Source organism: Ascaphus truei, chromosome 4, assembly GCF_040206685.1.
Source record: "Ascaphus truei isolate aAscTru1 chromosome 4, aAscTru1.hap1, whole genome shotgun sequence".
NCBI lineage: Eukaryota > Metazoa > Chordata > Amphibia > Anura > Ascaphidae > Ascaphus > Ascaphus truei.
In genome coordinates this window covers 309,944,550-310,016,638 of record NC_134486.1, presented here as the reverse complement: position 1 = coordinate 310,016,638, position 72,089 = coordinate 309,944,550, and the positions used below count along the sequence as shown (strand labels likewise).

The 72,089-nt window shown below is 42.0% G+C and overlaps 1 protein-coding gene across 2 annotated transcripts; it reads right to left on the bottom strand.

The window, feature by feature from the left end:
• Positions 1–17,889: 17,889 nt before the first annotated feature.
• Positions 17,890–66,029, bottom strand: LOC142493587 (interleukin-20 receptor subunit alpha-like). Of its 2 annotated transcripts, XM_075597833.1 has the most exons (10): positions 65,734–66,029; positions 57,487–57,607; positions 49,334–49,509; positions 46,616–46,742; positions 36,892–37,067; positions 33,935–34,104; positions 33,254–33,386; positions 30,152–30,291; positions 25,011–28,590; positions 17,890–18,559 (listed from the first exon to the last, which is right to left on the bottom strand). In XM_075597833.1, exons 1-9 carry the CDS (start codon positions 65,873–65,875, stop codon positions 27,760–27,762), a joined length of 2,016 nt encoding a protein of 671 aa, XP_075453948.1. In that variant the 5' UTR covers positions 65,876–66,029; the 3' UTR covers positions 17,890–18,559; positions 25,011–27,759. The 2 variants fall into 2 exon arrangements, with proteins under 2 accessions (XP_075453948.1, XP_075453949.1); XM_075597834.1 differs by lacking the exon at positions 57,487–57,607 and having other exon boundaries at positions 65,734–65,875.
• Between the last annotated feature and the right edge of the window lie 6,060 nt (positions 66,030–72,089).

Sequence of the window (72,089 nt, the reverse complement as noted above, 5' to 3'; positions counted from 1 at the left end):
ACTATCTGAAATCCATTCTGCCCTGTGTTCCTTCTACCTTACTTCCTAGTAAAACATTTAATTAATTAATTAATTAATTAATTATGAGACATCATTGCATGATATTTTACTGGGGGAGAGGGGTGGGGTTTGTTTGCCTTCCTCTGGATTAAAATACTGTAAATACAAAAATACTGTCAATACAAATATAGGATAAGTATCTGTCATCTACATTTAGCATAGGTTGATCTTGATGGGCACATTGTTTTTGTCAACCTCATATAATATGTAACTATGTAACATCATACAAAATACTGAATACAGAAAATATACAGTATAGCAAATATATACAGTATATTTCACATTGTACAGATAATGCACAAAAACGTTTGCTTGTACTGTACCTGATTAACTCATTCCTGTAGTATTGCTGTAGTTGTACTGTAGCTAATAGAAGATATGTAAACAAATAATCTATAGGCCTAAAGGTTATACTGGGACAGACTACTCATGTTAATGTAAAGATAAACTTTCTATAGCGTTCAGATTATTCATCTCTTCTCCATCTATATGGTCTAACCAGGTACTTTCTCAGGGGGATTTTTTCAATTCACTCTCTACGGGGTTCCAATGATGCATGTGACATCTTTCTCAAAAGAACAGTCATTTGTCTAGTTGCAAAACAGTCATTTATCACAACATGGTGAAAAAAAAGCCAAAACTGCATGTCAGATTGAGTGATGTGTTTGATTATACAAAAAATTGATTTACCTATTTCTCAAATTAAAAAACAAAATTATGCACTGAAAGATTGAAATGTATGCTGCTTGAAATGTCTGTAGAAAGCATGTAAAAGGCATTTCATGTAAGTTGCAAATTGTGCAACTGTGCTTCTAATGTGCTGTACTTTTATGAACTCATTCACTCTGTTCATAGCTTAAAGAAGCAATCCACCCTAACCTACCTCCATTTCAGGATTGGAACGGGGGCACCTCCACACCTGAGCCACGCTATTTGCAGCTCTGAGATTCCCTGGTTCTCAATATATTTACTGGTATTACTTCCTGTATTTTAAAGATTATTTAAATGGCCATCAATAGGAAGTCACAACTGATGATGTTGCAGCTTCCTATTGGCCTGAGATTGGGAATCCATTTTGTTTCCCCTGTTGGGGATTTAAACCCATGTAAATTCACTGGTAAGAGAAAAATAGAAAAAAACAGTGCACAACTCTCATAGTGAAGTAAAGTTTGTAATAAGCACAATTGTGATTAAAGGATAAGATTGTGCATACATCAGAACAGTTCTTTAACGCATTTAATGTTACATAGATATGGGTTACCACAATTGGGATCGATGTCCGTAGACACTGTGTCCTTTACAGGATGAGGTAAGTATAGCTGATCTCTGGTGGGTAGTTGGCACTATCCGGGGGACAGGGTACTCGTATGGCAGAAAGCACCAGAACGTCTCCTCTCTTCGATGTTAACAGCGGCACACAGACCACGTTGATGGCGAATTGCTGTTCAGGGTCGGAGTCCTGTTCCCATCAGTGTTGGCAGCAGCCGCTAATGACATCACCAAGCAGCATCACAAATAGTAACCGTATCGTGTGTATCAGGGAGCCACAATTATAGCTGCAAGCACCAGTAGTCCGGTGAAGAGAATACAGTCATAAGAATGAACATCCAGCCAAGTCTGTCTCAGCGTTTGGAGTGGCGGCTAATGACCTCACCAAACAGCATCACAGAAGCTGACCATAAGGTGCATGTCAGGGAGCCCGAGATAGCCGCATGCCGGTGACAGTGGCAATAGGAGTAATGTCCAATATGGAATACAGTAGAAACATCCAACGCGTTTCGTAGCTTAAAAACGACTTTATCATTTGCTTTTTTCTCCATTTTCCTAGTACCCTTGAGATGATGAGCCATCTCTTTTGAACAGCGGCAGACTCTCTACATACATATTTACACAAGGTTCTGTTATATGTTCAGCCTTTTTCTCACTAGTGTTCTGCTAACACTGATTATATATTCCTGGTGTATAGAATTTCATGTAATTCCTTTTCAACACAGATGTGATTCACTTTTCTTTATTCACTGATGGTACACTTGGTGCACATTTTTTCTTTTTCATTTATGTTCACCGGTGTGTGTCTCAGGAACCAGGGGATTCCCGGAGTTAAAAATAGTGGGGTCTGGCTCAGGAGGACCTATTGTCCCCTTCCTATAAAAATGGGGGCTTATAAAAAAAGATAGCATCAATGGATAGAAGATGGATCTGCTCCTTTAATGAGTATTCTTTAAAGTATAATTTCCCAGTTGTATATCAATATTGGATACTTTGAAGTTTCTACTGGTAGTATACCTGTACTTGCATGATCACAGAATATCCTAGCAATCTCTCTCACCCCAATTCATAGGTCTTGGGAACAGGTTTAGAACATGTGAGAAAGAATAAAGTGCGCAACTAATGTTATAAAGTGACGTGATGAATATTAATATAATTTACGTGACCTTGAACAGAGCGTCTGCAGCTGCGATTGAGGGGGGGCTCAGGGACCCCCTAAAGCTAGCAGATAAAAACAGAAAAGACACAGCGCACAACGCTCATAGTGTATTAAAAATTATATTGACATAAATTATAATAAGGTGAGTATTGTGTGTACATCAATATGGTATATAACAAGCAGTTTCGGGATATTGTTACCCAAGCGCCACAGCAAACCGGAACAGATGTCCTCACATGGATCTGGACGCTGGTGCCTCTGGTGCAGGGTAGGTAAGAAGCCTTTGACAGTTCTACTCAAAAAACGAGTCGAGTGGGACGTGTGTTAATGTCCCATACAGTGCTGTAACACAGCGGAGTTCCAAGCCAGCTGGAGTTTCTCTCTCCTCTCCAGACAAGCACTTCCGGGTTGGTGACGTCACCGCGGGGAAAATCGCCAGTTTTGGCGCAGTTCTCGCTGGGTCAGATCGCGTGATGGGGTGATGGTTGAAAGATAAGACTCATCCCTGATGAAGAAACCCACGGGTGGTCCCCGCTGGCCTGCGGTACCAATCATGTGGCCAAATGTTTCCCCACAATACATTGAAATAAATACAACCCCCCCAACACATACAGTACAGTAGTGGGCAAATAAATATTATCCAGATATGGATAATAGCGCATTTGCCCAAAACATTAGCCAGCCAGCATAAATAAAGTAAATAAACATTTCTACTTACCCCTGCCATAATGAAGGGCATCCTCGCCAGCATACTCCAGGTCCATGTCCTCCAATCTTCAAAGGTAGGTTTTGGGGAGTGCAGATACCACCGTATATGAAAAAAATATAAACAATATATAGTGTAATATTTTCTTAAATAGGAGACATCTTTGGTAAAAATAGAAATGGAACCCCCCCCATACACCCATTGATTGGCATAGTAGTACATCATACCCATATAATATGGGCATGATAAGCTACTATAGCAGCCAATGGTCAACCTAATCAAAAAGCATGAAGGCCAAAAATACACAATAATAAAATATATACACAAGCACCTAAACACCCCAACAATAAAATAACTAAAAAGCCTAATAGTAAGCCATATCAATAAAATTTATCATCTCCAAAAAACACAATAATAAAAAATCTGTTATCCCAAAACATAAGAATACAATTCAATAAACACCTAGCCAAGCAAACTATTCAAGAAATAAAACCACATCCAAACAAGCAATTCAATACATAAAAGCACTAGCCAACAAATCAATTAATTAATTTAAACCTCTAGCTGACAAATCAATTAATTAATAAAACCACAAGAAACACATCAATTAAAACCATTAACATATAGCATGTAGGCTTACAAATGCTTTGGCCAAAGGGTTTAACAAAATACCTTTTTTCATGAGATTATTATTTTATTTTAGCCTAATTGGTAGGAGCGCAGGAATCGTTCTTTTTGTTTTTCTATACTGTATGTAAGGCCTATCTTTTTACCTGCAGCAAACTTCTATAGGGAGGAGCGCGGTATTATGTACAGTTTTCACAAATATTTGGCAATCCTTTTCCTTGCTGCATACTCCCATGGGGAATTTTAAATATAGTATCTCTGAAACGTCATAGGGGTAGGTTTATTGGCTCATCTGCTTTACATAGCAGTTACCGAGCCCCTACCAATTTCCAATTAGTGCTGGTATAATACACCCCAGTGTCAGTCTGGACATCACCCTCCATTGAATGGTAGGTGAATGTGTAAGGCTGACAGAGAGATACATATGTGTAAGTTTTATTATATTCACACCTGGGAATTTGTGCACCCAGTTTACCTCCATAGTAAATGTAAATATTATACTGGCTTTAGCCAGATATTAATTGCACTACCCACATACGCAAAAGGAATGGGGGCGCAAAAAAAGAGGAGATGATCACTAAAAAATGCAAAAAATATCAATTTATAAAGACATATATTAAAAAGTACAAAACTTACAATAAAATACGATCACGTAGATCCTAACACACCAAGTCTGTAAACAGCACAAACGGGACGTCCGCAATCTGGGCAGAAACCCCTCTCCGAATAGCAGATGGTAAGTGCTGAAGGGAATCTCTAGACCGGCATCTCTGTGTGAAAGTTCCTGCGATGGTGTGAACGCTGTTGGGAGTATCGCGTCGTCACGCCACTACCCAGCATGCACTGGCACTCCTACGCGTTTCGTGTCACGTGGGACACTTCATCAGGGGGTAGCCACACTAATCATTGGTGCTCACTAAGTACTGCTAGTTAACCAATGAGATTGATACACACGTGTCTAGCGAGGTGGTACACTCAGCCTTCCAATTAGTTTACAAAATAGCAAACATAATTAACAATAAACATTAATAACAAAACACAAAGTAGAAAACAGTAAATCATATTATATTAAAATATGAATACCATAACCCATAATAGTTAAAAAAAATCATCATAATGTAGTATATAAGAACCATTAGTATTAATCAATCAGAACATCATTAAGATATGACAGACAATAACAGACAAACAGTATTTGTCATATTTAAACCATATGGATAATGATAGTAATGTTGAACAACAACTAAAATAAAATAAAAATAATAATAATAAATAGATTAAGCCGTAATGTATAAGGCAAATCTACATGAAACAATAACCATAATGGATAAAACAGAATTGTTTAAGTTAATTTAAAATCTCCTCATAAAGATTGCTGTACAGTCATAAAGTCTTAAACTTACAGTAATACCAGAAGTATCTAAGGACTCAGAATATACTGTAATTACCATAGTTATAACTATATAAACGATGCTGGCAATATACACCAGCAGAGATGATGATGGACCTTAAATGTAAAGCGAATCTACATAATCATAATTCGCCAACTAGATAGAATTACAGTATTAAGGTAAGTGCAAAATCTCCTCATCAGGATTGCTGTGCTGTTATATTATACGAAATGACCATACTAAATCTCATTAAAGAATACAGTTGTCATAGTCATGTACAATTAACAATTATTAGTGTATGTATACGTGTTGATTGAAAATATTGCTAAAAATACAATAAATGCATAAAATTACAAAAATTGCACACAATACAAGAAATACCCCTTATACATAGATATCAGCTCAAACTACACAAATATAATCACAAGAAATAATAAGCATGATCACAAAAAATAAGAGATAAAGAATAAAAGATCAAGAATGATCTATAGAGTAAGTGAACAAAAAACTCATATTACTAATCTAGGTGCTTGACGTTCTAATACTTAATGCATATGCAAATGTCATAATCTTATTCCAAAAATCATAGTGAAACAATGAACTCAGAATGAACTATATTTTTTGCACTTTTTAGTGATCATCTCCTCTTCTTTTGCGCCCCCATTCCTTTTTTTTAACCCCTTTAGGGCTTTTACACTTTTTTCACCAGTCCATGGGACAACTATATATATATATATATATATATATATATATATATATATATATATATATATATATATATTTATTTATATATATATATATATATATATATATATATATATATATATATATATATATATAGTGTAGGTACCTGCATTAAACGGTATGCCTTGACGTGGCATGCAGGCTTACAAATGCTTTGGCCAAAGGGTTTAACAAAATACTCTTTTTCATGAGAATATTATTTTATTTTAGCCTAATTGGTAGGAGCGCAGGAATCGTTCTTTTTATCAATTAAAACCAGTAGCCAACAAAAAAATAATTAATAATTAATAATTAACAATTAATAAAAAATGCTATCCTGCAATATCCTGTCCCATAATGTTAAGGGGTTTAATAGCCCAAACAAATGAAAAGTAGCAGTCACAGACTATAAAAGGAAACACGTGGATATTATCATGATTCAAGAGACCCATTTCAGAATGAATAGTGCCCCAAATTCCTAGATAAGCAGTTCTCGCAGTTCTATCTGGCGTCAGCCTCGGGGAAAAAAAAGGGGCGTAGCCATACTCGTACACAATAGAGTTCCCTTCGTAACTAAGACAGTCAAAAGAGACAGGGAAGGTAGATTTATAATAGTCGTGGGTACCATACAAGAAACAAATCATTACAATTGCATCAATTTATGCCCACTGTGAACAAGACCCAGGGTTTTTTGCGGCCTTCTTTCAAACATTAAGTAGAATAGCCAGAGGGCAAATTATAATTGCAGGAGACTTCAATTTAGGAATCGTTCTTTTTATCAATTAAAACCAGTAGCCAACAAAAAAATTAATTAATAAAAAACGCTAAACAATTGGAAAATTAAATTTAAAAAGTCATTCAAATTACAAACAATAAACAGAAAAAGAAAAAACAACAATCAATAGAAAAAAAGCATTTACCAAAAAATGCATTGGCTGTCACTGATTTTATCTGTACCCTAAACGGGCACAGATTAATACATTATCAGTCAATCGCCAATGAAAAAAAGAAAAAGAAAAATAATACAATAAAAAAAAAACGTAAAAAGAAAATTACATACATTCAATATTTTTCTTACCTTTAGAAGCGTTGACCCTCCGAATCCCAGTGTTTCAGCCAGCTCTGGTACCACAACGTCATCAAAGTCAATCCAATGCCATCCACCTTGAAGATCCAGAACAGGTAACAAAATTCTTCTTTCCTTTATCTTCTATCACCTTCTTCTACATTCTTCTGTCATTATTACTTTATTTTCTTTAATGTTCTATCTTTTTTCTTCATCTGTCAAGCCCATGGTAAGTCTCAACGGACGTTGTCTCGTCATCTTCTTCCTGTTAAACTAGGCTTCCAGGCCTTATATAGGGCCTGTGATGTCACATTTTCAGGTCAGATGGTACAGCTCCAATCTGATTTGATGCTGTATCATGTGCCCGCCTCTTTTTGTGTGTGTGTTGATTAGTGAAGAAAAAGTAGGTTTGTTTAGCCTGAGAGAGGGCAGAGTTGAAACAGAATAGCATAAATTTGTAGTGAAGGAAGTCTGCAAGAGTGTGAGATTTCCTCAAGAGGCGTTCAGACGAACGAGTGCAGGAACGCAGCATGCACGTGTGTCAATTTATCCAGGGTCTGGGGTTAGAAGGGTGAGAATGGCAGAGAGAAAGCGGGCATGTAGATCAAGAGAGCAGACTAGAGCAAAGTTGTAGTTCCTGACCAGGTTGTAAGGGTCTAGAGCAGGGCTGACAGAGAGTAGAAGGAGGAGCGTAAAGTGGAATCAAAAGCTGGTAGGTTAATAGAGCGCAGGTCTCTGCAGAGGAGTAGATGGAGGTGGAGAAGGGGAGAAGCGAGAGAGAGAAAATGAGATGAGATGATGATCAAAGAGAGGAAGGGGGGGGGGGAAATGGTGAAATCAGAGAGAGAAAAGTTTTTAGTGAAAACCAGGTCTAGGTAGTGGCCATCCTTGTGGGGGCTGGCTGCAGTCCACTGTTGATGGCCAAAAGAAGAGGTTAGATAGAGAAAGCGGGAGGCCCAAGGGAGAGAGGGGTCATCAATATGGCAGTTGAAGTCCCCAAGGAGAAGAACAGGGGAGTCAGAGGAAAGAAAGGAAGAGAGCCAGGATTCGAAATGAGAAAGAAAGACAGAAGGGGGATGAGTAGAGTTAGGTGGGCGATAGATGACTGTCATGTGGACAGGGAGAGGAGAGAAAATCTGGACAGTGTGAGACTCAAAGGAGGGAAAAGCAAGAGAGGGAGGAATAGGAAGGGTTCGGTAACGACAAAGAAAGGAAAGGAGGAGTCCTAAGTCTCCACCCCTGCCATCACGGCGCGGAGTGTGGAAGAAAGAAAGGCCACCATAAGAGGTAGAGGTAAGAGGGTGAGGAGCAATGTGAGTAAGGTATTTAAGGTAGGGGGGACTCACCAAACAACAGGTGAACATGGAGAGTTTCACTTCCACCCTAATTGGATTTTTTTTCATCACAGCTAGAGGCAGATTTCTTGCAAGCTGTTTAGGCTATAGCCGAGAGCAGCAATCTTTTGTGGTGGGGCTTCAATTTTTTTGTTTGGCAATTTTTAAGTGTGTGTTGAGAGGGGGTCTTATCTTCTCCGGAGCGTCACCCCTTCGGCAGTTGTCATGGCGAGCCAACGTCAAATGACGTTGGAAGATCACATAACAATGCGTTGCCATGACAAAGCGGCATCAAATACCACCGTGACGTTGTGACGCTGCAACACTGCAGAGGAGGCCCCCGAGCCTATGGGTGGCAAAAAGGTAAGTCCGCCACTGGTTACAGCAGGGGAAGTAAGGAGGAAACTTGCCAGGATAAAGAAAGCTCCAGGTTTTAACAAGTTTGTTATGGTGACAGTAGTATGCTCGGAGAGGGCAACGTGCATAGTTATTAGTAGTTGGGAAACCTGGCTTGTGACTTAGGTGAGCAAGCCAGGGCTGTGGCTCCTGGCTCATTGTTGTCTGGAGCTACTGGTACGACGTTATGCGTTATGTGATATAATGAATAAAGCTGAGGTGTAATTAAATTCCAAATCATGTCGTAGTGTATGATTGGTGAATAATGGGTGAGGGAAGGGGACGTAACTGAGGCTTCATCAGTCTTGCAAATTAACCTTCCACTGCCATTAGTTTACTTTGGTACTTGGAGGGACTGCTTCTTTAAGATTCTTTAACAACCAGGCAATGAGTATATATTTGTGCATAATAATGCATTGGCCATTAATAAAATCTGATCTGGCTGGGCTTGCTGAGGAGTAGGTTGAAAATCCCTGTCTTAATTAATATTTAATGGGTAAGCGCCTATAGGTAGATTATGCATTTGTCATTCAGGAGGAGTAGAAGCCATTTTATTTCAAAGTAAGAACCAAAAACCCACAATTAGTGTGTGTCCATCTGCCTAAACACTTTTCCTTTGATTTTGATAAAATATTTTTCTTTCCATTTTAATTCTACAGTTTCAACGATTATTAGTTATTATCTTTGTTATTTTTCTGACCCTCCAAGCAAAAGAATCAAAGGCACCACATAGATCTCCCTGAAGAAAGAAAAAACAATCTCACACAATCTCTTATTGCAGAATCCATGTTAAAATGGATAAGAAGCAAAAAGGGATAAACTGTGAAACTGCATGTGTACCCCCCCCCCCCACCCCCGGGACTACTATTAAGTTAAGGGGTCAATGGCCCTAGTGGTTTAACTGTGTGGGCTCATGCAGAGAAATGCCCATCGCCCCATACATGGTATAGCGTGACTTGGCAGAAAAGCCATGCCCACTTTGTCTGGTGACCCGTGATGTCACCATAAGGGTATATATAGCCCAATGGAGGTACTAAAACTTAGGTTCCTCTGGAGTGACAGATAGGGCCTCAACGTGAGTCATGTACATAGGTTTAAGTGTAGTAGAATGTCCTGTCACCTTTATTGCTTTCAGTTAGGGAATGTGCCCTATATAACTAGCGCCTATATGAATGGCTTAAGATTGTTCTCATTCAACAAGAGGAATAAGCATGTGCTCAGCAGGGAGTTCTCAGAGTAGAAATTTCAGAGCATATTTGGATCTAGTTCCTAAAAACCTTGATAAAAAGCCGTTATGGGCTTGAAACATGTTGGTTTAGGCTTAAAGCCTTTATTCCATGATCCAATAAACTTGCTATTTTTTTTATCACTATTGGGATACACATCTCTCGGTCCTCTTGCATTGGGTAGTGCTCCATTTTTTCTGCTTGTTATTTTCAGTTCTACCTTTAGTGGATTGCACACCAGGTACCTCAGGACACCAGGATTTCTATTTTGGACTCCAAAAGGTCACATAATTGGATCTGGCCCACTGAAATTTACTTAGCAAAGTCCCGGTCCAGAACACAGAGTGACAGTATATTGATCCCCGATGGATAGAGTGTATTCCCACTGTAAACTTTGATAAGTGACATGACATGGCTAAAGGCTTATAACACTTTGGCCAAAGGAGTTAACTAAATAACCTTTACTCATGAGAATACTAATATTGAAATATTTAGCTATGTATTTTGTCACATTGGATGTAGCATTGGGTATTTTTTGTCTTTTGTTGCATACATTTGGCCACGCTCAGTAGCACTCCTTCTGACACACACATACAGAGCCGCCGACAGAGGGGGACAGAAGGTACAGGTGTCCCGGGCCCGCTGGATGGGTGGCCCGGCGACGCAAGTTGGGCCTGACCTCTAATCAGGCCCGGCTGCCAGTCCTCTCACTACCGGGCCCAGCTCTCTCTCAGATTCCTGCAGGCCTCTATCACTGACCCACACCGACGGGCCTCTGTGACATCAGCGTGCCGGAAGTAGGCTTAGCCCAGCTTCTGGATCGCGATGACATGGAGGGAGGCCCTGCGCGCGCCAGTTCGGTGTGGGACAGAGGGATAGAAGCCTGCAGGCAGCTGGGGAAAGCCAGGGCCCGGCCACGAGAGGACCATCAGTCGGGGGGCCTAACCAGAGGTTGGGCCCAACTTGTAGTGCCAGACAGACGTGCCCCCTGCAGACCATCCACAAGGTAAGTCTGTTTTTTTTAAACATGTATTGGGGGTTTTGTTTATATGTATTGGGGATGGAGGGCTTTTTAAAATGTATTGGGGGAGTTTGGGGCTTTTTAATATGCATTTGGGAGTGGGGGGCTTTTTTTAATATGTATTGGGGAGAGGGGGGCGTTTTAAAATGTAATGGGGAGTGGGGGAGTTTATAAAATATATTCTCCAGAGAGTTCTTTGTAACCTAATAGGTATCTCCAGTTGTATATATGTCCCACTGGTTAGTTCAATGCTATAGCTGCTGTCCTGAATAGCAGAAGTGCTGCGTTCTAATTCTGTTGGGTCCACTGGTACCTCCCTTCCTCACAAGGGTACAATATATAAACTAATTGGCCTTAAGGATATATTTTAGGATGTGTGACACATTCAAATATACTTTGTATGGACATTAGCATATCTCCCACGGTACCTCAGGCATGTTCATTTTTTGAGCACACGCATCTCTCCCTAATTTATTTGAAGGTAGGTTTGAGGGGTGATACCTATTCGGTTAGGTAGTCCCCTCTTCCCGTCGTTCAGGTCATTTATTCATTTGAACTACAAACTCATTCGGTATGTCATTTTTATGCCTGTAGTGCTGCTTCCCCCCCCCCCACCCCCTCTGGGAGATCTTGCCTAAGCTACAGGTGTTGTGATGCTTGTTACCTGTGAGGGTCCAGGAGAGACGAGCTTCCGGGATAGTAAGGGGAAACAGGACAGGCTTTTGGTGATCCTTCAGGTTCTTCTCATCTTGGTGTCAGCGCCTCCAGTCACAGCGAGCTCCAGCATAGCTGGAGACAGCCCTCACTATGACAGTCTTCTCTCATACTTCTACCCAATAGACAGTTACTTAGGCAGAAGTATATAAAAAAGGATTCTTTATTGGAGCAGCCACTGCAGTTGGTATCACAGCGTATTCATCTTATTTTATGATGGGTCCCAGACCTCTGGGTGGTGCTGGCCTTCCTGCAATACTGAGGCCTTGTGCTCTGCACAGATGTTGGGCTGCACTCAGCTCCGGGAGGAACTGAAGGCATGTTTCTACCCCAGGAGGGGGAGAGCTGGAACTCAATACAATTTGGAACACTTCCTCCCTAAGGCACAGAGGAGGAGGGTGCAGAGTTTGCACCATAATTGGCTGTACACAGACTCAGTTCACCTGCACCCCTGTCACGCAGAGAGGCAGCATGAGGAGGGGTAAACCCACAGGATAGCCTGACACTGCCTGTAGTTATCAGGACTTAAGTGACAGGAGGCAGAAAGATAGCCAGGACCAGCCATGGCTATATACCAAACGGTATCTACTAAGCAAAATATTTTACTGAATACCGTTTTTACACAAATATCATACCGAACAGTAGGAACATGCCAACCCAATCGATGTGGCAGCGATCATATCAAAGCTACCTAAATAGGCCCCAATGTCTGAAATTAAGTATGTTTGTATGTGGATCATTATCAAAGGCTGTGAATAAAGTTCTTGTTTGTACTATAAAAGTTCATGGTGCCCTTCATTATTCTAACTACATATTCACACCCAGCCTGCACGGATCCAGCACCCTGAAAAAGTATGAGAGACTGAGAAATTCATGTATATTCAGTATATCCAACTCAATGTAAACTCCTTTAGAGCCGGGCTAGGAGGGTTACACATGTAATTACCCAGAATCCACGTCTGCAGAGCATGAATACTGTATGCTGATAAATAAGTGGTATTTTTATTTAGTTTCAAACTAGTGACATCATTTTTGGATTGTGTTCCCAAAGGAAGCCACAAGGTGGCAGCAATGGTATCATGTATTTCTTTGCCATGTAGAGCCACAAGATGGTAGCAAATGTTATGCATAGTAATTTTATATAAGCTGCAGAAAAATATTTTGTCAAACTTTGACATTATGGTATTTGTAATAACTGCCTCACCAGGTAAGTGAAAAAAAAACAATAAGAGTAGTGGTATTTTACCAGCTCTTATCATTTTTTCACTTACCCAGTGAGTCGCAGGGGGGCAAAGGGGGGGGGGGGGGTGGTGGGATTGAGCACCGAGGGGCTCTCGCTTCTGGCTCCAAGCGCCTGGCATGTTTATTAGTTTGCTTTGTCTGTTTCGTGTTGTCATCTTCAAACAATATTTTAAATTAATTACTATTAAAAGTTATTTTTAAGTAAAGTGTAGGGTGTTTTCTAGTGCCACACAGGATGCTGAGCTTTCCGCCGGTGGTATGGGGAAGACAGGACAGGCTTTTGAGGTGATGTTTAGTTCTTCTCTTGGTGTTTCAGCGCCTCCATCTCTTGCAGGCTTCAGGAGTGCCGGAGACAGTCCCTGCAGTATTACCCTCTGATACTCCCCCTGAGAGATTGCAGTCTCAGGCAGGAGTATATAAAAGAACTTCAACTTCAGAATACAGCCTTCAACTGATTAAATTATCTTCCAAGCCTCAGGATGGTCCCTAGGCACAGGCCCCTGATGGAGAAGGACTAGTACTCACTCCCAATCCCCTAAGGGAGTGGATGGAAGGTGATCAGAGCCCTGCACACATGCTTCCTGGGACAGTCTCTCTCAGGGGAGAGAACACTCACTAAATTTGCATGTGCAGCCCCTTAAATACCCTAGGGGAGGGGCTTAGGTTTGAGACCCTGATAGGGCAGAACACAGGCCTAGTCCCGCTCCCTGTCACTCAAGGGAGCTGCTTACTGCAGGGGAAAACCCGGATTGGGCCTAACACTGCCTGCACTGTACCAGGGCTTACGTGCCAGGCAGGGCAGATTAGTAGCCAAAACAGACATGGCTGCACATATATAAAAAAAAACAGATACATATTAAAAAAACACATACTTATATAATACAGACTTATCTTGGGGATGGTCCCAGGTGTTCGGTGGCTGTGAGGGGCCCGGATGTTGCCGCCAGCCTCTAGTTGCCGCCAGGCCCGGCTCTCCCCAGCAGAGGGCCTCCCTCCTCACTGACTGTCCCACACCAAGCTTCTGGCACGTGCCGGACATCTCTGTCAATATATGCCAAAAGTAAGCTGTGCAGAGCTACCGGCACGCACCGGCATGAGAGGGAGGCCCGGTGACGTGCTGACGTCAGAAGCGTGGGACAGTCAGTGTGGAGGGAGGCCTGCAGCTGGGGGAGATCTGGGGCCCGGCAGCAATGCTCTCACTGCTTTGTCCAGACGCCGGGCCCTCCCATAGCCACCGGGCCCGGCACCCTCGTCCCGCGCCCCCCCCCCTGTCGGCGCCCCTGAGCACACTTATCAAAGACAAGCACAAGCAAGGAGGACCCAATCAACTGTTGATGATCTATTACCTGAACCCACCACAAACTTGTTACAGGTAACTATCACATATAATAATGAAGGCTCAAATCTCAGATATATCTCCTAATTGTGAAAATTCATTGTTAAAGTTACAACCCCCTCCAAGACCTGAGCTTTAATTGTAATGCTTTTAATTTTTTTTTGCATGAGGAACATGGAAATCTCTCTTGGAAATAGAGAGCTGGGAATAAAATTACATTTCAATTAGCAACGTGCCTATTATTTCCTACACTGGTGTCCTTTATTGTTAATTCAAAAATATTAGGTACAAACCCAAGATGAAAGTGATTATGTAGTTTGATCATGAAAAAGCCCCATCCTAATTCTTGTATATTCTGGAGTCGAGGAGAGAGAGCAGAGAGAGAGAGAAGAGAGAGGAGAGAGAGATCCAACTATAAGCATAAACTCAACTCAAACTAAACTCAAGCTTATAAACTCAACCCGCATGTGCATTTTACCTCATGAAAAAAGTGCCCTCCTCTATCAAGACTATTAGGGGCGAGTCAGGTTCACGCCTCATGACTCATAGAACAGTCCAGAACAGGCGTGGCCATATGTTCACGCCACTGGGGTTGGCGAGTTCTCCATAGTAGTTGCATCTTTGCATCCTTTTTGCAACGGACCCTTTTGTTGGCAAAAAATAACCCCGCCTACTTTTGCAGAAACCCTTTCTTTGCGGGAAACATTTACGCAGTTGTCCCTATCACTTCTGAAAACTATTTTTAGCGGGAAAATTGGACCCTCTTTCTTCTTTCTTATGCAAAACGCTCTTTGCAGGACACTTATGCAATGCAATGCTCAATCCTTGAACATTGTCAACTTTGTGCACCAAGAGTTAAAGTTTGCAAACAGTCCTCCATACAGTACTTGTATTTCGCAACCTAATTTCACTGGTGGGAAATAGCAATCCCATTTACTTTAGCATGATTTTCTTTAGTGGGAATTTTGGGCCCACTATAATTCAGAAAAACTTTTTTAGCACTATATGTTAGCAATACAGTCCTTAGTGCACATAACATTCCACTTGCGAGGGGCATCAATTTCCTGCTCTTTTGCAGAACTTGTAGTTAGCTTTCAGGGATCAACATTTTGTATTGCATTCTCTATTTTGGAACTCTGGCAGCTAGAACTTAACACTGTTATTTTGCACAAATCAGCTTCTAATGCATAGAGGCTACCGAAATAGTTCATTTGATAAAACTTGCACAATCCTTGCTTATTCTGAATAAACTTTTGCAAAAATGAGTTCTCTTTAATGAGAGACCGGGGGAATCACAGTATTTGGCAACTATCATTTTCTAAAATAATCTTCACAGTATAGTAGTTGCAAAACACGTTCCACTTCCGAAAACCCACAAAAACTTTGGTAAAGAAACCTCAAACACCTTTTCTTCACATTGACAGTTCAAAAGTATAAAAAGATTACAGTAACATTTTCTTCGCTCCAAAAGTTCCCAAACGAACAAAAACGTTTCTTTTGCATGCCCAACGCCACGGTCACCAAATGTAATCCTCCTTGCCCGGCTCTAGAGGAGTTCACATAGAGTTGGATATACAGTATACAGTATATACACAAGGAATTTCTCAGTCTCTCATACCGTACCTTTTCAGGGTGCCTGGTCTGTGCAGGCTGGGCGTGGATATGCAGATAGAATAATGATGGGAACTTTTATAATACAAACAAGAGCTTTATTCACAGCTGATCATAATGTTCACCATATATCAGACAAGCTTCACTTCAGACATTAACTGGTGGCAAATAATATGATTGCTCTGTGCTTCTTACTCTGGTAGGTTTCACTCTTACTCTATGGAGGTACTTATGCTTGTTTCCCGTAGTAATAGTTAGATTGGCAAGCTCTTGCATAGTGTCAAGTAGGCCTGTGGTGGGAATGCACTGTGCCTTCAATGATCAATATCCCATCACTCTGTGTGTTGCCTACCTCGTCCATGTATATTGGATCAGGAGTTTATTTAAGACCTTCTGGTGGGGCTGTTCCAATTATGCTCCGGAGCTACTACTCTGAGAACTCCTATTAAGCGATGCCCGTGACTGCACTGCCACCAACAGCTGTTGCATGCCGGATGTAGGGCCCAATTTCCGCATTCGTGAGTGGGACTGGCTCAGCACTGGAAGCCTCCCCCAATGTAAGTGTATTGTGCGTGTGTGCGTGCGTATTGGTTGGTGACCACCACCCTATCCTGAACGCTCAAGTATGCACTTGGGCACAAAAAAGGTTGGAGACCATTGCTAAAGGCACTCACTATATAGAGCATGATTCTTAACTGAAAACAATAAATGGTGACAGCACATCCTTAATACAAATGTAGCAAGACTTACTGTTCTCTGTGCCATATTCATGCCCGGCCACTGGACCACACTGCAGATGTGCATGATCATGCCCCTGAAAACAGAAGCGGCTCGGGAGGATTAACTGTGCTGGGGTTCATGCTTCTGAATTGGACCCCACCAGCATTAACCCTGCCGGGCCAGCCACCAGTCTGAAAGAGCTGCACAGAAGAATCCCAGAGAGAAGCAGTCTCTCTCCGTGTCTCCACGAGCAGCTCAGAAGCAGTCTCCGTATCTGTTCTACCCCTTGATCACGTTGATGACCGAATATGGAAATGTACAGTACGTCATGAGGGGAGATACTATAGGACAATATACGTCATCAAGGGGCTTGGACCGGGCATTTAAATAATTTAAATGTCCTTTCCAAGCCCCTTGATGTCGTAAATGACTGAATGTGGTCCTATAGTATCCCCTCTCATAACGTTCACACCGATACTTATTGGACTTTTCACACTAAGTACAGTAGTGGGCAACTTGCCTGAACTGCGGGTGTTCAAGGCCATATTCAATTTATGAATTTTCCCAAGCAAAGCAAATCATCTTCTTCAGCGTATGAACTTTTCTAACTGACCTGCAAAGATTGGAAAGCAAAAGATTTACAGCAACATATATCATTTTAGTTATCTTGAAAATGTGTGTAAAGGTTAAGTGAGACCAGGTTATTTCCCATACCTTCTGCCTTTTGTTTGTCTTACTGCATTTTGAGTAGCTTCCTCATTCCACAGCCCAGATCCACAAAATAGTACTCAGCTTTAGCACGCCCTCACTCCCATTCAAGTCAAAGGGAATAAGACGTGCTGACGTTTAGCACCCTCTTGTGGATCTGGTTCTAAGTTGGAAGTCTGACATGCTTTGCCATGCATGCAATTATAAAACATATTATTTATGTGTGCTTTAATCCAGCGGTGCGCAAAATTTGTAGGGGGTGGGGGGGGGGGGGGTCAGGCGGTTACGCTCTTCCCCATGGCGTTTAAATTAAATGCCGGGGGAGGAGTGAGGCCTCTGTAACTCACCTGCTCTCTGCTGGGTCTTTGGCGACGCATCGCCATGGCAACACAGTGTCAAATTACGAGCCAGGGTCACGTGACATCACATGACCTGCGCTGTCATTTGATGCCGAGTCATTGGAGAGGGGGGGCGCGAACGCTGTGGCTCCCGGGCAGGGGAGTGAAGCTCAAGAAGTGTGCGCACCCCTGTTTTAATGTGTGCACACATGAACAGCCTCGAATTCCAATCTGACAAAGAATACAGATGTAGCAGACTTTATTGCATCCATTATGGTGCGGCAAGGCATTAAATAGCATGTAAAGGAAGGAACAATAAAAACAGAAATAACATTAACAATGATTAAAATTGTGGCTCACAGTTAAATAAATGAGTTATCTTTCCATCATATGAGAATTTAATTAAAAGTCACAAAGAAAGAGATGTATTAAGATGAACAGAGATGAATGATACCAATGAAAGTAACAATATACACAAACAATATTTGCAAAGTTAAAAATTGTGACTCATAGTTAAAAAATAAAATAAAGTGACAGATATAGTATTATTTGAGTATCTGAGTTGCCTTTCCCTCATATAATGATTTAATGAACAGGTCAACAAAGATCTGAGGTCAAAACCCACTGAATTTTGTGGTATATTCAATTTCCTTCTCAACGTAGCCTGTAGATACTGTATGACTTTAATAAAAAAATGCAACAGTTTAAAGCATTTTGCATCTATCACTTCTCTATATCTTGCAAATCATGACAGTCATTAAATACTGTATGAGGCTAAACAGTATCCTCTTGCAACGCCTATGTATCAAGGCAAAAATAGAGCAACTGTGGGGTAAAAACAAGATTAATCATTAATAAATTACACATACTGTATAGTCAAGGTATTTCCCCCCAGAATTTCTCCTCTTTTGCCTCTGTAGCCATGTGTAAGATTGGTGTACATATCTCTTTCTCATGCTGGCAGTAAACCTGGTAAGTATGCAGGAATGCCAGTAGTTATCATGGAGGTTTGCCCTCACACCCTGGTGAGGTGTCATATGTCCCCAAAGGAAGTGACAACATGCATTGTACCACACTTAGTGGTACAGAGCAGGTTTGTTCTCCGGGGGGTGATATAAGATACAGCACTGCCTAAAGTTAGAAGTCAGTTTCCTGTTGTTGTGCTGCTCTGTTCACTGAGAGGCACGTGAAGGTTTGCAACATTGTTGCAGTGTCTCCTGCTAGCTGTGAGTCAGTGAGCAGACGCAGCAGTATTAGAGGAGCTGGCAGAGTTAGAGGAGCTGACAGACAGAGCAGCTCAAGAGAGAGACAAAGCAGCTCAGGAGAGGAGATTACAGCAGCCAGAGAAGCTGGGCAATCTCTCTCTGAGAGTAAAGGTGGAAAGCAGCTCTATTAGGGACAAGGGACCTTCCTAAGAGAGTGCTGCAAAGAGATGAGTGGCTGAGCTGTTATCTGTGAGGGGCAGCTTGCCCATACCACCACACACGCCTTGTAATGGGAGACTGGTTAGACTACACGGGCCAATATGAGATTGGGTGGGTCAGGCCAGAGGGAATACCCGTTACAATTGGAGGCGCTGCTGAGATACCTGTTAACAGGACAGGCTTTTGCTAGGCACACATAAGGAAAGAGAGAAGTGTCTGCTGCCACTTTGTGCTGCGTGGGACGGAGCCAGGGGTAGTCAGGGAGATGCTGGAGATGCATGCCGCAAAGACGCCTTGGGATCCGTAAGGGGTTAGTGAGTCTGGAGCCGGGGGCTATTGCTGTTCTAGTCGCCTTGAGGTAGCGCTAGCGGGGGACGCCTAAAGGGTAAACTGGTAACTGAGAGCAGGAATTCTGGACGGGTCCGCACTAGGCTAGCCAAAAGTAGGTCGACGCCCAAAGTACTGCATGGAAGAGCCAGAGTACTCTAGTCTCCATTCCAGACCACTTACCAAGGAGCACAGACTGGAGGAACGTGTTACAGTAGACACAGAAAGAGTGAGCCTAGCCTGAGGTAGTGCAAACACGAGTCAGATCTACATTAGGTACACAAGGTGGTGCACAAGGCATTTTATTGCATCGGTGTGGCAGCTGCCCCGCAGAGAGGAGCTCCATGTGTGATAACAGAGAAAAGAATGGCGACCGCAAGAATGGAGGCTCTCTCAAGCAGTGAGTCACACCTAAGATGGCGGCTCCCGCCAAGTCGGGGGAGCACCAGGACTGTGCAAGAAATTGTTGCAGAGTATTGTCCGGGTTGGGTGTGGGTGCCAAAACCTGAAACCCGCCCCTGCACTGTGAGTAGTTCAGCACAGAGTCAGAACCACTCCTTGGTAGAAAGTGTCCCTTCTCGAGAGAGCCCCGCCAGAATGGAGGATCTGCACAGAGTAGAAGGTCCAGGATGGCAGGGGGCAGAGAGAACCGTCAGAATGGAGGATCTGCACAGAGTAGAAGGTCCAGGATGGCAGGGGGCAGAGAGAACCGTCAGAATGGAGAATCTGCAGAGCGCAGAAGGTCCAGGAAGGCGGGCAAACGAGGAACACGCATATGACCTGTGCGTGGAAGAAGAACAAGCTACAGAAGAGACTTTTGTGAGCCTGTTGGAGACTCGCGTGACAGCCGTGGCTGCGCCGGGTTTGTCCTGTCTATGCTCTGGGGAAAGTAACCTTGAGGCTAGGGAGGACGACAGTGTTGCTAGTTGGGAGGAACGAAATGGACTTTGTTATCATTCAATATACAAACAGCCAAACGCTACCTCAAATGTGATGCAGAAAGATAATACAAACCAAAATGGCGGTTCCCGCGTTCCCGGGACACCGCGTGGGCCAGCTGCAGAAAGTCTTGCAACTTTGCAGCTTGCTAATCGTTGGCCAGGATTGGTGCCAACGAGAAAACTCCACCCCGTTGGGGAGTTTGGCGCGAAAGCTGGAGCCGCGCCCTCATGGACTATGACTGACTCCGCCCCTGTGCTGGGTCAGCCTACAAGTCTACGAGACCCTCCTCTAGAGTCCACCAGGGGGAGTGAGCACAGTGAACTGCCAGTAGCAACTTCTGTTTCCCCTAAGAAAGAAACAGAATGCAGCGAACCACATCCGCAGTTGTATGGTGTTTGGCCAGCAGAGGGACTGTATGTAACATTTCTTTTGTGCCCGTGCTTACAGAAAGACCTTAAACTCTCTGGTGGTATGAACTTTGATCCTTATCAGCGACCACGAGGGGTTCAGGTAGTGAAAGTCGAAGGAAAAAGGTACGTCCGGTGCCTATGCCCCAAGTGTGCTTTTCCTGATGGCGAATTGAGCTGGGGACCCAAGTGTGCCTGCTGCGAGGCACAGTTCCTAAAACCAGTGCTGCTGTGTGCTACGGAACCCGTAGCGGAAGATGCGGCTAACCAGCCTACCTCAACTACAGAGGGCCCGTGCGCCCTAACCGCGGCTCCAGATCCGGTTCCAATACCGGAACCCCAGATGATGGAACCATTCCTGACGGAATCAACGAAGGGTAAGGTGACTGCCCAGGGAGAAGGGGGATCGCTACCATTGGTACCGCTGGAGCAGGACCGCTTCAGGCCGATGGCCATCAGCGAATGCGAAGCACCCCGACGCTGTTCCCCTGCGGAGATGTCTCTATCCCCATCCTGTACTACTGAAGACAGTAGTCAACCAGCTGTGGTGATGCGCCAGCCGGCGGACCACACAAGTGAAGCTGAAGATAAAGAGACATTTATCCCATCGGCTGCGGACCATGATGTAGGCCCGTGTGCTCTACAACAGCCAGTCCGGCCTACCACAGAGGAACACATCGCAAGCCAGCGGAGTGGTGAGGAACCTCCTAACCCCCCACAGGCGCCGGTGGTGGCAATGGCGGATGTCGTTCTGGAGGAAGAGGTTCCGGTTGGGAACCCAACGCAAGATGGCGGCGAGTCCAGCGAGATGGCCGTGTCCTCTCGGCCAAGCAGCTGTACCCGGTTGCCTGGGTCCGAGAAGAGCCAGCAGGCCCTGCGGAAGCCTGGGAGTAAGGAAGCGAGTGAACCGGAGTGCCAGTCCGATGGTACTGGGCAAGGTAGCGAGAAGTTGCGGGTCGTAGTCCCGCGTATGCCGGCAGTGTTTCCCGATGCCCAACCCCAGGCCATAGTTAAAACCCCTGCACCTGTCACTTTTTCCTATGGGTCCCAGTCTAGCCAAGGGTTGTCTGGGGAGTCCCGAGCCACTTTTGAAGAATGGACTGGGGAAAATCTGGACTGGGGTGACTGTTTTGTCTCCGATGAGGGGTCGGGGAGGGAAATGTTTATGCAACGAATGTTATACTGCACTAATGATGACAATCGTACTGTTATGGTGGGATGTGATCCTAAGAGCCTTGGGTCAAATTTTGGGTCTCCAGGAACATTGGGAGTTTCATCTGGGGATTTGGGTAATGTTGCTCATATGGTGCCTATTGCCCGGGAAACCCCCTATGTGCCCTCACTTTCAGGAAGAGTTATTAGGGATCGCCAAAATTTGGTACGTAATTTTCATCGTCCCTGGGAGAACGAACTTATGTTTGAAATGGGTTCCCTTGATTCAGAAAATTGGGATTCTGGCGGGTTAGATGAGACGTGGTGTAGTCAAGAGGGGGTAGTCTACATCTCCCAGAGAGGCCTTAGGGAGGTGTATGGGCATGATCCTCTCAGTCCACTAGCATCCAAGCCAGAGTTATGGGCTGATGGTGGGTGTACAGTATGTCCCCTAGAGTGTTACAGCATTGATGCTCTAAGCCCAGTGGACCATGCTCTGCGCAAGCCACCTTAAGAGGGTAGAGTAGTCCCAGTAATGGATACTCCAGCATGGGGTAATCCTAGTTGTTATACATCTAAAGTTAGGATGTATCTGTTATTGTATGATGAAAAGATATGTACTGTAATGTGTTGTTATGTTTTGCAGTGCTACCTGAAGGAAGGTTCCGCAAATTTAGATCCCAGCCGGGACGTTGGGGTTCCACCAGGGGGAGAATGTAGCCATGTGTAAGATTGGTGTACATATCTCTTTCTCATGCTGGCAGTAAACCTGGTAAGTATGCAGGAATGCCAGTAGTTATCATGGAGGTTTGCCCTCACACCCTGGTGAGGTGTCATATGTCCCCAAAGGAAGTGACAACATGCATTGTACCACACTTAGTGGTACAGAGCAGGTTTGTTCTCCGGGGGGTGATATAAGATACAGCACTGCCTAAAGTTAGAAGTCAGTTTCCTGTTGTTGTGCTGCTCTGTTCACTGAGAGGCACGTGAAGGTTTGCAACATTGTTGCAGTGTCTCCTGCTAGCTGTGAGTCAGTGAGCAGACGCAGCAGTATTAGAGGAGCTGGCAGAGTTAGAGGGGCACCCCACAAATGGTCTCAGCTAGTCTCGGGTATAGTTTGGTGTGAAGTGCAATGTAACCTGAAGGGTAAATTCGACACGTGTTGTATGTTCTGTGCCATGCATTTTAATTGTATAAACCTTATGTCAGGGTATGGCGTTCTCCAAGCGAGGACGTTGGATTTTCCACCAGGGGGAGAGTGTAGCCTGGAGCTCCCGCAGCTCCTTGAGACCCCCCTCCCCTTGGGCAGCTCGATCGCGGGTGCCGAAAGACCCGACGGCTGCTTCAAAGGGTGGGGGCTGGAGCAGGGAGCAGCGCGGCTTCCCCTGCCTGCGGCCGGTTGCCGGGGACGCGATCGGGCCGTTGCTAAGGCCGCGATCGCGTCTCTAAAGTCCTGGCGGCCGCAGGGCAGGGCGCCACCATTGAGGACCGTCTCGCACATGCGCAGTGGACGCGTAGGCGCAGGGAAAGCCCCAGAGCTAGGGATAGCTCGCGCGAGCATAGGGACAGCTCAGGGAGAAGAGAGAAAGCCCGGGAAAGATTGCACACGCGCAGTGGAGGGTAACAAAAGCCCGCGAACCCCTAGCCTACCAGGGAAGACTCTGAGCAGGGGCTACGAGTCCCATGAGCCTCTGTATGCCCCATGTGACACCAGGGAGCCAATAGGGCTTAGGAAGGCCAGGCAAGGAAAGTGGATACATTGTTTGGACTGCAGCACGTTTGTCAGTTGGAGCTGGGGAGCTGTGAAGGAAGGAAGGGTGCAGAGAGCATATGCAGCTCCTGCATCGAGTAAGGTCCCCACATCCCAAGTAAGGCCCCAACTCCCCACCAGGTTAGTGGGTAAGTGCTGAGGGACGGCCCAGATAGGGACGCTGCCCTTAGTGCGTGTCTGTGTGCTGTCTTGTCAGGATCACGGCTGGCAGTGCTGTGAGGCCTGACAAGAAGGCATAGTGCTAGTGTGCAGCAAGTTGCTGTACGCGTTCCAGAAGTTTGCAGTGCGTAGCTGTTAGTGTTAGTGTTAGGGTTCCAGGTTGCTGTGTGGAGTGTTGCATGTGACGCTGCCTGTACTGAGTGCAGTGTGTGTGCAGCGTGTGTTACTGTCTGCCGGCTGACTGAGAGCTGTGTGTCGGCTGCAGGCGCGTTAGGATAAGTGAGTTAGGAGCTAGTTGTTCAGTGTGTGAATATCACCAGTGCCAGTTGCACGTGGTGAGCTGCCAGAGTCTGGGATCCGACAGAAGTTACAGGGAGAGTTATTCTGCATGCAGGGACTAGGGTAGAGGTATACCCCAGGGCCCAGTTAGTCCCCTATGACACCAGAGGAAGCTGTATGATATAGGGTTGGCCTTAGGACAGGGACTCCTTCACCATATTTAGAGCAGCAAGAGGGATGCTGTCTGACGGCCTCTGACTGTCTGACAGCGTGTTCAGAGACTGTGTTAAAGGAGCATTCCGGCTGGAGATTCCTTTCCTGTGGATGCAGCGTGTGCATCCATTCCTGCAGAGAGCAGCGCAGCACGCCGTGGGATCACTGTGCGGTGCTGCTGAGTTCCAAGGATTTTCCTGACCAGGACTGGTCAGGGAGGTAGTATATATTAAGTGCACCACCGGGCCCCAACACAGGGAAGCGCTATCCCTCACACTCACACTGGTCTTTATTGTTGGGGACACTCAAGAGACTGCGGGGAATGTGATGATGGACATGTGGGTGGGGGGGATGGTATGCATTCAGAGTGATGCACTGTTATTGATATATTGTTTTGATGTTATGCAAAGAGGTGTTATTGGAGTTACAGTTTCTGCTCAGTAAATACTGTTTATTCACACGGTGTGTATTTACTGTATGGTTGTTCTGGTGAGGGCACACTCCCACCCCGTTGGGATCCCTCATCAGTGGAGGCGCTGCACCGAGTGTAAGTACATACCCCAGGTTCCCCGTGGCGGAAGCTCAGTTCTCCTTGTTGCCAAATAGGTACCGCACCACACTGATAAGTAGTCAGACACACCTACCCACCTCAATCTCACTTAGGGTGGGGGGGGGAAAGAGGGCTACACCTCCATACTTTATGCCCCTACAGTATGTATAATGCAAACACCATAATGGATAAGGGTGTGAGTTGGGACTTTGGTAAGCCACTGGGCAGGTAAGGGCTGGTTTTACATGCAGCCAAATCTGTAATCAGGAACAGGTAAAGCACTTCAGAGCATAGCTGATTTCCAAGGTCTTCACCAAAGATATAACTGGAGAAAATGTACAGTCATATATCCCCACAATAGCAAATAAATGCAGAATTGAATCATCTTCCCATTTTCACACGTTTCTTGTTTTGTAGTTTTTATAGTTGGCCATAGGACCAGCCAAGAGTAGACTTAATAAAAAACAAGTTTGTATTCGTGTACCTAAAGGCTGGAGACGTACCTAAAGGCTGGAGACGTACCTAAAGGCTGGAGACGTACCTAAAGGCTGGAGACGTACCTAAAGGCTGGAGACGTACCTAAAGGCTGGAGACTTACCTAAAGGCGGGAGACGTACCTAAAGGCTGGAGACGTACCTAAAGGCTGGAGACGTACCTAAAGGCTGGAGACATACCATAAAGGCTGGAGACGTACCTAAAGGCTGGAGACGTACCATAAATGCTGGAGATGTACCTAAAGGCTGGAGACGTACCTAAAGGCTGGAGACGTACCTAAAGGCTGGAGATGGGCAAAACATTTGTCAAGTTTGCTCATTGAGTGAAATTTGCACATTTGCTGTTGTTTACAAATTAGACAGAAATCAACATCACATTCATACCAATTTTCGCTAAAATGGCTGGCAAATGTAGAAAAAAAAGCTGTCGAACTTTGGAAAATTTTGCAAATGTTTGTGTAAATTTTGTACTCATTTATAAATCTGTGAATCAACCAACATTTTATGAATTTGCTCATTTATTAAAAAAAAAAAACATTTGCAACATTTTTTCCAAAGCAAACTGTGAAGTTTGCACATTTTGATTAAAGATAGCAGCAGTGATTAGTGAATAACTAACTGTGGTGCTAAATAACTACAGTACATTGTAACATGAGGTCAGACATGATACCAGCATCCTGCGCACTAAATATATTGATGAGAACAATGCACTAAATGTACTTGTAGTATCCATTCAGTTTTAGATTACACATTATAATATGTTCAGTGCTTTAATGAATAGGGCCTTAAGAGGAGTCATTGTTGACTAAATAAATTGGATATCATACTGTAGAGATGAATATATGCATTCTGTTGTATTGTACAAATTAATAACAACAAATTATACAGGTAAGATTTACAATCTAGTCTTTAATATCAAGTAGAAATGATGAAGAGGCAAGTATTATAATAATTATAATAATAATAAGCCTATTTCCATTAAAATAATAAATTGATAGAACAACAGAGCTAGAAGCCAAGCTGGACGAGGCCCTGCAATTACAGATGGCGGCTGATGAGGAAATCATCCGCCTCGGTGAGGAGATCAACTACCTCAAGGATGGGCTGGAGGATCAGGAGAACAGGGACAGAAGACAAAATCTAAGAATCCGCAATGTCCCAGAGTCGGTTCTTTCTGATCTCCTCCGGTCGTACCTACTAAAGTTCTTCAAAACCATTTGTGAAGACATTGAAGAAAGGGTTCTAGAAATAGATCAAGCAATCGTGCTTTAGGCCCCAAGTCAGATGACCCTACGCGCAGGAGGGACGTGATTATACGGCTCCACAGCTACACGACTAAGGAGAAAATAATTGGAGCATGCAGGGAGGAGTTTGTTCACTTCCAAAATGAACCTCTGCACGTTTTTAACGACCCTTCCAGAGTGACTATAGGTCGATGTCGGGAGCTTAGGCTGCTGACCCTGCTCTTACAGGAAAATCGGGTGAGGTACAGGTGGGGTTCCCGTTCAAATTGATAGTTTTCAAAAACGGGAAACATCTTTCTATCAGGACCCATGGTTGGGACGGTGAACGGGCCTAAACTAAATTGACTAATCTACATAGGTGGGGATTGTGATCTCAATCCACAGAAGATAAAATAGGCAGCAAAAATTAAGCTTTACCCTCCCATAAAGTGAATTGAGAGAGTAATAGAGCAGTAGTTTCAGAAATAATAGACCTTCCCACAATTGGAGAATTGGGAGAATTAGGTCGGAAGTTAGGAGATGTTGACCCTGGCGGTCGCGGAAGAAAGAGGTTTCTCACACACCTATCCACTACCTCTCCCACCCCCTCCCCTTCTTTTCCTTCCCCCCCTTTCTTTTCCCCTTCTCGCTCAATCTTTCCTTTTTCTTTCTCCTTTTCCTCTTTTCGACTAATAGATGCGACACCCACTGGTTGGGATTAGTCAGATTCGGATATTAGCTGGGAAGGAATCATTCTCTCAAGTGAAGTTTATAGATTGAATGAGAGGTTATTAAGTAATAGTCAATGCTTTTCTTTGTTTTCCTTAACTCACTGAAAGCGCAATTGTATTTTGTACCAAATAAAAAATATTTGAAAAAAAATAAAATAATATTAAATTGTTTATATTTATTAAGTAAGTAAATCATAAAGATTTAACAGTGTATAATGTATTTAATATAAAGTACTAAAATCAGTGCTGCCGATACATATTTTTATACAGTCTTATATAGTCAACTTTATGCAGTACATAGGGGGTTATTAATTTACTTAAATAGGTGTTTCTGTTTAATAGTGCCCCAATCAATGCAATCACAGTGTAATAACTGACCCCCAGAGTATCAGTAAATATTACAAAATGGAGAGTGCTTCCATCATAAAATAGTGATTTGCCTATTCTTGCGTTTGTACACAAAGTTCCCAACGTTCCTTGAACTGCAAGAGTTCATCTTCTTCAGAGGAGTCCTGTAAGTTGAAAGGTAAGTATAATTTTGATAGAAGTCCCACCTCAACATTCTGACAATCCTCCGAACAATCGTCTTCAACTGCTTCATTACATAAGTTGGATATATTCAGCTGACCACAGTAAGGCCTATTCTGCACATACAGATTATTACATTTATAAAGTGTTGTGTCAGTTGGTTCTCGGGGTACACAATTCAAAACTTTGTCCTTACACGTTTCTTCCAATCCCCAAAGGCTTTGCTTTTCTGTCCCCAATTTGGGAAAATGTAAAACATCAATAGATTTTGGAATATACTTCACCACGGTCCTCTGTGATTGAATGGCATTTTCAGCAACTTCCGCTGTATTCCCTTCTGGCACAGGGCGAATGGCAGTAATGTTGTTAACACGTCTATATTCAATGCTCTCTTCATTTATCAAACCTGATGGAGTTGTAGATACAAGTTGGATTGGTGGTTGCTGATCAGTAACACGATGTGGCATGTCATATGGTGTAAAATGTGTAATATTAGCGGCTTGTGTTTGCTGAAGAGTTACATAACCAAGATGTTCTTCTTCCATCATTTCTGGGTCATTATTCATTTGAGCTTCATCATTAATCATTTGTACTGTACTCTTAGTTGGCATTTTATGTTCGCTAGGCATAAAAGTATCTTGCATTTTGAACTTGCTGGGATCTTGTTCAATGTTGATGACGTTAATGGTAACCTCACGGGCCTCCACAAAAACTGCATTATGGTTATTGCTGGTAAGTAGATTCTGAAATGACATAATACATTGGGATGAAAGATTCCAGCATTTGTTGTGATTATAATAAAGGAAGGCCATATCGAGGTCGTAAAAAAGTCCATATCAAGTTTAGCAACTGAAGAAGAGACTTTAAGGTCTCAAAAGCTTTTCTATTACATCATATATGAACATAAATCATGTCACTCCTATAAAAACATAGAATAACATAGAACAAATAGAACAAATCTAATAAGAAACAATTATGTAAAATGTTCTTTATTAGCTGGATTATTCTTCTACAATACAGTTAAATATTTTTAAAAAAACACCCAGAGGATCTCTGAACATCTCACTCAGACTTCTCAAGTCTTCTTCCATTCTTATCATACAATGTGGAAACTGACATTGAGAAATATAATGATGCTTATTGAATAATAATAAAGGAAAATCCTTGCTGGTAAAATAAATGTCTTCATGTTATATCTGTCAACAAACATCTATTCAGCAGGACTGGTTTAAGACGGAATAATGTAGACAAACAAGTATTATCACTCCGTGGTTGACAACTGAAAATGTATTCTGCCGAAGAGAAAAGTAGACGTAGAGAGTAAATATAAAAGGGATAGCTCTATTCATATGGCATGATGCAGACAAAATGTGTAGTGTTATGGTTAAGTCACAGCATTTCAAGTGGGTAAACCACTTTGAATTCCAGTGTCATCTCCTGACCTTGGGCAAGAAATTTTATTTCTCTGTGCTTCAGGCACCAAAATCAGATACGAAGTTTTACATAACAAAATATTAGGTCTGAAAAAATGATGCACAGTGCTTTATACACTATTGATAACATATAGGAAAATAGATTATTAAAAATATATCTTACAATATGTGTGCAGATTATTGCTAATGTACCAGCATTTTGAAGTTCAATGAAAACATCTGTAACAAAGCTACATAAGAATGAAGCTGGCATGGTCACTGTGGAAAACTAGAGCACAAATGAGCAGGAGTGAATTTATTGTTCTAACCCCGTCTAGTGTAATAAATTTACTGTGCCATGATTTTTTCGCTTTTGTTGATATCAAGTCAATATCCTGAATAAGCTGAGATCTAACCTCACCTATCTGATTAACCTCTGCAACTCCAAGTGGGAATGAATTTATAGATCATAAACTACACTAATCTGTAAGTGTAAAAGTCTAACTTAAAATGTCTAAATAGTAAATGTAAACAACTTTTACTTATACATTGTTGTCCCCTTCTGTATTTATCCAATTTATAATTAACAACTGTTCCTGGGTCATCACGCCGGAGGACATCTTTCTTTCTTGCTCACGGTTTGGAGGGACGTGGAACTCTCTCCTGGACTCTGGCAGCTGGCCTTAAGTATACCATTTGGACTCTATACCTTCTTCAATTTACACTGATTTTGTATGAACACTATATTGTATTTATTGATTTATGAGTTTAATATTATTAGGTTAGTGGTTAATGCTATGTCTTCTTTTCCTTTTCATGTAGATTTCTAACTTTACGTACAGTAATAAGCATTTCCATATAGTTACCTAGGCACAGCGTGTATTATACGTACCAGAATTTGGGGTTGCCTCAGCTTGCTGACATGGATATATTTATGCACAGAGTATCCCGAAGCAAGGAGTGTGAAGATCACCAGAACAACAGGCAAAACATAGAAACATATAATTTGAATTGCCATTTCTGAAGTGCCATCTGAAAACAGACAACTGCATATTAAGACAAATATTTCTAGTGTAAATATCGAGATAAACCCCCATAGTAGCACAAAGCCCCATTTAAATCCTCTCCTTGGGAAGAATGGTGTATATTCAGTTAAGTTTAGTGAAGTTACTAAAGAACAGACCCAGCACAAAAAACTGTGAAACAAGACAACAACAATAAAAAAATAAGCATAATAAAATAATAACCAAAAGAATAAATAAACAAAGGAGCAGATAGACTAGCATCATAATAAGTAAACATTAATAGATTCTGAATTGAGAAAGACATGAATTAAAAAAAACAAAATACCAAGTTAATAACTGTAATATAGTTGCATATACTAATCGCACTAGGCAGCAAACAAGGCAGTCATAAAGTCAATTAAATGTTAACATCAAAATGATACCTACAGAATACATCAGAAATAGTTCATGCAAACACAGGAAATGATAGACATCTAGATCTGCAATGAACTACCTTCACATATCAGCCTTCCACATATAGTTACAGTATGAGGTAACCAACTTGGAATGCAATAGAAACTGAAATGGTTAACAAACAAAGGTCCAGATCTATTGTACAAAGGTCTGTTAACTCAGGGCTCATAACATATTGTTATCAGAATCAGTAACGAATGTTATGTTTCCCTGAGTTTAATGTGAAGCCACAAATTAAATGCAAACAAATTCGCTGTCATTGATCAAATTATCATAGGATTAACAGTATTTTAAGTTAGCACATCTTGCGATAGCAACAAATAACATGGCTTGGAGAGAGAGATAGATCTTTTGTGCCATACTTATACTGTAAATATATACAGTATAACATCATTGTTTCTTGTACTAAATTTCTCCTTCACAAATGACATACATATATCATGCACAGTGGCTGAGACTATAGCATGTCATCTCCAGAAATCCAGAAGTTTTTTTGTCCACCTCGACTCTATTTGTGAGAATCTCTTGATACTGAGAAGCTAATCGATCTCTTGTCCACTCTTTTTCCAGACACCTGTTTTGCACCCTCCTGTCAATTAAATATAACTTTGATTTACTGGTTTACTGATTTCTGATAGTATGCCATTTAAGCACAGTGTGATGTGCTTTGTATAATTGCTCTGATATTTAGGCTTTGCTCCTCTGGCCCCGATTCACTATGCTCCGTTAAATCAGGGCACATAATGGTGGCATTACCAAAAACAGGAACGGCTATTATTTTCCTGAGTCAATGCCTTATTTACTAAGGGAAGTCTCAGAATAGATAATGGCTGTACTTGAGCCCAAGGGCGTTGGGTTAACGCCCTGTTATTATTTCAGGATAATACTGAGGGGCAGATCCACAAAGCTCCGTTAGTGACTTAACAAGACGTTACCTTCAGATCACAAATGGGCCATCGGGCCTGGATTCATTTGGCATTTTATTTATTTATTTTTGCCATCAAACTTTTTTGATTTATATTTTTTTGATGGTTTTTGGTAATTGAAATGTTTTCTTTTTTTATGGTTGGGTGTCGGCCCTTTTGGTTGGATTGATAGCGGGGGGTTCATTGCCCTGGAGGCCGTCAAGTAGGATAGGGTAATATTTATTTCACCTTCCCATTGAGTGCCACTGTATTGTGGCTACCCAGGCTCTCCTTCAGAGATCCAAGGTAGCCCCAATGACATTCAATTGTTCAATTTTAACAATTTTAATGTTATTTTATTTGTATGTATAATGTGTATATATACATCTACCTACCTATCGATATATATATGCAACCGTGCACACACACACACATATATATATATATATATATATATATATATATATATATATATATACATGTAGAGGTATCAGTACCGTGTTAGCCGAGCTTCAATAATCAAAAAATAAATAGATGATACCGTTCTGTGGCTAACGAAATGCTTTTATTTGTGCGAGCTTTCGAGATACACTGATCTCTTCAGACATTGCGTCCCCAGAAATGAGTGGCCCCTTTTTACTTAGCAGTGCTACCAAGCTGCTTACTGAGCATGCTCAGAGATTCCTGAGCTGGCTGTAGGATTGGCCCATGTGACCTGGCAGGTTCTGATAGGAGGAAGATAATTCCTTGCCAATGGGATGAGGCTAATGTATCCCTTCACAGGCCCTTGTCCTTAAAAAGGCCTGTACCCCTCATTCCGTGGTGATTCCTGTGTTATTGCTGTTGCTGTTACCTGATTTCTTCAAGCGGATAAGACCTAAGTACAGCGGCTACGATTCCAGAACGCAAGGGGTTAAAAACATCGCAACAAGGATACTTGCCCTGCTTCAGGATTTCGTTAGCCCTGGGGATTCCAGCAAATCCCAAAGAACCAGAAAAGACTTTGCACATTCACAGAAGGATTGGACTGGCTATTTATTTGGCAATTTGCAAAAGGACTAAATTTTAAAGGACAATCTTCTGGTGCTTGGGCACCTTTCTGGACATTATCCTCTATTTCTCTACCCGTGAGTGTAATTATTAAGTTATTCTGCAGTTGTCGTGTGTTTGCCTATCAAGGGAATAAATCTCAGTTTATTTTGCTCAACCTGTTCTGCTCAATCAGGACCCACGAAATATAAATGTGTTATTAAGCGCGTCTCCCGTGACAAGCGTTTAAAACTCCTTGCTTCATTCATTGTAACATCGCCGGAAGAAGAGATCAGTGTATCTCGAAAGCTCGCACAAATAAAAGCATTTCGTTAGCCACAGAACGGTATCGTCTATTTATTTTTTGATTATATATATATATATATATATATATATATATATATATATATATATATATATATATATATATATTTATACAGTATATGTGCATGGTTGCATACTTGAAAACGAGCGATAACTCTCAATGTATTATTTCCTGGTAAAACATTTTATTAATAAATAAAAAAAATAAGAATAAATGAAAACACTGTAATATTTCTATTTCATTTTGAGACCCCTTACCTTTTATAGTGGTGACACATACTACTTCTGAATGATCCGAATGTTTAGTCGGTACAGGAACATACAGTTGTGCAGTAACACAATAGGTTGTGTCCGGATCTAAATTGTGTGCACTCAGGTTCTGAGTCTTCCTCTAGAAGAAGAAAAAATATCTCAGGCTAAATACACTCATTATTATTTTATGTTATCTACTGGGCTGGTAGACATGGTGGTCAAATTCTCCCTCTTTTTTTTTTTTTGTGGACATAAAGAAATTATTACATTAATTAAATTTAAATTAAATGAAAATTAATTCCAGACATAATTATGCATATCATATTAAAAAGAACAGTCAATATATTTATAATGACATGTTTAACATAAAATAATCATGCGGCCAAAACAGGAATGGAGAAAGCCTTTCCAAGATCAATCGCTATTCCTTTAATAGAGGTGAATTGCACATTGTTAGTATATATAGTGGTAGATAACATAAAATAAATCTCTGTCAATATATTTGGAATAACATACAAAAGATGTTGACATTTTAGTTCATTTATTGGAAGTACTATGGTTTTTCATTATGGAATGGGTGCATAAGGATGATAGAGAACTGCACCAAATCACATATAAACGATTTATAATATCCTTGTGTGGGAAACAACATACACTCTTCCACTCCCCCAACCCCCCCCAATTTACCACTTCCTGAGTTTTTGTGTTTCGTATGGAAACTTGAATCTCAATGTCCTTGAAGATATGATCCAGATATGCGTCTGTTGGATTTCTCTTCCAGTTTTCAGGAAATGACACATTTATTGAAATTGATCTATCTCCAGTTTGTACTCTGACTGTAGGTGGTCCAATTTTGGCTAAAAAAATAGATATATCTTGTATGATTTGAAGTGTATACTGTTCGTACCTAATCATATTTAGATGCATCAATCATGTTTACTATAAGAACTATTTATTTAATCAATTCCCAATAATTTACATGATGTAAACTACTGAATCATGTACATCCCTGGTAATTAATGGGACATTATACTAAGAAAATGTAATAAGAGGATTATGTAGTACAGCTCCTAGATTAATTGCTCCGTTGTTGAACATGTGCTAATCCTATTTACCTCACAAATGAAGGAGATTATTATGCCAAGAAACTACAAGTACTGGAGCTCATAAATCTGAATCAAGAGGAAAATTGCACTGTACAATTCATGAGTTTTTTTGTGCTCAAGAACTGTGATGCATGCAGTAAATATCTGGCACTGGTACCATAAACAACGGCGTATTAATGCTATTTATCAAAGTAATCACGTTTGGATATTTATAGATGCATTCCAGTGTAGAACCAAACAGAACTAATGATAGTGATAGGTTTAATAGATTAGAGCCCATATTAACTAAACCCATTCAACAGAATCAGCCGCAAGGTGTCGTGGAGCCTTAGAAGATAGCTTACAGTATGTCATAGCACGGCTTAGTAAATGTGGCCCTAAATCTTGCCGATGCATACTCTTTTGTTGACAAAAATGACAAGTATTTTATGAATAATGTTGTAAAGTCTGAAAATTGTTGTTTGGATCTATTTACACAATGGAATCTGTAATGGCTGGAGGAGAGTGTCAGGCGTATTTTAAAGTTATTTTTTTAAGACGTTGATCATCACCTAGTTTTAAACCATTAAACATATTGTGCCATATAGTTAATTGTGCCCATGTACACTACATGACTACATCTTTGAATTAAGCCTCTGCGGCACTTGGCAACCATGGGAAGCTACTGTATGTGGTAGAGGGTGTTCCAATGCATTCAACATGGGTGACATATTCAATTAGACGTTTTTAACTAAATAATTTTTTATTTTGCAGATAAGAACATGCACAATGTTCGGGTATACCTGCCTTCGTCAGGTTAAATTATGTGCAAAATAAAAATTATATAGTTAAAAATGTCTAGTTTGCTCCGTGATTCGTATTGAGAGCATCTCCCTCTACCACGTTACTGCACGTTATTGTACATGAGTGTTTGGATTGCCTTAGGCTTCTGAACAGCACCGGACCAGTAAGAAACCAACCGTGAGGGATGTTTTTGTTCATTTTCAAGTCATGCAAATATATGCAACATTTGCGAGGTTCACAAAAAATTGCAAAGCCCTATCGAAGACATTCACACATTTCTACAGATAATGAGATAACGTGATGTTAACCAGGTTTTACTCCTGTATTTAGCATTAAGGGCAGAAATAACATCACGTCACGGGAGTAATGTTAGGGTGTCAGGTATTTGAAGATAACGCAGAATTACCCTGAAATAACATATTGGTTACCCTATTTTAATTAGCTCTTTAATGGCTGTCGTTTTTGCAACTAATTACATTAGTGAATAAGCCGATAAGTCAGGCAAAATAATGTCTGTTCCAGTTTTAGGTACTGTACATCATGTTACCTGCTTTGAAGGAGCTTACAGAAATACTGTATCTTACTCAAAGATCAACTTATTTACTAGACCTTTAGACCAATTAGGCAATTTTTTATGAAACCTGGTAAAATGTTGTGAAAAATTGGTTCTCATACAAAACTTTCTCAGCCTTACAAGAGATGAGTGAACCTTTTTCCCAAACTTGCTATATAAGTACATGGGTAATCCACTAAATAGGACTTTCTCGCTTGGATATTTTCCAAGCAAAACACAAGCAAACTGAATTTGGGAAAGTTTTGTACAACACTCTCGCCATTAGAAAAAACAAATAGCATTTGAGTGCACTTTTTACAATTGTGTGAATTTCCATTCAAAGGTCAATTTTTGAAGCAAACTGAGATATGGTCCTAAAACTCTAGAGAGGGTCCCATGTATTAATAATGAAAATAAAAAAAAAAGCTCTGTGACAACAGTTTGCAATGTTTTATGATAATCAATTTTAGAGTGTTAATATAGCACCTTTGTCAGGATAAGGGTGTTATGTTTGCACCAAAGCGCTGATCACCCATAAACCTTGCAAATTAGAGCCTCATAGTATTTTTGTCATGTCATGTTCAACATTCATGGCAGTGTTTGTAGAATACTAGAGATGTGAGCACCTAGCGATATAATATTTCATATTGCTTTTCTGGTTGCACATTCCACAATTAACAACAGCCCTTGCATTTTTAATACATTCCCATCATCACCACTTAAATTCTAGAATGGCAGGTATATTTATTACATAATGAAAGAAAGTGTTCTTCTTTCAATAAACAAAGTTGCAGTATAAGGAATTTGATGATGCTTTTTGCATCGGTTTTTCACAGTTGGGCTGTCAGGTTACGTCAGTAAATAAATCCCTTTGTGTGTTTTTTGCATGTCCACATAAGTGTCATATTTAAATGAACAGCGGCAACTTCCTTGGACTTAGAAAATCGCAATAAATGAAAACAGAAGCGACACCTCATCCATTAGTTCTTGATCACAACTTAGCAAGGAAAATAATACAGAATACTGTACGGGGTTTTGGCTTTGTCATTATCATATACTCTTAGCAATAAATATATATACAGTATATATATGCATTACTTTCAGTATAAATGTACATTGGGCAGCTGTACATTTATCCTGAACTAAAAGGTACTAGTTATACTTTTTTACAGAAATGTTAAGTTTTACATTGTTATACTTACTATCTATGAATGGGTTGAATCTGGGCGTGTCCACCCAGCATTTTTGGTATTTGTGGATTGCAATAACCTTGGCATAATATTGATGCTTATAATCATATGTTTCGTTTGATAAGTCACACGAGGTCTCATTGATTTGCACGCAATCTAATTTCTTATGCCATTTTTCTTCACCATATCTATATATGTAGAAAAGACAATTAAAATGTCAAGATGTGGAAACATTATTTATTTTGCATGCAATTAAACGGTAACTCTGGGCAGTGCACTGTACTTGTGTCACGTTGCAAAGTGTATAAGGGTGAAGTAACAAATACAACTAGAGTGCAATAAAAGGTTGTATACAAAAGATAACATGAATAAAAATGAGCAGTTATATACTTCCGGTTTTCTAGTATATCAGTATCTGTGAATATAAACAATGAACTGCTGTAATTCATTTCTAGATATGAAGCAATAAACTCAATATGATAACTAATTTTAACAGATTATTTTTGTTACTACGTATACAGTACATTTACCTTAATTTGTCATTATATTTAAACTAGTGATAACAGTGTCATTCGTTGATATTTTTTTGTATATTTAGCCAATAAGCCCAAACAGTAGACCAACATCCTCATTAAAATACTCAATAAACCAAAACATAAGTACATTTATATTACAAGATATTTTGCTATTTTTTTTGTATTGTTAATAGGTTTAGTTTTATAGTGAGATGTACAATGATCACACATTGCATTCTGGGATGGCAACAGACAGAAGTGCTACTAACCACTTGTGACGTGATTTAGAACTTGCTTCAATGTGGTCGAAAGCCGCTAATCGCACTGCAATTGGCCAAAAGCTGCCGTTGACGTTAATATTGGTGCTATCAGCTGCTTTGTACCGTATTGAATCAGACCCTTAAATCAAATGATAATTATGGTGTACGATTATTCGCTACCTCGTGCCCTGTTATGGTGATGCTCCACATAGCTGTTCAAAGACAACAATATTTTGAATGAATGATCTTTTTTTCATCTTGCCCACTCACGGTGGAAAACACCAGGAATTTCAGAAGGCCCTGGACCGGGGTGCTCAAAGTATGATAATATACTGTAAGAGCTTAGTAAGCACCAATACTTCTGTATGTACAGACCCAAGTAACAAACTCTTTTCTGTTTACACCATTAGAGTGATACTATGAAAGAAGCCTCGCTCTAACCTGCCAGTATGGTAATCCTATGTGCTGCCTGGGAAGTGTACAATGCAAACGGTAAGTACAACTGGGTACCTGAGAAAAAGTTTCCCTCTGCGGCGCACCAAAGTATATGTTGGTAAGTATTAGTTAGTTAAAATAAAACTTTACTTTAATTTGACTTTAATCTAAAATAAATGGCATCCTAATACTGTACAAATAAAATATAAATAGTACCAATGGTGCATAAAATAATATAATAAAAGTCCAGAACAAGGTATATGAACTTATCAACCTGTATGGACTCGAGTTCACAACTTTAGTGTTAATATGATCAACGATGATTGACCTGTGTATGGAGCATGCAAACCCTCTTGGGCTGCGTATCGTAGTTATCTATTGATCCCTACATAAATACTCAAAATAGCGGCGTATAGATAGCTAATGCTCCAGTAATATGACCTAAACAGTAGTATTTCAATCTATAGTGCTGTTTTCATTTAAAGTGGTACAGAGCTAATGACTGCCCATGGTAACCATTTTCTCATGAAACAAGTAAAGTACAATGCCTGGTCAGAATACCACATTCAGAAAACATCTACTGTTAAAGTTGTCTTTGTGTGGTAATTACCTTCTAGTATATGAGGCACACGGTTCAGAATATAAAAAGCTGTGAAATCCCCACGATTAGGGGTAATAACCATCTACTGTCAATGGGTATCACTCTGAGAAAATAACTGCAAACCTCTTAGGTAGCCACAATGAACCAATTCAATTATGAATGCACTGGTGTAAAATTAAAAACTCCGATTGTAACTTTTTTTTTTTTCCCCCTCGGTGTGATTTCTCACTCTGAGCTGTTTAGTGAAAGTGACATTTGGAGCAAAATCACTCCCGTGAGTGCAATCAAGCTGAAAGAAGCAAGGCAAAGTCTACCTGTCTCAGTGATAATGCTATCATGTTATCTTGTTCTTATAATAGTACCACGTTTAAGGCGCATCACATTCACTACAGTTATTAATATGTAGTGAAAGTCTGTTACTGTAGCATGTAGGGTAGAATACCGAGAAATGTTAAGTCACAAGTGTATAATGATAATGCTGATGTGTTACCTAGTTCTTATGTTCCGCGTTTATGTCCTTGTACATCTGGAGGACATCATGGTAGAACCACATACGTTACTAGTGAGTTTTGATGTAGAATCATTGTATACAAGCATAAGGCATGATGTTGGCCTAGGGGCAATTAAACACCATCTTTCCTCTAGGAGTCTACACTACAATAACCACAACACTTTTATTTGTGAACTGATGGAATTTATTTTATGCCACAACTATTTCCTTTTTCATAGGAAATTTTACTTACAAAAACAAGGGACCGCCATGGGCACAACATGTGCCCCGACCTATGCTAAACTTTATCTGGGATGCTGGGAGGAGGTGAGTGTTTTTTCTGAAGCCATGCATCGATATACCAGAGATATCGATGTATGGCTTCGCTATATAGATGGTATCATCCTCATCTGGAACGAAAATTGGACTTTACTCAATTAATTTATGACATTGTTAAATTCTAATGACCAGAATCTAAAGTTAACATCTGATGTTAGTGAGACACAGATTGATTTTCTGGATCTCACGATCAGTAAGACGGCGGATGGTCATTTAACAACTACAAGCTATACCAAACCCACGGCCACCAATAGCTATTTACAATTTAGCAGCCACCCTCCAGCATCCCTAAAGTGGGGGATCCCAACCGGCCAGTTTCTGAGAAAGACGAAATTGCTCTTACATTAATCAATTTAAAAAGCAGTCAGAAACAATGAAAAGGAACCTCAGTGAATGGGGATACAGTAAGAACAGTATCAAGACAGACTATCACTGGGCCCTTACAATATACAGGGCCACACTACTGACCAATTGCCTGAAAGAAAACTTTAATAAAGAGATAAGGTGTATAACATCTTATAATGGCTATTGGAGGGAGATTAACTCCCACTATTAACAGGCATGGGCATGTGCTACTTAATTACAGTGACTTAAAACGTTCTTTAAGGACACCTCCGAACATCACATGGAGGAGATTAAGAAATCTTAAAGACATTTTGGTCAGTGTTCATTTCTCTAGAAAAAACACTACAACATCCTGGCTGGGCAAAAAAACTATTGGTTGTTACAAACGCCACAAATGCAGAGCCTGTGATTCAGTCATTAACAGCAAAACATTCAGAAATTTTGATGGGACCAAAATATTCCATCTTAAACAGTTAATTAACTGTAAATCGGTCGGCATTATTTACCTTGCCACTTGTGTTTGTGGTTTAAAGTATGTAGGCAAAACTAGGAGGGAGTTTAGAAAAAGAACACTAGAACATCTGGGTTCAATTATAAACTTGTAGACACCCCATTATCAAGCTCGTTGGATCTATACATTATACACACTCTCCCCCTCTGGACTTAATGAAGGTTTTGTTTATACCCCTTTCTTGTAAACTATACCTTCTGTCTCATATTCCTTATCTTTAGGGTGATCAGATTTACAAAAGTAAAAACTGGGACACATTAAAAAATATATTTATAAAACAAATGACATCACCAACTGCGCTTTGTCTCCTTTATGTCTCTCCACCCCTCTCTGTCCCCCATCCTCACACACGCACACCCCATTCTCTCTCCCCATCTCTCCATTCTCTTTCATCCCCATCCATGTTCCACCCTTCCCATTCTCTGTGTCTCTCTCTCATCCCCATTTTCTGTCTCTCTCCCATTCTCTGTTTTTCTCTCTCTCTCTCTCTCTCTCTCTCTCTCTCTCTCTCTCTCTCTCTCTCTCCCATTCTCTGTGTCTTTCTCTCTCCAATTCTCTGTCTCTCTCCCCCATTCTCTGTCTCCTGTCTCTCTCTCCCCATTCTGTGTCTCTCTCCCCATGCTGTCTCACTCCACCCATGTTGTCTCACTCTCTCCCCATGCTGCGTGTCTCTGTCTGTCTCTCCCCATGCTGTGTGTGTGTCTCTCTCTCTCCCCATGCTGTGTCACTCTATCCCCCCCATGCTGTCACTCCCCATGCTGTCTCTGTCTTCCTCTCTCCCCATGCGTTGTGTCTCTCTCTTTCCCCATGCTGTCTCTCTCTCTCTCCCCACGCTACGTGTCTCTCTCTCCCTCCCCATGCTGTGTCACTCTCTCTCCCCTTGCTGTCTCTCCCCATGCTGTGTGTCTCTCTCTCCCCCCATGCTATCGCTCTCCCCATGCTGTGTCACTCTCTCTCCCCAAGCAGTGTCTCTCTCTCCGCATGGTGTCTCTCTCTTGCTCCCTCTCCATATTGTCTCTCTTTGTCTCTCTCCATGGTGTCTCTCTCTGTCTCTCCCCATGCAGTGTGTGTCTCTATCTCCCCATGCTGTCTGTCTCCTCATGCCGTGTCTCTCTCTCCCCATGCTGTATCGCTCTCTCTCCCTATGCCGTGTCGCTCTCTCTCCCCAAGCCGTGTCGCTCTCTCTCCCCAAGCCGTGTCTCACTCTCCCCATGCCTTGTATCTCTACCCATGCCATGTTTCTCACTCCAATGCCGTCTCTCTCTCTCTCCCCATGCTGTGTATCTCTCTCCCCATGTGGTGTCTCTCTTTCCCCATGCTGTGTCTCTCTTTCCCCGTGCTGTGTCTCTCTCTCCCCATGCTGTGTCTCTCTCTCCCCATGCTGTGTCTCTCTCTCCCCATGCTGTGTCTCTCTCTCCCCATGCTGTCTCTCTCTCCCCATGCCGTCTCTCTCTCCCCATGCTGTCTCTCTCTCCCCATGCTTTCTCTCCCTCCCCATGCCGTGTCTCTCTCTCCCCATTTCGTGTCTCTCTCCCCATGCCGTGTCTCTCTCTCCCTCCCCATGATGTCTCTCCCGATGCTCTCTATCTCTGTCTCTCCCCATGCTGTGAGTGTGTCTCTATCTCCCCATGCTGTCTCTCTCCCCATGCCGTGTCTCTCTCTCCCCATGCCGTGTCTCTCTCCCCCATGCCGTGTCTCTCTCCCCCTATGCCGTGTCTCTCTCCATGCTGTGTGTCTCGATCCCCATGCTGTGTCTCTCTCTCCCCATGCCTTGTCTCTCTCTCTCCCCATGCCTTGTCTCTCTCTCTCCCCATGCCATGTCTCTCTCTCTCACCTTGCTGTGTCTTTCTCCCCATGCTGTGTCTCTCTCTCTCTCCATGCTGTGTCTCTCTCTCTCCCCATGCTGTGTGTCTCTCTCTCCCCATGCTGTGTGTCTCTCTCTCCCCATGCTGTGTCTCTCTCTCTCCCCATGCTGTGTCTCTCTCTCTCTCCCCATGCTGCCTCATGCTGTCTCTCTCCCCATGCTCTCTCTCTCACCATGCTGTCTCTCTCTCCCCATGCAGTCTCTCTCCCCCCATGCTGTCTCTCTCTCTCCATGCTGTCTCTCTCTCCCCATGCTGTCTCTCCCTTCCCATGCCGTCTCGCTCCCCCCCATGCCATGTCTCTCTCTCCCCATGCCGTGTCTCTCTCCCCATGCCTTGTCTGTCTCTCTCCCCATGCCTTGTCTGTCTCTCTCCCCATGCCTTGTCTCTCTCTCTCCCCATGCCGTGTCACTCTCTCTCCCCATGCCATGTCACTCTCTCTCCCCATGCCGTGTCACTCTCTCTCCCCATGCCATGTCACTCTCTCTCCCCATGCCGTGTCACTCTCTCTCCCCATGCCGTGTCACTCTCTCTCCCCATGCCGTGTCACTCTCTCTTCCCATGCTGTCTCTCTCTCACCCCATGCTGTCTCTCTCTCTCCCCATGCCGTGTCACTCTCTCTCCCCATGCCGTGTCACTCTCTCTCCCCATGCCGTGTCACTCTCTCTTCCCATGCTGTCTCACTCTCTCCCCACGCTGTGTCACTCTCTCCCCACGCTGTGTCACTCTCCCCACGCTGTCTCACTCTCTCCCCACGCTGTGTTACTCTCCCCACGCTGTGTTACTCTCTCTCCCCATGCTGTGTTGCTGTCTCTCTCTCTCTCCCCATGCTGTCTCTCTCTCTCTCCCCATGCTGTGTGTGTCTCTTTCCCTCTCTCCCCGTGCTGTGTCTCTCTCTCCCCGTATGTGTGTGTGTGTCTCCATTCTGGACCATACCTTCCACTGTGGAACATGAGTGGGGGGAAGCCCTCTTGAGACCTGGCAGCAGACACTGACGGACTCACTTCCGGGTCTCACTGCTGGGGCTCCGCTGACACTAACCCTGCCCAAACCTTCTGCAGCTCAGACCACGCCCCCACACTCTGCAGCTCAGACACGCCCCCACCCTCTACAGCTCTGACCCGGCCTCTGCTCTCCTCTCCACCTGCATTCTTGCTCTCTGCTACCCCCGCCCTCCCCCCCCCGCTCTAATGGTCAAAACCGGGACAGCCAGAAAAAAACAGAACATTTTAAAGAATGTCGGGCAGCCGGAACAGGCATTAAAAACCAAGACTGTCCCGGCTAAAACGGAATATCTTGTCACCCTACTTATCTTGAGTGCAGGTTCCATAGTATTCATACAAAGGTCATTTTATATTACCTTCAGTTACTGTGTTGCTTTGTCACTTGGTCACTTAGTGACCCTGTTGCTTTGTTACTATGTTACATGCCTACAGTGTCGGAATGGCATCCGCAGTACAGATTCTATTGCAGCCATTCTATTGAGCGTCACACGGGTTATGACAATTAATTTGTATAAAGGGGCGGTCTGTGACACTATCAATGCCCACCCCAGAAGAAGGCGTGTCTTGTAATGCCAAAATGTACATCGGGTTATCCGGCGGAACCTGATATAGTTACCTTACACTCTTGCTAGTAACTTGATCCAATAGGACTTTAAAACAGCACAGCTCGTACAGTTAGGCGCTCTTTTGTTGCTCCACGACTACAACTGGAGCATTAAGCTCCACTTTCGCAGGTTCACAACACTAAAGGGTTAATGCAGGAGTCTATAGGGTCAGCAGATACCCTTCACCATGCATAATAAGGACGGAAAGTAGGTGTCTATTTCCCCATATACATGTGACTTAACATCTCTCGGTATTCTACCCTACATGCTAACAGAATCTAACTACATATTAATAACTGTAGTGAATGTAATGTGCCTTAAACATGGTACTATTATAAGAACAAGGTACTGTAACACATCAGCATTATCACCGAGGCAGGTAGACTGTGCAGTGCTTCTTTCAGCTTGATTGCACTCACGGGAGCAATTTTGCTCCAAATGTCACTTTCACTTAACAGCTCAGAGTGAGATATCACACCGAGGGGGAAAAAAAAAGTTACAATCGGAGTTCTTAATTTCACACCAGTGCATTCATAATTGAATCGGTTCATTGTGGCTACGTAAGCGGCTGCAGTTATTTTCTCAGAACGATACCCATTGAGAGTAGATGGTCATTAGCTCTAATCATGGGGATTTCATGGCTTTTTATATTCTGATCCGTGTACCCCGTATACTAGAAGGTACTTACCAAACAAAGACAACTATAACAGTAGATCTATATCTATAAAAATGAAAACGTTGTTTGTTTGCTGAAAACGTTGTATATTTGCTGTGCTTATGGGCAATCTGATTGGTCCATTGGTCTGTTACTCACCCTCATGGCCCAGCCCCGCCCCCGCGCACCTCTCATTGGCCTGCGTGGTTTGCTGACCTCACAAACCCAACTGCCACACTCAGAACAATCACTGCCTCACCGCCTGCTCTCACCTCCCCTGCGGACTAGACACCACCTCAGGTACCGTTCGCTGCCACGTGTTCCCCCCCCCAACACCACCCCCACACACTAAAACCCCCTGCTCCCGCCCCCCCCCTTCACCAACACTGCCCGGTGCAGTCCCCCGCCAGCACACCATACACCGTCCGGTCACAAACCCCCCCCTCACGCACACCCTCCGCTGCTGACACCCAAATGCCACCCCCACCCCACAAACAACTGCCACAACCACCACCCTCCCTCACCACCCCTCCTCACCCTCCGGTGCCACCACCACTTACACTCTCTCACCCGCAGCTCACCTCCCCGCCGGCTCCCCCCCCCTTCATCACCCCCTCACCCACAGCTCTCACCACCTGCCGGCCCCGTTTTCTCTCCCCTCAGCGGGGACGCCGGGAGCGCCGGGGAGGGGTGGGGGGGAAACACGCACAGGGGACAAGTGGGGGGGGAGAGAAACCCCGCCGGGGGGGAGGGGGTGGGGGAAAACAAGCACCGGGGACAGGGGGGGGGGAAACCGATCGCCAAAGATTCTCACCCACCCAAGATTCACCCCCCCACCCAAGATTCACCCAAAGATTCACCCCCCCCCACACCCACCCAAGATTCACCCCCCCACAAAACAATTATTAGGGATTCACATCCTGGGCAACGCCGAGTCTCTCAGCTAGTGTTTTCTAAATGTGGTATTCTGACCAGGCATTGTACTTTCGGGGATGTTTTCCGTTTCTCACAGGCTTGGCCGCGCATCGGCCGCATTGACTAGACAGCGCTAATGGCGCTTAACATTGAAAGCGCCCGCGGTGCCCAAAACGGCCGGAAAATGGCCCGCATCTGACCGCGATTTTAAAAATCGCGGGGAAACGGCCGCAGGAGGTTAAAGGCGGCCGCCACTGTCTCATGAGAAAATGATTACCATGGGCAGTCATTACCTCTGTACCACTTTAAATGAAAACAGCACTATAGATTGAAATACTACTGTTTGGGTCATATTACCTTAGCGTTAGCCATCTACACTCCACTATTTTGAGTATTTCTGTAGTCCCTTTTGTATGTATACCATCCAGGGAGCAATGGATAACTATGATACGTAGCCCAAGGGGGTTTGCATGCTCGATACACAGGTGGTTCAATCATCGTTGATCATATTAACCCTAAAGTTGTGAACTCGAGTCCATACAGATTGATAAGTTCATATACCTAGTTCTGGACTTTTATTATAATTATATTATTTTATGCACCATTGATACTATTTATAGTTTATTTGTATTGTATTAGAGTGCCATTAATTTTTGAGTAAAGTCAAATTAAAGTAAAGCTTTATTTTAACTAACTAAGTTTTATTAGAATTTCATTAGAGTTCCCCTTTGTTTGTAAAGAATATTTCTGTTTTTTTAAACTCTCCCCCTTTCTATTTTGTGGCATAACTATTATTTCTGTTATGATAACAAAGAGCTCTGCCATCATGTTTAACAACCTTGAAATGAAGCACAGCACCACAGCATTTTTAAAGCCTTGTGAACATTGCTGGCTCATTTGAAAGTTTCTTCCAGTTCCAACAAAAACCGAAATGGTATCTCTGCTCCTAGAACCAGTATTACACAGTCATCTGGAATGTTGGGGTGTTGAGAAACATTGGAGACCATGATGTGGAATCTTCAGTAGAACATAAGTAGCACCCCTCTGCATTAAACATTGTCCTTCTTTTCCCTGGGTTGTGGGTTAAGACACAATAGCAAATGGGTTAACATTTTAAACACCCCATAACTGTTACTTCTGACATGGTTGCTTTGAAAGAATTTAGATTTAATAAACTGAAGGAAAAAGGGGTAACTCACACCATGTACTCCACGCTGTAGAGCACTCTGCCTGAAACATTTGGTGGAAGCCAGTTTAAAACATTCTTCAGGTTTATGGAAGAGAACTGCACCTGGCTGGGGTTTAATAAAGTACAGTTGTTTTTGGCTAAAAGATTAAAAACAAAATAGAAAAAATAATCAGTGCACAGGGAACAGACAGACATTTTATTTTGACATGCTAATTACTGTTAAGCCTTGTTGAGGTTGGATCAGATTTGGTAAACTTGTAGTAACTTTTTACCACATATGACAAAGGTGATAGTGATTCATTTACACACTTTTGTATGTTTTGGTCTCTATATTATGTATTGATCCTTCTAAATAGAAATCTGCAAACTATTTGCCTAAGTTTGCGTAAATTTGTCCATTTGCAATTTTGCAAAATTGTGCATTTCCACCAGAGATTTGCCCAGGATTTGTAACTTGCAGATTCACTGAATCTAAACACCAACACATTAAATGCATTCTGCCTCCAGGTTGTAATTGTTATCATTTTATTATAAACCAGCACATACAGCTGCAGCGGCCGTTATTCAAACAGATCATGGCGCCGATTTTGTGTGCTCTGCTATACTCAACGCAGCATGAACGCCGCCAATCGCCCCAGGTACCTGCGCTTATCGCGATTGCTTTGTTGAATTTCCTGGATTCTGTTTCTTTGGGTGCAATGAATTGCAATGTGTACAGTACTGTGCTAATGTGTCAATTTCGGGTATTTAAAAACCAGAACTCTAAAATGCCATTTTCTGCACTCGCCGCACTCGCGTCTTAAGACGGTACGGTTGGAAGACATCCCGCGTTATGACATTGGTATTCCGATGTACACAACGCGTGAAGTGTTTGGATAACGGCCGCTGCAGCTGTACAGAGGCATCATTTCCACAACAATGACTTGCACTTTACAAGCTTCTGAAGGTTTTGTTTGTTTTATAGTTATTGCAGCAACTTAGCAACAGTTATTCGTTTATACTTTTTTTGTTGATGTTTATATTATGTATGTACGTGATGAACTTCCTTAAGCCTTTGTTGTACATAACAAAATGGCTGGGAAAACCTTGAAAAATGGCACCTGCAATATACATTGATAAGAAGTGTGTCTCATGTTGCACATTGCTAGAGATTATTAAGTACTGCAGTGCAGACGGCCCTAATGTTTCAAGATTATATCAATTTAACTTAATTACAGATGTAGCAGACATTATTGCGTTCACAGCCGCATTCCTGCGGGACGTAGACAACTCGCCAGCAGAAGTTGCCATTGTCTTGAATCAGGCGTGTGCAAAATGGGTGTGGGGCTAACACTATTTAACCAGTGGGAACTTGTCAGCGCTTTTTAATGGACCAATAAAGAATAAATTTTTATACTGTACTACTTTTTGACCCACTCTCCTGGCTGTGCGCTTTATCTCCTGTTTTTGCTTATCCCAATTTTTGAAGCAAACTGAGATATGGTCACACAACCCTAGGGAAGGTCCAATGTATTAATATTGCACATAACAAAAAAACTCTGTGACTACTGTTTGCAATGTTTATGATGATCAATTTTAGAGTGTAAATATAGCACCTTTGTCAGCAGAAGTTGCCATTGTCTTGAATCAGGCGTGTGCAAAATGGGTGTGGGGCTAACACTATTTAACCAGTGGGAACTTGTCAGCGCTTTTTAATGGACCAATAAAGAATAAATTTTTATACTGTACTACTTTTTGACCCACTCTCCTGGCTGTGCGCTTTATCTCCTGTTTTTGCTTATCCCAATTTTTGAAGCAAACTGAGATATGGTCACACAACCCTAGGGAGGGTCCAATGTATTAATATTGCACATAACAAAAAAACTCTGTGACTACTGTTTGCAATGTTTATGATGATCAATTTTAGAGTGTAAATATAGCACCTTTGTCAGGATAAGGGTGTTATGTTTGCACCAAAACGCTGATCACCCATAAACCTTGCAAATTAGAGCCTCATAGTATTTTATTGTCATGTCATGTTCAACGTTCATGGCAATGCTGGTAGAATACTCCAGATGTGAGCACCTAGCGATATAATATTTCATATTGCTTTTCATGGTTGCACATTCCACAATTAACAACAGCCCTTGCATTTTTAATACATTCCCATCATCACCACTTAAATTCTAGAAGGGCAGGTATATTTATTACATAATGAAAGAAAGTGTTCTTCTTTCAATAAACAATGTTGCAGTATAAGGAATTTGATGATGCTTTTTGCATCAGTTTTTCACAGTTGGGCTGCCAGGTTACGTCAGTAAATAAATCCCTTTGTGTGTTTTTTGCATGTCCACATAAGTGTCATATTTAAATGAACAGGGGCAACTTCCTTGGACTTAGAAAATCGCAATAAATGAAAACAGAAGCGACACCTCATCCATTCATTTGTTCTTGATCACAACTTAGCAAGGAAACTAATACAGAATACTGTACGGGGTTTTGTCTTTGTCATTATCATATACTCTTAATATATATATATATATATATATATATATATATATATATATATATATATATATATATATATATATATATATATATATATATATATATATATATATATATATATATATATATACACATTACTTTCAGTATAAATGTACCATGGGCAGCTGTACATTTATCCTGAACTAAAAGGTACTATTTATACTTTTTACAGAAATGTTAAGTTTTACATTGTTATACTTACTATCGGTGAGTGGGTTGAATAATTTTGTGACCATCCAGCATTTTTGGTGTTTGTGGATTGCAATAACCTTGGCATAATATTGATGCTGATAATCACATGTTTCGTTTGATAAGTCACACGAGGTCTCATTGATTTGCACGCAATCTAATTTCTTATGCCATTTTTTTTCACGATATCTATATATGTAGAAAAGACAATTAAAATGTCAAGATGTGGAAACATTATTTTGCATGCAATTAAACGGTAACTCTGGGCAGTGCACTGTACTTGTGTCACGTTGCAAAGTGTATAAGGGTGAAGTAACAAATACAACTAGAGTGCAATAAAAGGTTGTATACAAAAGATAACATGAATAAAAACGAGCAGTTATATACTTCCGGTTTTCTAGTATATCAGTATCTGTGAATATAAACAATGACCTGTTGTAATTCATTTCTAGATATGAAGCAATAAACTCAATATGATAACTAATTTTAATAGAATATTTTTGTTACTACGTATACAGTACATTTGAAAAAAAGAAAAAATGATCGATATCAGCGCTGCTCCTTGGGATGACAGACTCACCAGGTAGGTAATAAAATCAATTTATTAAATCTACATAAAACAGATACTAGAACATAACAAAAAAGATCTCCTCTCACATGTTTCGGGCGAGTTTGCCCTTTCTCAAGGAGTATGACAAGACATGAAGGGAGGGTGTTATTTATAACTCCCTTCTAATGGTTGACCTAATGTGTTGCACCTGATTAAATGACATATATCTAAATTTCAACACACAGGACTTCTATCACATAATCACAATAAGTATATAATAGAAAGGAAAAAAGTTAAATGCATATAACATGCTAAATTTCTCATAACTTATCTTGATGTATACCAACACGATATTATTCAGAACAACATAAAATGTATCAAATGTCCACAACTAATTAAAAATCAACAAAACCAATTTTAAAGAGTTTTTTGCTATATACAAAGAGACATAGCAAGATTAGACCATTGTATAATATGTATGACCCTGTTAACCATTTGATGACTACAAGTTAATCATAATATGTATAAATGTATATATCATTATTTAATCAATTGAACTACATAATATAACAACATAGAGCAAAGAGAATAATGAATGTAATAACAATGAACAGAGAAGAAAAGGGGATGGGGAAAGAGGGGGGGGGGAAGGGGGAAGGGAGTGGAAGGGAGGGGGAAAAAAGAAAAAAGGGGGGGAGTGGGGGTTTTGGGGAAAAAAAGGGGGAAAGAAGAAAGAAAAAAGAAGAAAAAATAAAGAAGAAAATGACAGAGCATAAAGAAAATAATAATGAAAAACAGTAATATCCGGTATTAAACTGTAGGGATCACAGATATACTTTCAGGTCCCATTCTGTATTGAGACCCTTTGATATTAATGTATCAATGGTGAAGATCCAGAACTCTTCGCGTTGGTAAAGAGTCCTGGATCTGTCTCCACCGCGTTTATGAGCTTTGACATGCTCTAAAACAATACATTTGACATTTTTGAGACTTCCAGACTGACATTCTTTAAAGTGATTAGACGCGGGATGTGTAATGTCTAAAATTTTTATATGTCTAATATGTTCCAACATTCTTATTTTGAATAAGCGGGTAGTTAGGCCCACATATCGTTTATTGCATCCGCACGTGATCATGTAAACGACATGATCTGTATTACATGTCACAAATGACAGAATTTTGTATTCTTTAGTAAGTTCTGTATTAGTAAAACAGTAACTTTTTTGAACATATTGACATATTTTACATTTCCTGCATTTAAAACATCCTTTTAAGTCTGGAAATAACGTATTTTGATGCTCATTTTTATTTGAAATCATAGTAGGTGATACCAAGCTACCCAATGTGTATGCTTTTTGAAAAACAAATCTAAGGTCCATAGAGACCATATCCTTTAGTAGTACATCAGTGTTAAGGATGGTCCAGTGTTTCGTAATTATTGACTTGATGTTATTGGCCTGCCGGCTGTATTTAGTAATAAAGAATGGAGATTCAGCCCTATGAACCTCCCTTGGTAAATCCCTGTAGTCCGTCAGTCAAGGACACCTCCTTAGCTTCAGAGGATGAACCCCTTATGTCCCCTGACTCGGCTAAAATTCTTGGGGCTACGCCCCCTGAACGTTCGGCAATAATACTGGCTCCAGTTAAAAGTATTCTGGAACCGTTTGTTTCCCTAAGCCTGTTCGCAGAATCCCTACTCCTAGGTATTTCGCTGACCCCGTCTGTCACTCAAAGAGCTGAAATCCCTGCTTCTGAGCATAGACCCCTTTTCGTGGAATCTGTTGTCGTTTCTGATGTCCCAGACACTCTTTCCCAAATACCCACTTCAGAGACCAGCACAGTTGTGGTTGCCCCCCTTGCACTGTCTGTGTTCTCCTCTTCTCAAATCCTAGGGTTTAAAGTGAACAGTACATATTATGCCCCTTTCCAAGTGACCCCTTCTGAGATCAGCGTATCTGCTGTTGCTCCCTTAGTACAATTACAGTCAGGGCCCTCCTTTTTGAAGGATCAGGTTTTCAAATTTAAAACTCCCTTTATCCCTGATTTTGTAAACCTGCAGTCCCTTCTCACTGTAGTTAAAAGTTCTCCAGCAGCCGCTGAGTTAAGCTCTGCCGCTGCAAAATCTTCTGTTGTAGAAGCAACCTTCCCTAGCTTACTTCTGTTTTTCCTATCTGTTATGCCTGTTCCCTATGCTTTTCCTCCTCTGTCTCTGTGTGTTGCTGTTCCTGTCCTTGACTCTAAGTCTGTCTCCTTGGAACCGGTGACAGCTATTAGCTCCCCTTCTACGGTCACTTCAGAGATCAGCTTATCTGTCCCTGATCCCTTACTACGCTCTGAGTCGTCCCTTGGCTTCTCTCTGGCTCCTGAGGTAGAGCCTGACGGTCTGGCCTCCACCTCTGCGGTGGTCTGTGAGATGCCTATCACCTTTGCTAAAATTTCTGTTTTGCAAGGTATTTCTCCTATTAAGTCTGTGATACCTGCAATTCCTTTAATTGGTTCCAAGACGCCTGTCACTGAGTTCCCCATGGAGTCTGATGCCCTCACTAGGGATTCTCAGGGATCCAATTCTGAAACAAGCGCAATGTTATCTGATTTCATTACAGTAGCTAGTTCAGTTCCTGCTGGTTCTCAATCACCCACTTCAGTAACAAGCAAGATGTCCCTTGTTTCTATTGGAGAGTCTACCCCAGTTTCTTTCACGGATCATGCCACAGCCTCCGGGATGATTAAAAATGACTTTAAGTCTGGGATGCCTACTCCTTTAATAATACTGTTTCACGCTGATTCGGCCACAGTATTCAGGGTATCCACTACTGACTGTATGTCTACTACTACGAACTCAGGGGTATCGCATTTGGAACTTACAGTAATACCCGCTGTGTCCCTTTTCTCGAAAAATCCCGTCTTTAAGATGGACTTATATTTCCCTGTGTCTTCCACAATACTTGGGGTACTTACTATTGACTGTCCTGTCACAAAACTAGGGTTGCCTCTCAAGAAGGTGCCTGGAGCTACCGATGTTAAGAACCCTATGTTTAAAACAGTAATATTTTGCATTGCTTCTCCCACAGTATCATGCGAGACCTGGGTACCTGGGACCCCCACTCCTAAGCCAAGCTCTAGTTCTCTGTCTTCTTTCTCTGTGTTGGAGGTACCCAGCTTTAACCCCAAGACTTTTTTTCCTAAGGCTGATGCACCGCTTAACCGCCTGCCTGTTTTTTTGGATAAAATCTGTTTTCTCACCTTTCAAACAGACTCCTTACTCCCAGGTCTCTGTGCGGTGCCTAAAGTGCCCTTTCTGGATGGCATTTGGCCTTTCTCTAAAACAAAGGCACCCTTACTGGACCTCGTCGCTTTACCTGAAGCGTCCGTCCCTGTTCTCTATGGGTCCACTATGGGTATGGACATGCTGTCCCCTACCGTCCCCTTAATGCTTACTATGCCCTTCGCCAAGGCCATAACTTTGTATTTGATTCTTTCTAAAGATCACAGACCAAGGGAGGTGGGCCCTTCAACTGCCAGTACCACGACCAAGAACTGCATACACACTGCTACAGACTCTCTCAAATTGCTTGGGATAGCAACCCTGCTTTGTATCAAAAGTACTGCTTCAATAGTGTGCAGTGAACCCTCCCGCCTCATTCCCTCGCTAACCACCACCCGGAATTCCTTGGAAGCTAAAGACTCTTGCAACTTCCTCCGTGCTGATTTCACCAAAGACATTGCCTTCTCTGAAGATCCCTCTGCCATTTTTGTCCGACAATCTGTGTCCTGTGTCCCGTACTCTTGGACTATTACTATGCACCGGACACCTGGCTACTGCCCTTCTGATGTCCCCATTCCGGAGCCCCCAGGTCCCATTGCCCATGTACCAAGAACTGCAGTGCCACCGCTGTCTTTTGTGGCACTCGCCAATGTACACCTGGATTGTGGACCTAATTGTCGCCGGAGACACTTCAGGAACAACTCAATGTCTCCCAGACCTATGAATGGTCCTGTCCACCCAGGCTTCTCACCCAGTGGTGGGGGTACTGTAAGGAATCCCAACAAACTGTGGGCTTTCAACGCCACCTCTCGCCTAAGGAGGTTTAGGAACAATTCCATGTCCCCCAAATCTGTGAATGACTCTGTTCGTCCAGAGGTCTCACCTGAAGTGGGGGGTACTGTAAGGAATCCACTACTGGCTTTGACTATAGCCTTGCAGACCTATGCAGTTGCAAGCTTCCTCTGGCAGTCAATGGCACAGGTGCTGCCTCTCATTGCAGCTTCTGCCCTGTGCTCCATCATTGGAGGAATACTCACACACCCTCCTCCTGTGATTGGATCTCCGCCCTTTATATCCTGGGCGTTGGCACTGAACCAGTGCCGAGCATAACTCCTACCTTGGACTTTACCATCTCTGCCACAAACCGCCCAGACCTCTCTCCTAGTGTTCTAACCTTCCTAGTTCCTGAGTATCCAGAGGCCTGTTCCTGTCTCCTGTGCTGAAGCGTTGTTGCCAGCACTGGTACCTGCTGCATTCTCTCCTAGCAGCGGTTACCCTTATTTCCTGGTACCTGCTGCATTTTCTCCTAGCAGTGGTTACCCTTAATTTCCTGCGGCCTGCTGCTATCTCCATGCAGTGGCCTGCCTTGGACTTCTGCGCTGAAGCGTTGGTTTCCCCGACGCTGCCCTGCGGTGTACTTCGGCCAGCCTGCTGTCTCCCCCTGCTGAGACCGGCATCATGGGCCGAGCCCGCTCCTCGCGCAGAGGCCACTCCCGCGATCACGCTCCTAAGCTGAAGCAGGGAACTCCTGTCTGCCTGTTGCCGATTCCTTGCTACGACTACGACCACCCAGATGTCTTCTATCCTGACCCTGCTTCAGCCATCGATTGTCCTGTCTTCTCCTACCCCGACTTTGGCTTCAATAACGACGATGCTGCCTTCTCCAATCCTGACCCTGTGATATACGACTACGAACTGCGCACTCCGGATCAGTCTGCGCGGACTAAGGTCGGTGATTATATAACCCCACCTCAGCCCCGCGGCCCGGTCCCGGTTTGTGGCGAGCATCGGCGTAACAGTAGCTTGGTATCACCTAGTATGATTTCAAATAAAAATGAGCATCAAAATACGTTATTTCCAGACTTAAAAGGATGTTTTAAATGCGGGAAATGTAAAATATGTCAATATGTTCAAAAAAGTAACTGTTTTACTAATACAGAACTTACTAAAGAATACAAAATTCTGTCATTTGTGACATGTAATACAGATCATGTCGTTTACATGATCACGTGCGGATGCAATAAACGATATGTGGGCCTAACTACCCGCTTATTCAAAATAAGAATGTTGGAACATATTAGACATATAAAAAGTTTAGACATTACACATCCCGCGTCTAATCACTTTAAAGAATGTCAGTCTGGAAGTCTCAAAAATTTAAAATGTATTGTTTTAGAGCATGTCAAAGCTCATAAACGCGGTGGAGACAGATCCAGGACTCTTTACCAACGCGAAGCGTTCTGGATCTTCACCATTGATACATTAATACCAAAGGGTCTCAATACAGAATGGGACCTGAAGGTATTTCTGTGATCCCTACAGTTTAATACCGGATATTACTATTTTTCATTATTATTTTCTTTATGCTCTGTCATTTTCTTCTTTCTTTTTTATTTCCCTTTTTTTTCCCCAACACCCCTACTCCCCCCCCTTTTTTCTTTCCCCCTCCCTTCCACTCCCTTCCCCCCCCTTTTCCTCCCCCCCTCCACCTCCTCTTTTCTTCTCTGTTCATTGTTATTACATTCATTATTCTCTTTGCTCTATGTTGTTACATTATGTAGTTCAATTGATTAAATGATGATATATACATTTATACATATTATGATTAACTTGTAGTCATCAAATGGTTAACAGGGTCATACATATTATACAATGGTAAAATATTGCTATGTCTCTTTGTATATTGCAAAAAACTCTTTAAAATTGGTTTTGTTGATTTTTAATTAGTTGTGGACATTTGATACATTTTATGTTGTTCTGAATAATATCGTGTTGGTATACATCAAGATAAGTTATGAGAAATTTAGCATGTTATATGCATTTAACTTTTTTCCTTTCTATTATATACTTATTGTGATTATGTGATAGAAGTCCTGTGTGTTGAAATTTAGATATATGTCATTTAATCAGGTGCAACACATTAGTTCAACCATTAGAAGGGAGTTATAAATTACACCCTCCCTTCATGTCTTGTCATACTCCTTGAGAAAGGGCAAACTCGCCCGAAACATGTGGAAGGAGATCTTTTTTGTTATGTTCTAGTATCTGTCTTATGTAGATTTAATAAATTGATTTTATTACCTACCTGGTGAGTCTGTCATCCCAAGGAGCAGCGCTGATATCGATAATTTTTTCTTTGTTACTTCTGGATCGTGGTCGCGAAGGAAGTGCGTCATTACCCTTTCAGGTATCACAAGACCAGGAGACACAGAGGGGACGGTCTCTCGTGAGCTGTGTCAGCTCCATCCGTGGGCTGCTGCAATTGCGGCCGCTGGCCCCACATGGGAAGCGGTCTGCAAGTGGCCCTTACCCCGCATCTTCAAAAGGTCTTTTTTCCTGCTCCGCACTTATATCTTATTTGGCTACTAGCTGTGGGGGTCAACCTTGAGTGGACAGACGGTTCCTTTGGATATATACAGTACATTTACCTTAATTTGTCATTATATTTAAACTGGTGATAATAGTCTCATTCGTTGGTATTTTTTTGTATATTTAGCTAATAAGCCCAAACAGTAGACCGTCATCCTCATTAAAATACTCAATAAACCAAAACATAAGTACATTTATATTACAAGATATTTTGCTATTTTTTTTTATTATTATTGTTATTGTTAATAGGTTTACTTTTATTGTGAGATGTACAATGATCACACATTGCATTCTGGGATGGCAACAGACAGAAGTGCTACTAACCACTTAAGACGTGATTTAGAACTTGATTCAATGTGGTCGAAAGCCGCTAATTGCCCTGCAATTGGCCAAAAGCTGCCATTGAATTTAATATTGGTGCTATCAGCTGCTTTGTACCGTATTGAATCAGACCCTTAAATCAGATGATAATTATGATGTACGATTATTCGCTACCTCGTGCCCTGTTATGGTGATGCTCCACATAGCTGTTCAGAGACAACAATATTTTGTATGAATTATCTTTTTTTATCTTTCTCACTCACTAGTAATGGTGGAAAACACAAGGAATTTCAAGATTATGGAAGGGCATGGACCTGAGTGCTCAAAGTATGATAATATAAGAGCTTATGAAGCACCAATACTTCTGTATGTACAGACCCAAGGAACCAACTATTTTCTGTTTTCTGCTCCTAGAACCAGCACTATACGGTCAATATTGGGGCGTTGAGAAACATTGGAGACCATGCTGAGGAATCTTCAGTAGAACATAAGTAGCACGTCTCAATATTAAACATTTTACTTCTTTGCCCTGGGTTGTGGGTTTGTTAAGACACAGCAGCAAATGGATTAACACTTAAAACACCCTATAACTGTTACTTCTAGCATGGTTGCTTTGAAAGAATATAGGTTTAATAAACAGAAGGAAAAAGGGGTAACTCACATCTTGTACTCTACGTTAAAGAGCACTCTGCCTGAAACATTTTGTGGAAGCCAGTTTAAAACATTCTTTGTGTTTATGGAAGAGAAGTACACCCGTCTTAGTAAAGTACAGTTGTTTTTGGCTAAAAGATTAAAAACAAAATAGAAAAATTAATCAGGGCACCGGGAACAGACAGATATTTTATTTTGACATGCTAATTACTGTTAAGCCTTGTTGAGGTTGGATCAGATTTGGCTGATGGAAGTTTTTACCACATATGACAAAGGTGATAGTGATTCATTTACACACTTTTGTATGTTTTGGTCTCTCTGATGTATTTTATCCTTCTAAATAGAATCTACAAACTATTCGCCTAAGTTTGTGGAAATTTGTCCATTTGCATTCTCTGAAAATGTTGCTACAGTAAATTGTGAATTTCCACCAGAGATTTGCCCAGCATTTGTAACTTGCCGATTCACTAAAACTAAACACCAACACATTAAATGCATTCTGCCTCCAGGTTGTCATTTTTATCCATTTTATTATGAACCAGCACATACAGAGACATAATTTCCCCAAAAATGACTTGCACTTTACAAGCTTCTGTAGGATTTGTTTGTTTTATAGTTATTGCAGCAACTTAGCACCAGTTATTCATGTTCATACTTATTGTTTGTTGATGTTTATATTATGTATGTACGTGATGAACGTCCTTAAGCCTTTGTTGCACACAACAAAAGGGCCATTAAAACCTTGTAAAATGACACCTGCATTGATAAGAAGTGTCTCATGTTGCACATTGCTAGAGATTATTAAGTACTGCAGTGGAGATGGCCCTAATATTTCAAGATGATATCAACTTTAACTTAATTACAGATGTAGCAGACGTTATTGCGTTCACAGCCGCATTCCTGCGGGACGTAGACAACTCGCCAGCAGAAGAAGTTGCCATTGTCTTGAATCAGGCGTGGGCAAAATGGGGGGGGGGGGCTAACACACTATTTAACCAGTGGGAGCGTGTCAGCGAGTGCAACAACGTCTGCTACATCTGTAATTCGTGTTCATGAGTGAGGGCCCGATTCATCAGGGTCTTCATCTTCCGAACGTTCACATCATTACGTTTTTATTTCTTGGGTTTTGTGGTCCTATATCAAGAAATGTTGCAACACTATGGTGATGCATGCTACAATATTATCCTTTATTTGTAAAGCGGCAACATATTCCACAGCGTGGTACAGTGGGGGTACAGAGTGATATCAATTATATAAACTGAATGACATACAAGTAAGGACAGACAAGAACAATCAGATACAGCAGGCAATGTGGGCCCTGCTCCTGAGAGCTAACACTCTAGAGGGAATAAGGGACAATATTGAAACAAAAGGTAAAGTTGCTGCTCATTGTTGGGGTGTAGGATCTAGCCACACTACTGCTGGATCTATTAAGGATTGGGGTGCGGGGGGTGGGGGGGTGTTAGGAGTGTAGCATAGCATGGAGTTTGGTCCAGCTGCACAGCTGGTACCAATAAGATTGGTGGGTGGATGTTAGAAGTATGCCAGATAGGCTTCCTTAAAAAAGGTGTCATTAGAGAGTTTTTGAATGTCTGATAGCTCACAGAGAATCTGGTGGTGCGTGTTAGGGAATCCTAGACAGAGGGGGTAGCATGAGGGAAGTCTTGTAGGTGGGAGTGAGAGGAGGTGATAAGGCAGGGGGAGAGGCAGATTTCAAGAGCAGAACAGAATGGAAATTGAGGGATATATTTAGGGATGAGGGCTGATGATGTAAGGGAGGGGGGTGATTTGTATGTCAGAAGGAGAGGGCAAAGCTAAGGATGACCCCTTGGCTGCGGGTTTGGTGTATTGATGAGTATAAGAGACCTGTAGAGGTATACTCAGTGAGACCAATTTCGGGGAAATTAAATTTGGCATTATTTAGCCTGTAACTTTAAATAGCAGTTCAAGGCAAAACATATATACAAAAGAACCAAACACCTGTGCCAGAGATGAGATAGAGGTTAAAAAGGTGAGTTAGGGTGGGGTTTAGTGTGCCAGAGCGGGAGCTGATGAGATGTGAATAGGTTCAAGGGAGTAAGTTGTAGGGTGGGATGATGAGGAGCACAGAGGTGTTTAAGGAGAGGTAGATGTTGCATATGGAGCATGACCTGAAGAGATATCAAGTCTGATGGACTCAATCTTATCTGTGAAGTAGGTGGGAAGGTCTTGGATTGTGGGAGTGGAAGGGAGTGAAGGTGCAGTTGGGCAGAAAAGGGAGTTAAAGGTGGCAAATAGGATTGAGGGTTAGAGCAGGGGTGCGCAAAGTTTTGAAGCTGCGCCCCCTGGTGCAACAGCCCCAGCACTCGTGGCCCCACTTCTCTGTGACCCGGCATCAAATGAAGCCGCGAATCATGTGACATCACGTCACGTGACCCCGTAGCGTCATTTGACACACATTACCATGGTGACGCGTACATCACATGACCCTGCGGCGTCATTTGATGACACGTTGCCATGGCAACGCGTCCAGAAGACTACAGAACCCCAGTAAGTTGAGGTTGCAGAGGTCTCGGTGGACCCCAGGCAGTTAACTTATATGCCTCGGGGAAGAGCGCGGGGCTGTTGCAACCACCGCCCCCCCCCCCCTCAACAAAATCCTGCGTCCCCCAGTTTGCGCACCCCTGGGTAAGAGGACAGAGTTAGTATGAAAGAAGAAACATAGCTTTGCTTGGCATGGGAAATTGCAGTGTTATAGGAACGTAGACATTTCTAGTGGAGGAAACCTGCTGTAGAGTGTGATTTCCTACAGTGACGTTCCGCAGTGCGTGAGCACTTTAGGAGGTAGCGGGTGGAGTTTGTGTGTCATGGTTGTGATTTAAGTTGGTAGGGGGGCGACGTGTGGTGGCATCAGCTGTCTTATATAGGGGTAATGAGAGTGTGCTGTTATATAGAGAGGTTGCAGGTCTGGGCAGGAAAGGTTACAGATGGAAGAGAGGAGAGGTTGTACAATACACACATTTGCTTCATTTTAGTGCCCAGCTATGGGGGAATACTGTATATATCAAACATGTTGTATCTGTGCGTATAGTCCCTCAACTAATGACACGCTGCACTGTCTCAATCAGATGTCATTTACTTCTTTCAAGTGCCATAGCTTTGATGTATTTCATTTGAGCAGACTAATTATATGCCTGATTAAGTGATACACAAACTGATGGCTCGAGATGCGAAGTATTATGCATCCTGCTATAATATGTATCAAAATAACAACAAATTTGGAAAGACTTCTAGAAATATTTGTCTTCTTACATTAACCATGTGTGGAAAACAATTTCATACCCACGTCGGCTCTCCTCGGACATCAAGAGCTGCAAGGTTTTTTGCACTCAGCCGTGACTGTGAAGATGAAAGTTTGAACAACAAAAGTTCATTTTTTTCAAATCCTGATGCTTGTGAGAAGATTTGCCCCTGCAAAGATACTGTATGCCGATTTTTCAGCAAACTTCAACTTTGGCGAAGAATTCGCCAATCTCTATTCTTCATCAACACTGTCATTGTGTCCTATGGACATTCTGTGATATTCTGTTTTATAACATATGTTGTGTTGTCTAGGGAACAATTGCACATGCTACAGTACATCTATAACTACAGTAGGTTTTACATTATACAGTACGTGACAACGACCAGTTATATTTTTTATCTTTTCACACGTGGCTTTCTGTATTAATTTTAAAACCACCGAAACAGGATGTGAATAAGCAGCAAGCATCATAGCACCTTGCAATGAATCTGTGGCTTAAGTTACATGTTAACATTCCACTTCCCCCAGGTTTACTCTATATTGATTCCGTTATCAACCCGGGGTTTCACTGCTGTGAAGAAGAAACCACTTTTGGTAATATGTCATAGATTCGAACAATGACATTATAATTTCATCTATCTCAAACAAACTGCACAAGCAGTGCTAAAAATGGAGCAGGGCTTGAAATAGTATTGAAATATTACAAAGTTAAAAAAAAATGGATACATTTTTCCTGTTTTAAAATACCAAGTGATCCAGATACTGCACAGTACCTAATCCTCAATTAAACGGAATTATACATGGTATAGCAAAATAGGTTAGGTTTCCCTTTATGAAGTACAAATACAGGCTACTGTACTTCAGATAAAGGCAGTTTCATACAAGTAATATTAAAAAAAATCATATTAACTGACTGATGCGTAAAGGGTCTTAAATGTATAACATGCATGATGCATTCTGCGCACACTTTCCTTGTTCACAAAGTTATTTTCCATGCGAATGGTCGAAATATGCGAGGTTATAAATGGTTTATCTGTGACAAGCAGAGATTTTTATCTTAGCAAAATCAATGGCATCATTGTCAGTTCTGAATGCAGTCTCCACCTATGGAGCAACATTTTTAAAGGGTGTGGATAAGAAAATTTCCTGTTGAATTAGAAAATACAATTGCTTACCAAAGATCACCTGGTTGGCATGGTTCATTAAGCCACTTCTCGTGCATGTTATTACTCCAAACTTCCACAAACATAATGGATTAGCATTTAGCAATTACAATCTCATATTAAGAGAAATGATCTTCTGCTTTGTAGAATTTACAAAAACCAGACAACACACTAATCATTAAAACTTAACCTATTTTTGTTGCCATGGAGGACTACAACATCCCTAGAACATATGGGGTATGAATTCCTATAATTTATTCTTTTCGTTTATTTGTGAAGTGCCAACGAGAGATCCCTGTGCAAAATAATGCACTATCAATGTTGATAGGACGAGTGATACAATAAATGGTGCACTGTGCACCAACAATTACATTTTGATACAAGGTGACATACAAGGACATTACAAAAGCATACATAATATTAACAAGACATACAGCACGTCCTCCATTTCAGAAATTAAAAAAGGAAGACAAGCGCAAGCAAATCCCCTATGGCGAATAGTGAATATTTTTAGGGTGATTACAGTGAATAATGGTGACAAAAATAAGTGAAAAAGTCCTCTAATATGACAAATATAAGTGATAGACGGGAGGACCAGCTAGCCAGAGTTTGTAACAGTTGGGCCTATTCACAAAGCAGTGATAAAATCAGTGCTTTTGCGTCCGACTAGGTAGTTTTTTTTATCGCGCTATAAGACATGCAGCCAAAAGCGGGATTCCCTAAGAAGTGAAGGCTATTTTTTTCAGGCCGTCGTCCGACCTGTTTTTTGTATCAGTGCTATTGTGCTATAAATTCTATAGCGCGATAGCAGATAGAAAAAACTGCAACCTCTTACAGGCGATCGTGCAGTAAAAATATTGATTTTAATAACAGTGTAAGAGAGCAGGGGGTCTCCTGAGCTGAACCGCATTGGTTTCAGCCTCGGGGACCCCCTACTTTCCGTTATACAGGCCCAGGTATGGGGTGCCGGTATCCCCAGTGCTTTTAAATCTCCCGCGTCACGTGACCGTGGGATTTAAATCCTGCACTGGGATACCGGCACCCCATAACGGGGCCTGTATCTCATGCGGTACAGTTCAGGAGACCCCCTGCTCATGCACACTAGCATCAAAACTCCAATAACAATACAAAAAAAAATAATTACCGTAGCAGCTGTCCGCTATGGTAATGAAACAGACACCCGCTGGGACCACCTGGGACCACCTGGAAGCCCCCGGACACGTGCAGGGACCACCCGAGTACCCGAGGACCCTCAGACAGCCGCTTTTATGCATGTCTCCATCTCTTTTGCGCCAACCTTTAGCTGGTGAAAATACATTTATTTTTTATTGTACTGTATTGTTTCTAGCAACGGAGGACATGGACGGTGATGAGGATGAGGACGGCCGTCATCGTGGCAGGCTGGCAGGGGTGAGTGCAAGTTTTATTTAATTTATTTCTGCTTGTTAATGTTTTATTTTAAATGGGCAAGTATTATCTATATCCGGATAATAGTAATTTTGTCCAATTACTGTACTGTATGTGTTATGGGGGAGGGGGGTGTATTTATTTCAAAGTATTGGTTATTGTTTTTCTGAGGCACAGGATTGGTACCGCATGCCAGCGAGGACTCCCAGACACCCGCAGGGACCACCGGAGGGCCCCAGGACACCCGCGTGGACCGCCCAAGCGCCCACACCGGCTTTGGGGCACTCAAAGGGTTAAATGTTAGAAGTGCAATTTTATTTTTTTACACTGAAAACTCTGGGGAAAGTTTGACACAGAGTGTTAAGCACTAAATTGCAACAGTTGTTTATCTCAGTGGCCATTAATTACTGGTAAGTCATTCAAATGTCTTACATCATTTTTATAGCCCAAAATGACTGAGGTGAACTTTTCATTACCAGTCTAATGTATGAGAAGGGGCATCTTGAGCATATTACACCCTATAACGATATAATTAATTATATTTCAAATATCTTGCCCCACTGCCTTCTATTCTACAGAAGATTTATACAGTAGTTGTGTATTTTAAACTTGTAGTTTTAGGAGCTTGCAGGGTATAAAAGGATGGGAAATCTGGGACGTATTAGAGTTTTTGTTCCCCAAGTACTAGAAACGTTTGATTTTTGGTTGTATAGCATATTCATTATTACTTTTATTATTTACAGAGGAGACATCTGAATCCTGGACTCTACAGCGTCTAATACAACTGCTGAAGAATACCATTGGGTAAAGTCCTGTGAAAATAGCATGCCCATGGATGTGACAGTTTAAATATTATATTAAAAACATACTGTACATTATCTATGTTGGAACAAGCCCTTCTTCCAAGTATATAGACTGTGGCTATATAAACTTAAACATTACTATACAACAATAAGCATTAAATGTAGGCTGCTAAAAAACGGGATTCAAGTGCAATGCAATGAACTGTTTAGTCACAGAAGTACAGTATGAGTGCAGGGAAGCCTTACTTTTCATGTTCATTATCTGAAGAACTTCAGACATCACTTCACTAGCATCAGTCACTCTTAAAAGTTGACATATAGTAGTATTCCAGGGACAACCTGGTTGTATGTCTTCTATTTTAATCTATTTATATTCCACTGGGAAAGTACACTGCCCGCAAATATTCTATTAGAGAAAAGACCCCCCAAAAATAGGACTAGCCGAAGATGTTCCATTTAAAATTCAGAAAATCACTTCACTGAGACAGACTATTCTGTGCAACCAATTGCAATGTTTATTTTGCAAAAAGGAAATGTTTGAAAAGGGAGTGCTAGTTTGTGGTTTGTTTAAGAAGAGTGTGACCTGACAAATTTGCACCATACTGTATGTATCAGAGAAAAAGCAATCGCATTTAAATCAATAGGATTTTTTCCCCCAAACAACTGAGTAATATTTTTGCCCCAGAATAACTCCACTTTTGCCACTTGATACATATATCCTTTACAACTTAACAACATGCAGGTTAAAATAATAATAAAAAAAGCATTAAAAAGCCCTCTGATTATAGTATAGTAGAAGCTTTATTAAAAAGATGATAAAACAACTTTGCCCTGTTTTTCAACAGATACAACTTCTTGATAACAGACACAACACTCTAGCGCCTATCAAAGCAAAGAATAATACTGTTTATATAGAGTGTGTAATCCCAACTCTTTTTTTAAACACATTTAAAACAGTGGTTGACATGGCAATGTTGTCATGCTTCATTATAACTCAACATTTGTATATTTATAACTGTCATTTAAAGAAATAGTGCACCAAAACAGGTTGAAACAGGTACAGTATTACACACAACCTTAATGTTACAGAAAAGTCCAGGGTCATAGCAAAAATAAATAAATAAATAAATAAAACATAGGCTTGCCATTTCAGCATTATGTAATAGTATATAGGCATGTGTGATCTGTGTTTATCTTAGTACATGTGCAAGTGTGAATGTGCAAGTCTGTGTATATCATATACATCCATGTGTCTGTGTTTAGACTATGTATGTACTGTATATTTCTATTTATGTATGCAGCACTTAACAAAAAAAGGCAATAAAATACAGGGAATTAAAATACAATAAGTGCAGCAATCATACAAGCATACAGTCTCTATCCCAGAGAGCTTACAATCTAAGTGCTTCAGTGTATTTGTGTGTGTATCATTGCACTAATGTGTGTGGCAGTGTGTCTGTACATTATGTGCATGCTGGTATAGAAGCTGTACATGACAGAGAGCCAGCATTGCTTTGCAGCTGAGGTTGCTTTTTGTGTATGCAGTACAAAGTATTTGACCTACATGACTTCCCCGACAGCCCCTTATCCCACTTAATTACCTGGATCAGCAGGTGACGGAAGGAGGAACAGAAGCAGCAACAGTATAGCCCATATAAGCCGCAGAGCACCTCGCCACCTGCTAGACATTGGGCTACAGGAGTCATCAGATCTTGCCTGTGGCTTCAGTATGAGAAGGGTCATGTCAGGTCACATGTGCTTCAGCTCCATTGCAACCCCAGGATAAACGTTCTCTTAACTTTTGAGCGAGCACAGGCTGTGCCTGCTGCCTTTGACACCTGCATTAGGATTCTGTGTTGTGTTACTGGCAACTTCCTTGAGTTTTAGATTGCTTCTGGTTTGCAGTCCCTCTCCCCCTCCCTCTTTCTGCTTCTATGTCACAGGAGCCTCACCCAGCATTCCAGAGGGTAGAGCTGGGTCAACCTACTTTTCCCTTTCCCCTGTGATAAAACTGGTGTGTTGTTTGTGCAACCTGGCTTAGAGGAGGATCTGGAAGTAAGGCCTCGTTCAGGGTGCAGGCTTCGGAGGGAGGGCGTGCTGCCGTGCGAGCTGCCGTGGGACACAAAGTATTCAAATTGAATAATGGTTGTCAGGGTAGCAGCTGCCCTGTCTCCGAAGCCCGGAGTTGACGCTGGCTACAGTTTCAATAGACAAAAAATTCGTTTTTTGAAGCTGCAGCAGCGTCACTGGGACCTCGGCAGCCAATGAAATCATTCTTGAGAATGATTTCAAGACTGCAGCCTCGATCCCTAACCTCACGTCTGTAGTCCCGCCCCCTCAACTCCTGAAAAAGTCTGCTGGGGATGAACACACATCGCCCAGCAGACTGCCGCCCGCCCTCGCGAACGCCCGCCCTCCCTCCAACTCCTGCCTCTGGCACCCTGAACGAGGCCTCAGTCTGCGTTCAAACAGAATGCGATGCGCCGTGCGCGCGCACGTTCGCCACTCTTGCGCTTTGGTGTGTGTGAGTTTTCAAACAGAAAATGATACCCTGGTCACATGTGTCACCCCGACAATTTTTATTATGGTATTCAAATATTACAATAACAAAAATATGCACAAATCATTTTCACTTCATTCTGCAATCGCAAAATAAAGCGATGCTGATCCCGGGGATAAAACATTGAAAGTTTAGGATTTTATTATAAATTGGACTCCTAATAGAATGATGGTGTTATTCTGTGTCTGTGCCCAATTTATGGTCTTTGCAGTAAAGAGTTTAATGCAAATTTGGTGGTTGAGGGCACTTTTTCTCACCACAACTTACAGTAAAATACTGTCGTTTTTAAAGCTAGACAAATTTTTGCAAATGTTGACAAAATTGCAAAATGTTGTGCGAGCAGCCACATTCGCGCACTTAAAACTCTAGAATAAAGATACCACTCAAGCAGACTAAATAATACGTCCCCCCAAAACCCACTGGTAAATGAGCCAAAGAAGAGAAAAAGGCTTGGCGTGCTGAAAACCCACCATACCCCAAATAATGACAGGCACTGCATGTGGGGGAAAGTAATGCCAAAGCTTTATTGTTTTCACTTACTAAATTTAACAACTCTTTTTCAAGCTCCTGACAGGCAGCCCGACTGTAGTTCAAAGCCCCACGGGATCGCCATGGCTTGTGACTCCCGCTGCTACCCATATAAGGGGTACACATAAAACCCCTCTAAGCTCAATCCCAGACCCACCTCACTGTGATTGTCTAAAAGGGCTTAAATAGAAAGCCTGTATTGGTCTGAGGAATCCAGCAGGGAGCTGGTTAATTGCTGCTACAGATAATTAACCAGTCTCCACCTGGCTCAACAGACAGGTAGAAAAGCCTCATGCTTGAACTTCAGGAGAGATCTCTTCAGCAAAGAGGGACCTTGTTTCCAGAAGAGATCGACAGGAACAAGTGGTCTTAAGCACAGGACTGTGCTATCAGCATGATCCCCAAGAACCAGTCATCCTTTCCAGAGCACAGCGCACCCTGGAACTTGCCAAAGGGTGCCCCCCCCCCACCACCAACGGACACCAACATAGACCCAGAGACTGATATAAAGGGCCCCCTGCTTACAGGTACTTCTTTGGACTTTGGGGTCATAGTTTGGAAAGAGGCCATACCTCACAACCCTACAGATAAGGACTGGGAAAGGGTGTTAGCCCTTAAAAAGGGATAGGATGTGTTTTTATTCGTGTGCATCCTTAAACTGTATTGCTTAAAGCTGTGGGCTGAATAAAATCCATGGGTTATTTCACTCAAATATGTCTCACTGGTTGTACCTCTGCACGTCTCTTACACTCACCATAACAACAAAAACATATTAGTACTATCATATATATATATATAGCCAATAAAGAATTCACTTGTGAGCACATTCACATGTCTTAGACAGGTTTGCAAAGCATTATCACCTAGCATACAGTGCTTCCACTGCAGCAAGGGATTCTGGGAAATGACATGCAAATGAGCACACAATGTGTCACCTTTAGCCTGGAAAATATCCATTCACATGGAGCGCATTTAAGCTGATGCATCGCAACACAGCATGGGACTAGCAAAGCAATTACAAACCACTCACAGTGATATTCTTTATTGGCTATATGATAACGGTGGAGTTTTTTGTCGCCTTTTTCACCCACCATAACATACCAGAAAGAAATAGGCGCCTAGCGGTGTCCACCTGAAACTACAATGTGTGGCACACAATACTATTCCCAATTAGGTATGAACATATGTAATAAATGCTGTCACAGAGTAATTAAATGCTGGGTTATGGCCTATTACCTATCAGCTTGGTCACAGGACAGTCCAGCAAGTCCGGGGCGTGCAATCCGTAATGTTAAGGATCCAGAGAGTAGTAAGTAGGTAGAACCGGAGGCACAGCCAGCAATGGAGGAAAAAATAAAATATCCAGGGCAATTCAAAAATAAAGATTAATTTATTGTAAGCTCACAGAGAATGCTAGATGAAAGGCACCTACACGTTTTGTGCGTAAGTACTTTTCAAGGTGTAATGGTGTAGCACACATTTAAATACATACCATTTCGCACAATTCATTGCCAGGAATGACATAATCAGTACACGACTACAGATAGAGTCGCGCTGTTGCGACATCTATCCCCATTGGCTATGAACATCAGCTGACTAAAAGATACAATACAGGAAACTTTACTCAGCTTCACAAAAGGACAATCACAATAAAATGTCAATAATAACATACAAAAAAAATAGAAATGTATTAAAAATATCTGCAAATCCCTGCTAGATACCATAAGGAATATCCACTAGGAAAGAATGCATATAAGATATTTTAAATGCATGCCGCCAATCTCATGTGAAGTTGGCCTAATGCATAAACAAACATATAGAACGCCTTCACAAGATACTGTATACTGTATGAGAATAATCATAACAATCTGGCCAGGGACAAATACATCTTAATTTAATCTGTAATAGATATCAGTATTGAGGCCAAGAAGTCCAATAATTATGGAACAAATATAGCAATATAAAAAAGATGTAGCAATATAGAAAAAATGGTATGAACAAAAAATAGTTATATACTGACTATATAATGATATAAATAAAATAAGATGAATGGACAAGAATAAGAAACCTTAATGAATGAGGGGAAAATATATAATTGAATGAATACTACTAATAGTCTGCCACACATAGAAGGGAGGGGGAGGGAGGGAAGTGAATAGGGGAGGAAGGGGGGAGGGGGTTGGAGGGAGGGGAGGAAGGGAGAGTGTGGAAGATGGGATGGGATGGGAAAGGGAAGACCCGGTGTGAATAACGATAATGACCCTACTCAAATGATTGCAAGTTAATCAAAGAAAATTACCCAAGTCCCAAACAATATTTAACCCAAGAGGTGTTCTGGTTCTTAATGTGAAAATCAAGAAAGCTTGTCGCTGATCTAACACCTTGGTTCTGTCTCCTCCTCTAGGTAGAGGGGGGGTATGTTCGATACTCTGAAACAAGAAGTTATCAATCCTTCCCCTGGGGCAGTTTGAGAAATGTTTAGGGACAGGATGATTCTGAGACAGGGTGATTCTGATCTTTCTTCATGACAAGGCGGAGATGCTTCATGATCCTGATTTGAAGGCATCTCGTGGTCCTGTTCACGTTTTGTTGCCCACAACCGCATGTTAATAAATATATAATAAATGACGAATTGCAGTTGATAAAAGTGTGGATTTTATGAGTTTCTCTGGTTACTGTAGAGCTAAAGGTGGCCACAGATTTCATCCTAACACAGATTTTGCATCTATTGCACCTGAAGGTCCCTTTCAGTAAATCGGATCTCGTCTCAGCTCTTGACATAAAAAGACTTGGGGACAAAGAGTTTGCAACTGGCTTTGCTCTTTTAAAAAGTATATTTAGACCTGATGATATGTATGGTTTCAAAACTGGGTGAAGAGATAGTACTCCCTAATGCTTGTTAAGGGTAGACCTGATTTGTTCAGCTTGAACACTATAACATGTAATAAATAACAGAGTATCATTAATCAGTGGCCTTCTAGGTGACCGTTGTAATAAACTTGATCTATCCATAGCTGAAACTTCCTAAAGAGATTTGTCTAAATCTCTTGTACTGTACCAGCTATTAAGCTATTATATAATTCCCTTGATTGTATTCCAAAGTCTTCTTCATTGGATCAATTACGTCTCACACGCATAAATTGCCCTTTTGGTATCACCTTAAGTAGGGTTTTATGGTGGCAGCTGCTCGCCCTAAGAAAGTTTTTTTGAGTTTTGTTTCCGATATATATCAGTCTGAATATTCAGTGCAATGTCAATATATAACCATAAATCAAGATATTTTATGTGTTGAGAGTTGAAGGTGTAAGTGAATTTTAAGTTATAGTCATTGTTATTAAGTGCATCAATGTAACTTAAGAGTATGGAAACATCACCCTCCCAAATAAACTCCTCTGGTTTTTAACCCTGTGGTTGCCCTCATATTTTCCGAGAGAGAGTGGAGAATGAGTAAGACATCTTTCCACCTCTCGAGGGCAAACTGAAACGTCATAGTTCTTTTCCCGTAGAGGGTACTTCCTTTGAACTCAGGTAGTTCCTAGCCGGGGATAACAGGAGTCAAAGGGTCCACCGACTCTGCATTGGCATAGGACTCCTCCTCACTGAGCCCCTACTCCCTGGTCTCCCCTTGGCTGAGGATCTCATAACTACAACCCTTCACCGTGGGTGTAAATCTCCTCAGCCTTGTGATGCCCCCCCTCCCCTTTTGGTGGTTTCAGGCAGGGGGGGGGGGGGGCTGGGGGCTCTATCATACCTTCTACTTGTGACCATGGGGTACAATCTTCTGGGGTAGCTGCTGGAGGTAGTGGACCTCTGAGTGACTTTGGGGGCCACAGAAGCATACAGTGCTTTCACCGCTTCCTTCATGCCACCTGGGCAGATGGGATTTTGCAGGGGTTTGCAGCACTCTTGGGAGGGTTCTCCTCAGCGAACACCTCATGGGGAGGGTCCAGCCCTCTTACAGAGAGAGCCCGCCTCAGATACCTCCCCAATATGATTTGGGGTGCTCATAACAACACTCTGCCTCATATTGGCTTCCCTCAACTCCATTCCCCATCCCCAGCCACCCCTTAATCCAGAGTCACCCCCAGAGTCATCCATAGGGTCAGCTATACCTCATCCCCCTCCTCTGGTGACATGAGCTGGGTCATTGCCCAGATGTGTCATCTGTAGGTGGCAAAGTCAGAGGGGGATCTTGACTGATACCGGAATCCCCAAGGACAGCTGCATCTAGTGTGATAGATGCACCAAAACACAAGTCCCGGGTACTATTTTCCAGTTTAGAGGGGCATTGGAAGGCACCCCAACATCCATGTCCAGGCGCAGGGCTTCATGAGAGTCAGATAGCTACTGTATAAAGTTTTCACAGAAAGCAGACAAAGAATGAGAGGAAGTCAGTTTGCACGCGAGGAGAAATTAAGAATGCTGGAGAAGGGGAGAGAGGCAGAAAGAATTGAGGACATACAGTAAGGTATTAGAAAGTGATGGAAGGGGGTAGGGGGTTGAGAAAGGGTGGAGGAGGAGGGGAGGGATGAGGTTGGGGTCTAGAATTCCAGAGAAACGCTGGGAACTTTCAGCTAGTTTGTAATAATGCCAAATTTACATCATTGTGTGAACATTATGCAAATCTCTAGTCATTTGGTACCTAGTTTTTACCCAGCATAAGTAACCAAGGAAAGTCCAACAACGTCATGCATATAATTACTATGCTAGCAGACAACACCCAAGTGCCTAGGTGTAGTAGCTACCTGCAATTATGATATCCTGGTATATTTTGAATGGGCTATGCGCAACAATAGGAAATCTATGAGAAAAAAGGAGTGGTAGACTCAGGATATTATAATTGAGGCAGGGAGGGTGTATTCTGAATTA

Excerpts from the sequence above, each read along its gene's own strand:
- LOC142493587 (XM_075597833.1), bottom strand. The coding sequence starts at position 65,875 with ATGACCCTTCTCATACTGAAGCCACAGGCAAGATCTGATGACTCCTGT. Across the intron at positions 49,510-57,486 it reads TTTAACGTAGAGTACAAGAT|ATATCGTGAAAAAAAATGGC; the intron begins GTGAGTTACCCC and ends CTACATATATAG. Across the intron at positions 30,292-33,253 it reads ATGTGTCACCACTATAAAAG|ATGGCACTTCAGAAATGGCA; the intron begins GTAAGGGGTCTC and ends GTCTGTTTTCAG.